This window comes from Erigeron canadensis, chromosome 6, assembly GCF_010389155.1.
Source record: "Erigeron canadensis isolate Cc75 chromosome 6, C_canadensis_v1, whole genome shotgun sequence".
Lineage (NCBI taxonomy): Eukaryota > Viridiplantae > Streptophyta > Magnoliopsida > Asterales > Asteraceae > Erigeron > Erigeron canadensis.
This window is the reverse complement of record NC_057766.1, coordinates 4,865,638-4,937,405: the sequence shown is the minus strand read 5'-3', so window position 1 is coordinate 4,937,405 and position 71,768 is coordinate 4,865,638. Positions and strand designations below refer to the sequence as shown.

Genomic DNA, 71,768 nt, shown 5'->3' with positions numbered 1-71,768 from the left:
GGTTCGGTTTTAGTCGGTTTTTAACCACTTGTGGTTTGGGTAAATTGAGCTTCAAAAGTTTATAAGTTTATACCTTATAATTACACCTTAATTAATTTCAACAAGTTTTCAAAACAATATTAGTAACAATAATACTACAACAATGACAACAAATTCATAAAAGTAAGTTGTACAAACTTCAAACAAATTTTATATATAACTATTTATATCTTTTACGCGTTGTTTAATTATACAATTATTAAAACAAATTAAAATAGTTGTGTATTTTCACTTAAAACATATAAATATTATTATATACACCTGAAAATGCAAATATAATAACATATTTATCAAAAATTAATAATAAAATGATATAAATATAAAATAAAGTAAAAATTTATATTTTTGGTTTGGTTCGATTTTTATGATTTGGTTTTTCATTAAAAACCAAAACTGAACCACAGCTTTCGGTTTTTAAAAAACCAAAACCAATGGTTTTTGATTTTTTCGGTTTTTATAGTTTTTTTGGTTTCGGTTCAGTTTTTGCTCACCCCTGTTGAATAGCCAGATGACTCGATCGACTCAAATAACTAAACGGATTGAGCCGTCTCAGATTTTAATTTACTAAGCCCGACTTGTAAAACTAATAAAAGTAAAGCCAGGAAAAAAAAAACCCAAATATTCCTTGGTTGCTATTGAAATCTTCGGATCGCCCCCAGCAGTAACGGAACAGTAGCTTCAAGACACCTTCTCTTCGGAATCACCACTGCGGTACTCACCGGTAAAATACTAATTCCCCATTTATTTCATTGCATTATTTATATATAATATATATACATATATTTTGAAGCCCTAATTTCCTAATTATTCTTATATAATTATAAATTCCCCCCAATTTTAATTATTCACCTGAAAAAGCTTATATACATGCGTTAATATATCATACTTGTATCTGCTATGAACTGATAATTGTTAATATCTGCAATGTTAAATTGGGGAATTATTTTTAGGGAAAAGTTATCAGTGAGAATAATAATGAGGCTAAGATACGCAATGGTATGCTCGTCGAACCAAAATCGAAGCATGGAGGCTCACTTTCTGCTTAAGAGGGAGGGTTTTGATGTTTGTTCGTATGGAACCGGCACTCACGTTAAGCTCCCCGGTCCTTCGTTACGAGAGCCGAATGTTTATGAATTTGGCACTCCTTACAAACACATGTTTGATGACCTCAGGCGTAAAGACCCCGAACTGTATCCCCCCCCCCCCCCCCCCCCCTTTTTCCGTTTTCTTTCTTATTTACTGGACTACTTTGATATATATATATATATATTAAATTGGCGTAGAGTTCAGAATGTTGAACGGTGTGTTACTATTCTTAACTATTGTATAGTTATAAGCGCAATGGTATCCTCCCGATGCTCAAGAGGAACCTGGCTGTCAAAACCGCACCTCAGCGGTGGCAAGAGAATGGCCCGGATGGGCATTTTGATGTCGTGTTCACATTTGAAGAGAAAGTATTTGATATGGTTGCTGAAGGTTAGTAATAACTTCATTTTTACATCTTGCAGACTGGATGAACTTATAAGTCATAGTTAGCTTTTTTTTTGTGTAAATTATTATAGGTGCCTTGGGTTTGTGCATATTTTTATCATTGATGTTCCCATATACAAAATTGGTTAAGAAATATGTAATTGCTATTTGGAAATGTGGATTATATCTATCTTTGCAGGATTTGGTGGTCAATATATATGCATACCTTCTCTTTCATATGTTGTATAGTGACCCAACAGCTCCACGGGTCTAATCAAATTGCTTTTTTGCAACTTTCACTTATAGCCCGATTTACCACACCTACATCCCGATGTGCCGCTACTATTCATTGACAAAAAACATGTTATCAATAATCTACATCACACTGCTTTGAAAAATCTGTAAGTGGACGGAAGGTAGTTGAATAACGGCCACTGGAAGTTAGTCACAAAGAAAGTCTTAAAGTGGGTGCATTAGTGTTTAGTTTGGTCATATCACATATACTTAATTTAAAATTATTGTGATAATTAATTGAAAATTATAAAAAACATCTGTGAACTTAGATTTGACAGTTTCGTTTCTGAATAAATAGTTTACTTATGATTTATGATATAGAAAAATGTATCGACAGTTGTCAACTGAAGGGTGTGGTCTGTGGAGATTCTACGGGATACTTAACTCCAAAGTGGCTTGTAACTTTCCCATTAGAAAGGATGTTTGCTTGTTTGAACATTTATTGATATATCATGCTATTAGTATTATTTTCATTTCCCTTACCGTACTCGAGTCAGTTGATGTTATTGTCGGGAAATAGATCAAAGAAATAGTCATGGAGGATTTTACGTCAACTAGAAGAAAACTTGTTTATGTTTTAGAGGGGGGAATCGATCTTAACGTGACAAAATAATACACCCTACTGAGACGAACACAAAAAGTAACTCTCAGAGTCGCTTCTGAGGAAAGAGATAGAACTCGTGTCGGAAGACTTTTGAGTGTGAGCTACCACACATGCAGCGACAAGGACTTTTCTTTTGTTGTTTTTATTAGTGCTGGCCCAGTCGAGTTTCATCCATGCCTGTTGAGTTATTATTTGATCTTTTGATTGCATAGCTAAACTTAGTTTGGACGATTTCATGAATATCCACAAAATTTGTTTGACCCTTTAAGTTTAATGCTTGAGTCAAGCAGAGATTTGGTTGAAACTAAGTGTTCTGGATTTTTGGCTGAAAGAGTAATTTGAGTTTCTCCAGGTGTACTTGTATGGTTAAACGATAAGACGGTAGGATATGAAGTCTTGCTGTCGTTTACTTTTAGTAAGATGATTGACTAGGGTAATCTGTGATTTTGGCTACTGTAAGTGCAAACATCGCTCATCGCTGTGAGCTTTGATTCTGCAATTGTTCACCATCTATTGAGGTATTAGATAAACAATTTCTTTTTTCCACTCTTAGTACCTGACCACCAGAGTATTGTTATGGTTTTTTAACATACGTGAAGTATTCATTTTGACAACATTCTCGTGGTAGTTATATTGGTTATATGTTGTTAACTTGTTAATTAACAATTAGATGTATCAACTATCTAGATAACACAAAGGGGAGTTTTAAAAGCTGATATTGATGATGCTTCTTTTCGGAGTTTCAATAATGATTGGCCATATCTTACTTGCCATTCTGTTTAAACATAAATACGAGTGAAGGTTTAACAGTAACTTAATATCCTAGCGGGCGTGATGCCTATTGGTACTTTGATAGATTTAGCAATTTGATCCATTTACTGATAGACTGGTCAATTGAGTTTGTTTTTTCTTTATCTGGAACAGTTCAAATAAAGGCTTTTAGTTGCCCAAAGTCTAAGTTATACTTACAACCTCCTCTACTGTTTTCTTCAAAGATTTGAATTTTATTTAGTAATATTGTTTTATTAAAGAAATATTTATGTTTCAACTGAACTTGTCTGCATGTGATTGTATAATTGAAGAGTTTTAGTTAAAGACAACTAACTTGGGTTCGTATAGTGGATTGGATTGTGTGCATCAAAGGTCATAGTTCAAGAAAGGTTTAGGGAAGTTTGGAGTAGTTAGGCTCTTCACGTACATAACTTACAAAAATTTCAACCCGTAGTGACCATCTATTTTTTGATTAAAGGGTCTGTATTGGTTCCTTAATTCCTTAGCAAAATAGGGTCTCAATAAAAGCTCTTTTCTTTTATGTTGCTTTTAGGAATTTCTCTAAACATGATGTGGTAAGTGTTCAAGAGTTGGATTATCTTGGTAATCATTTGAAATATAATTTAGGGTTTAAGAAATATTCGGCTGATGGATCAATCACTGTTATATTGTATTATGTCTTATTTTCTACCGAACAATACACGTATACACCAACAGGCGCCTCGCCTGAATTCCCAGTATTTTTCCCTGACGTCAACTGAACTATTACATGAAGCACATGAATGTCAACATGGTATCAGAGATGGCCAAATGTGTTCTATGACAAGTATTAGGTGTAAATAATAGCAGCTGATTAATCTTATGGGTGCAAAGACGTAATCCTGTTCATTTATTTCAAGTTTATCCATTTTATTTTTTGAAACCATGTGTGGGGCAAAGCTGTGATCATGTTCATGTAATTGATGTTTCTCCATTTTTATCTTGAAACTGCTTTTGTTGATATTACATGCAGATCTCCATACTCGTGATCATATTCTTTTGAAACCTGTGCTGGTGATAAACTTGGAAGTAAAGGATAACCATGAGGAGGCTGCAGTTGGTGCTCGACAAACTTTGGCATTGTGTCATGAGGTATGTCCCATTCATGTGTTTCTAAACCCCATTCTAATCCTGAAAATTTAGAGGTGGCACTTTCAACCCAGCTGCACTTAATGGGTCAAAGTGGGTTTGCATTAATCTTAAATGGGTAAACTTTAAATAAATGGATAAACCTTTCATGTTTGTATAAGTTTTAGTTAAAGGTTGATAGCTTTTAGTCCACGAGAGTAAGTACCCGCGCGTTGCGGCGGTGAGATGGTGGGGTGATAGGTCATAAAGTGTGATAGCCAAATGCCTTAACCGTACGGGTTCCGCCATCGGATTTAAAAATTCGTCGAAAGTATATCGAATGACATCTCTAATGAAAGAGCATGAAATTTTAAGAACACCCATATAATTTTTATAATTTATCGATGTACGGTTTGTGAGATAAAATATTTTGAATTAATTGGAAGAATAAATGATTTATGGAGGAAAGAGAAAAATGATGATTGGTTGAGACTTGAGGAGAGAGAAAATGTATTTGGTAAATATATAGTTGATAAAAGGTGCATTTTGGAGAAGTAAATGTTGAAACTTAAAATATTAGACAAAGACTTTTTGCTTTATAATATACTCGTAGTATAGATTAGCTTAAAGTGTTTCTCAACCTCCTAAACTGATTTTTTCAAAAAAAAAAAAAAAGGTTTATTCAATAAAAAATAAGGTAATTTTTGTAAATTGTAATACATGTTGTATTTGATGATTAATTTTGAAAATTCACAAATATTAGACAGTAGTTGTTGATGAGCCAACCCAGCCTGGTCCAGCCCTAATGCCTATATGACCCCGATTAGATAATTACAGTTTTGAACCATTGCATGACAATGTGTTCTCTGTTATGTGTAGTTGGAAGCAACCGATCGTTGGGAAGATGTGATTGACGATGTCATTTCTACATTTGAGCGACAACACCGCAGAAAAGTTGTATACACAATCTCCTTTTATTGACCTACTTTAGATTAGGTTGTTCTACGCTTAGAGATACTTTAGTTAAGTTTGTCATGGATAATCTCAGAAATCTTTACCCCTGACCCCGAGGAAGTTTTGTAACGGAGATGTTCTATATCTTTTGTGTTGATATGTTTCGTACTCTCAACTTTAATCAACATCATATCAATTCAAAAGTTGTATATGTATAAACATTGGATGGACATGGACAAAGGCGGATATAGGATTTTTGTATACCGGGGGCACGATGACAAAAGTGATAAAACGAATGCGATGAGTTATGGGTAGGCCATGTAATAAAATTTTTGATGCCCGTACGAAACGCTTTGAAAATGTCCCCATTAGATTTTGTAAACGAACAATTTATTTATTTTTTGTAGTTTAAACTATGTACTTAGGCTAGATGAGTTGTTCTCACATTGATTTATCATTTATGTAAAAACAACTTTACAACTTTGGCAGATGACTTCAAATGATAAGTTTAATATATATAAATTACACATAAGATTTTTAAATTTGGAATGAAATGCATCGTTAGCTTTCATATAAGTATTATAATTAGAATAATTCTTTTTATCAAATATTAGTAGTTATTTAAAATGTTTTTCAAAATGATATAAAAAAACTTATATAAGATAGGTGTAGTATTTTTTTTTTGTCATTTGATAGGGATATAGACTAGTAAACAATAGTTAGATATTTATAATGAAGGTTTAAGGCATTGAATGAATGTACTCAAAAGGTATGAAACTTGTAACTTTGACCTTGTATAAGGGTTTTTTGAAATAAATGTAAAAGAGGGTCAATGATATCTATTTTCTTCCTTGTTCTCTGAATCTTTCAATAAGGCCTTTGCTTATAGAGTGCGTCTCCCTCCGTCCTACTCTTTGAAGACGCACGACACTATAAGCACAGAGCGTCCGACGCTGTGCGTTTTGGGTTTTAGTCCTCACGAGGACTATGGAAGACGCCGCAAGTGGGACCGAGCAACGGATAGTTTTTGATATTCAAAGTTTTTTTTTTCTTTTTCTAACGGATAGGTGGTTTTTTTTTTTTTTTTTTTAAAGACTCCACCTTATTCTCATTTTTAACACACAAACATTCTATCACATACCATTTCATTCATCAAACACCATCAAAATCATGTCTAATTCATCATCAAGTGACGATTTCAAATTTCTAAACTCAACCGTTACGCAAATGAACACCCTATTTAATCCAAAGATCGCAAACGCAATTTTTGATGTTTGTAATGAAGACGAAGCAGACGATGTCGAGTCAAGTTCATGTGTACCTCGAAACATGAGGGTTTTATCACGAGATCATTGATGTGTAATTTTCTCTCTACTTTTATTTAATTGTTTTGCTCATGAAAATCAACCAAGTTTTAAATTTATAAAACTAGGCTATACTAATAGCTAGACTATTACACACAGGCAGTGTACCTTGTTGTTTATAATATAGTTACCAGTAAGTCCAGGATTGAACACAGGGAAAGCGTTTGTTTATCAATCTTAATAAAAGTATTATATTTAATCTAGAAAAGTGGGGGTTTTATGACCGAGTTCTCACGTTGCTTATCAACTACTTGTGATCCATTTGAAAAGATTTGCAATAATTAAACTTGTTTAATTAAATATTGTCATTGAATCTTTGAAAATCCTTTTTTAGCATTTTCTAAATCATTTTGAACCTTTGACCTTTAACTTCTACACAAAATCTATTTTATAATTGGGTTGTCATGGATTCAATTATTCAAACTAAATATGTAAAAACTAACCTTTGTAGGAATCATGGATAGAAAATGACTTACCTTGGATATTTTACTTGTGAAAGTAAACATAATAGATATCCACCACCAATAGTCGCCCAACCATCACACCGTCGCCGTCATGACCGTCGCCGCATCGCGCGGGTACCGTGCTAGTCTTTTGAAATAAAATTAAGTATGGAGATTTGATTAAGAGTTTGTTTCTAATAAAAATAGAAAAATACAAAATATATAATCATTTTAAACATTTCCATCTACATATACAAAATGTAGGTAAAACAAATATTTTTTTTACTCTGTCATTTTAAGCTTGGATGAAAAAAGATGGTTTTTTTTTATAAAGAAAAAAAACGAGGCGTTAAACTTAATCCGCGAAACCACCGAATATGTTAAGCTGGGTATGACTTAACTATTGTTGGTTAGTTCGATGCTTTTGACATGCTGATAGTTAACGCACTTCTATCAATAGGTTAAAGTTCAAGGAGCCGATATCGATCAGCTACCTAATCAGTAATCACATTTCTGATCTCAAGACAATTAAAAGACATGATGTCCTTTCATAAGATTAGCAACATTTTATAAGCAGAAAAATTACCAACATTTTATAAGCAGAAAAAGGCAAGCAAGAATTTTATGATATTCTACAGAAGCAAACCTTCAGGTGGACACTGATGTCTGATATGTTAAGACTCAGAAAAGCTCCTTCACAAAGCAGACTCTCAAGATCATTTCCGTTTCATAAGTAAAAATAAAATGAAGGCAATTAGCAAACCGGAAAATCAGCAGAGAAAAAGCCACCTATAACTTGTAGCAACTTAATTTAGAATGTTATGTGCAATGAAAATGCATATTAATTGGGTGACTTTTCTTCTGTGTTTAGCTGACATTTTTCATCTGCAGGTTAGAGATAAAGCATCCTTCAACTTGTTCAGTTTATCTGTCTCTCCCTTGAAATTGTCTTCATGCGTCTCGAATGAGGTGTGAAATCTTCATTCTGTAAGTATTTTCCATAATCAAGTTCATATGACATAATTAATTCCTTAACTTTAAGATAAGAGAGACAGACATAGTTGACCTTAAGGAAAGATTGGTCAAACACCTTATGCAAGATTTGTACATGTTGGATATCAGGCCCAAAATTCAAGCCACTGTATTATGTATTTTGTTGTATACTGAGAAATTGATGAAGAAAGAAATATGCAAAGATACTTGTTTTTCAAAAGGGAAAAATTCTACATCATTCACTAAACAAGAAGGGTATTTAGAGCCATACAACTCAAGAAACTGACCAACTAAACCTGCTAATACCACTACCTAAAGAACCGGTTCATGTGCAACTTACACCAACAAAACTGGTCGAATGAAGACCCATTCTACCATGTAAATAAAACATAAAAAGCAACTATTACTTAATACATACATGTAAACCCACGCACATCTCCAATAGTCCAGCAGCTCCTTAGCGAACTTTCACTGTCTATTCGTTAGACTAAATAAGCCCATGAATAGATAGAAAACTAAGAAAATAAACTAAGTCAGCCCATGAATAGATAGAAAACTAAGAAAATAAACTAAGTCAAGATTAACTATATGGCAGTATAAGATTGGTCAAATCTCCCGCAGCCAGAGATTTGAATGCTATTCAAACACTTGTACTTTATATTCAGATCATCAATCTTTTTCAGTGATGGGCAATCTTTTACTGTCAATACATTTATTCCTTCTGGGAGGCCATGTAAAGTTTGAAGTCGACTACATCTGCAGATCGAGAGGTGTTTAAGAGTAGAAAGATGAGAGATGCTTTCAGGTAATTGGATTAAGTCAGAGTTGGAAGTTATAAATAATTCTTCCAAGGAGGAAAGTCCATGCAGATTTGTGGGGAAATCATTGTCTCCCAAATCACCAAGAAGTTCTAACTTTCTCAAGTAACGGGAATTTGTCAAACCATGAATATTGATCGAGTCTATTATAAGCACTTCCAGACTTTCCATGCTTTGAAAATCCAGCAATGTCTGCAGATACTTACAACCACAGAGGCCAAGGGTGTGGAGACACTTTAACTCCGAAATTGAGTTTGGAATAATCTTAAGACTTGTGCATCCAGTAAGATTCAAGTTCCTTAGGTTAGAGAGAGATTTTATAGACGATGGCACTTCTTCTATTTCTGAACAATTTCTAATTAATAGGTTAGATAGATTGACCATACATGGCGAGAATTCTGGAATTCTTTTAAGAGACCAACACCCACACAGATTGAGGGTCATCAAGGATTTCGTCTTGAGCATGGATGGGAGACACTTGAGTTTATGGCATCTACTCATGTCCAAGAGAATAAGATTTTTCAGACTCCCCACAGACTCATCAACCTCCACCATGTTCTCACAAAATGCCAAATTCAGAAACCGGATATTTGGTGCCCCCGAGACATCTGGAAACCTTTCTAGGGAATGACATCCTTTAAGGTCAATGTACATCAAGTTTGGATTTTTATACGAAGAAACCCATGGTGCTATAAAAGAGAAAGGGTTCCATGGACTATATACGTTTTTTTCTTTCCACAAATATTTAATACTGCCATCCTTCATTTCAAGCCCAACAAGCTTACTCATGTTTGCTATAGGCAGAGAAGAGAATGGGTAGTGACTCCAAGAAAACCATCGTAACTCATCAGGCAGAAAGCTAGGTTTACCACAAGTGATTTTTCCGTAACAATCGAGTACCCGAAGATTTTTCGTGCTTTGAAAAACATCAGCACTCAAACTCTCCTTTGCTTTTTCCCATGGCACCACTATCCCCTCAACTAATCCTAGTTCCTGAAGGTAATGACCGAAAACTTAGATCAAGGTGTACTCATATTAAAACAAATAAAATATTAGCAGCAAATGAAGAGAGGTTTATTAATACCTTCTTGTCGATTAAATCGTGGATCTTTTCGAGTTCCCATAGCCTGCTATTCGGAGCACGTGCTTGAACTACTTTCCGACCCATCTCTTGTACGAGATCATGCATATCAATTATTCCAATAACCATATTATTCATCATCTTTCTTGATGAGATGGTTATAAGAGATCTCTCAACAAGAACACTAAGTCCTATAACCGGGTCAAAACCCAAGCCAAGATGAAATCTGGTAATAACTTCAGATACATGCTTCCCCTTGTAGAAACATGCAACGTCAAGGAACATTTGTTGATCAGTTTCATCTAAATTGTCATAAGTTAACTTGAGTGTGTTGATGATTTCATTATCTTGTGTTTTGGCCAGTCGCTTTAGAGCACTTTCCCACAGATTTGCTTTTCGTCCACGGAAGAATGAGCCTAAAACTTTCAATGCTAGAGGAAGACCACCAGCATGGTGTATGGCATGAATTGACAACTCCTCGTATCCCTCTGGAGGGCTTCTTTTATTAAAAGCATGCCTACTGAAGAGCTCTACAGCTTGATCCTCGCTTAAAAGAGCGGGTTTGTACTGGTCATTAGCATTAGCATATGATAGCAAATGTTGATCCCTGGTTGTTATAATGACTCTACTTCCTGGACCAAACCACTCACGTGTCGCAGCTAGGAATTCTAACTGCTTTACATCATTAACGTCATCAAGCACAAGAAGAACCTTCTTTCTGCGACATCTTTCTTGTATTACTTCAGCTCCTTGATCACGATCCTTTATCTTGTACCCATGACACTCTCCTAGAATATCATTTAGAACCCTTTCTTGTAAGGTGCACATATCTTTTTTACTAGAGCTATTCTCTCTAACGTCATTAACAAAGCTGCTACCATCAAACTTATGAGCGATTCTGTTAAACAAGGCTCGGGCAATAGTCGTCTTTCCAATCCCTCCCATTCCCCATATCCCCACAAAGCAGACCTCTTGGGTTGCCTCCAATTTCAATAATGAAATTAAGGCATCAACGCGAGGCTCTATTTCAATGAGATGATTTTCCCTACTACTTCCACTAGGTTGTTTATCGGCTAAGATCTCTTCAACAATCCTGTTTATAAATGCTGATTCACCCCTGTATGTTCATATAATATATATAAGAGCATTAGTTTATTGATTGGTATTTTAATTAATGTATAATATCGTTGTGGTTTTCACTAGAATTTTTTTTTCTCCGTACTTTTTGTTGATAATAAATCAATTTTTATATGTAAACGACTTCTTGAGTTTAGATTTGACAAGTGGGTTTTTATGATTTTGTTTATTGTGGTTGGGTTCGGTTGTATACATAAAATAGGAACATCACCTATCGGGGTTTAATATGATAATCGACATTTCTAATTATTTTGTAAAATACGTCACTGGTCAGATATAATGGCTACAGACGAAAACAACTTAATTAGTTATTACTGACCCGTTGGTAAAAGATTTTACACGCTAAATAATTTATCCTTGTATTTGTTTGCACATAATTCGAACATGGAAAACACCTTGTAAAGTAATTACTCAATTATAAAGAGTGCATATAAACAAAAATAAGTATGAGTCAACGTGCATCGGCATACGGGTATTAATACTATTATATAGTTGTAATATAAAAGAGATTTAGTTACCCATATTCAGGCAAGATGTGTTGGCCAGATAAACTGGCAGCTGCAGTTAAGGCTTCCCTCCACTTGTTCACTTTATCCCTCTCTCCATCCTTAAACTTGTCTTCATGCGTCTTGAATGCCGTTGCGTAATCTCCTTTTTGTTTGCGAACATCAGAGGGATTGACATGGTAGAAGACAGGTAACACCTTCATTTCACCATGGCATTCCATGATGTTGGAAAGCTCTTCCAAGCACCAAGAAGAGTTGGCATAGTTTTTGGAGAAAACAACAACAGCCCACCTTGATTCTTTTATGGCTTTCACAAGTTCTTCTGAAATGGGTTGGCCTCCACCGAGCATCTTGTCGTCTTTGAACATATGTATTCCTTTCTGAGTAAGAGCGGCAAAAAGATGATCTACGAAGGTGTTGCGGGTGTCTTCACCTCTGAAACTTAGGAACACATCATATGTCCATCCTCCTTTTCTACTTCTTGGTACAACATCACTTGAAGAAGACGAAGAATAAGCAGAAGAAGACATATTCGTATTGAACTGAATTGAAGTGATATTTGCAAAGCTATTTAAACTCCAACAGGAGGCTGGATCCACGCATTGTTACTTTTTGGTCAACTTTGTTAATTAACTAAACTATGAAGAAGTTTCGCTATAGTTTCCATATGCTGGTTTTATTTCCACGAGTAGTATTTATGATCGTTGTCATGATTGTAAATAGTTTGTATTTTCTTTTTCTGATGGACAAATCTGTAGTTTTTATAATATATAGTTGTTTTGGTTTATATCATTGGAGTGGTTGTTAATAGTTTGTTCGTTTTCTTATTATATACAGACAAAGATTAATTTTAATAAATTGAGACTTATATTTCTAATCTATTCTAATCTAATAATAATATTTATGGTCATTGTCATGATTCTAGATGGTTTGTTTTTTTATGGAAAATTTTTAGTTTTTACAATATAGGTGTTTTGGTTTATATCCGTTGGAATGATAGTTTGTTCTTTTTCTATTATCGTTTCTAATCTAATGTAATATTATTTATGGTTATTGTCATGATTGTAAATAGTTTGTTTTTAGGAGAAATCTGTAGTATTTATAATATAGTTGTTTGGGTTATATATCTTAATAAATTGAGATTTTGATGGGTCAATTAAATTTCATACCGAGTTACCAACTATCTTTTATTAATAAAAAGATATGATTTTTTTAAATAAGTTTTAATTGTGCATAATTGAACTCTTTTGTATTATTTAGCTTAATGAAGGGGGTGGAAAGGAAAGAAGAGAAGAGGGATAATCATAAAATTCATTCTTATGAATTTTTTAAGTGTGGAAAGGAGAGGAGTGGATAGGATAAAATCCATTCTAAAGATTATTTTAACTGAGGAAGGAAAAGAGTGAAGAGGATAAGAGGGGAAAGTGCAATTGTTTTCCCTTCAAGACTTTTCCTCTCATTTTTGACGTGATTGAGAAGAAAACTTTCTCTCCCCTCTTTTTTCCTTTCCACTCTAAGTTAACTAAACGAATTCCTCCATTTTTCTCAACCGTTTTCTTCTCCCTTCCCCACATGTCGAGCGGCTTTTAAATCAGGAAGGCCATCGACGAAGAGCCCATCGATGCGATGGCTGCTAGCACTAACTTCCTCTTCGACGAGATTGTTGAAAAGGCGTCAACAAGGGTTACTAAGAATGGCCTTACCATCACATTATCCATAACCAGGATTTGAAGAATGTGGAAGTTCCTATTTTAACATGAAATTCAAACACCGTTTTAACATGTTTAAGTTTTATCCTTTTATAGAACCGTAACAAATACTTTACAATATTATATAAGTGAACTTCAATAACAATTATAAAAGTTGATAAATTTTTTTTTTTAAATGTATGGATCGAGAGGGACAAGAGAAATGGAGATTATTGGAATGTTATAGTTAGGAGGATTTATTAAGAGTATTAGTAGTTTCCCTACAATTGATGGCATATTACTTACTGGCTATAAACACAAACCTGGTAAGTTCAAATAAAAGGTTACATAAAGCATGTCAGATGGGTTTTCAAAGCCTCCCCCCCGCTTACATCATTTACCTCAGGAGAGTTGAATTACACACCTCCTGAAAAAGGTTGACGAACTACTTATTTAGAAAAGATCCAGAAAGTCTCACAATATATGTTTTAGTTCCAAACCATATAAACTTTACCCGTTTTTACCTGTTACCCAAGCCACCCGTAGCCTTTAAAATTAAGTTGGTGGAGACTAAAACATGACTGTGTTTGTTACTTCCACATAATGTAAAGCCTTGGGTCACTACTACTATCGCCTATTTCTATACTTTCCATTTTCATGTTGTTACCTTTCTCAAGGCATCTCATGTTCACCTATCTCAAAGTAATTAAGTAAACGTCCAAACGAATATTCAATAGTAAAACAATCTACAGTTTATCTTAGTTTTTTGATTGATGAGAGAATTCAATATTTACAATGTAACTAAAGTTTTTGAGTTAGAAGACTGATATAGTGAAAAACTATATCCCACTAAAATGTAGGCTTTTGTACCAAGATATGGGGAATAAAATGATCAACACTACAAATGATCTCTAACTCAACTAGTCAACCTAGCATAAAAAAACTTAGCATCCACTTGAGGCCAATGGTATCACTGATGTTGGGACAGAAGGGTTGCACAGCGAAAGAAAAAATAAAAATTAAAATTAAGAAGAAGACGAGAATTAACGTGGTATCTCACACAAAGTATGAACTAATCCACGTATGCAACTTAGGGATTTTATTAAGCTCAGAACAACACAGAATTACAATACAATGGACCAATATATATATAGGAGAACAAATAGGGTTTACAAACTTCGTCCCCAAGAAACCTAATTAAAACTAACTAAAAACTGACCCTTTATTAAAACATGCCCATAACAAGGACTTCACGCCCAACAATTTCCCATTTAAAGGCCTTGCGAAAATCTTCAACCCGCCTTTCAAGCAAACAATATCCCGGTCAAAGCAGTAATTCCAAAACACATGGAACAGAAGAACAGGTCCAGCTCAACGAACAAACCAAACTTATACCTAGTTGCAACGCACCACCACTTATTAAACGAAAGACCCCATTGGAGCCTCAGTGGCCACCAAACAGTCTTAGCAGATCTCAGCTTCAGATCCTCAATCCAATCTGATTCCCACAAAGTAGATTAAGGACTTCCCATAGGAAAACTCTCCACTAACGATAACTTCTCAGGGTAGATTTCATAGGGATCCCTAGTCTTTCAAACCCAACTCCCACTGTCACGAAACACCAATACTAATACACGTTCAAACATCCGAATATGCTCAAGCAGATTACCTGGAGTCCCAGAGTTCTTTACCGTCGACTGAACTCGTTTATTATTGAATCAGCGAGCCCAACTTTGACATTCGTTTTAACAGGGGTGGTCACTTCCCCATATGGAACAAGTACATGATCCAACGAACTTTTCTGAAAACCCCAAGCGATAACTCAATGTTTCCCGAACACCTTTCCTTTCCTTTACTTTACATCAAAACCCTGATCATCCAATTGGCCAACGAAGATTAAACTTGTTTTAAGCTCTGGAACGACCTCACGTTAAGCAAAGTCCAAGTAGTACCAAAAGAAGAACCTTACCCATGACATTTTGTGGGAATTTGTCTTTTGGAATCCATCCAATAGACCAAAATGAAACTAACATAGTGTTAAACCAAAAACCATCACAACTAGACTATCAAACAAACCCATGCCTACACAATGAATTACATGCAACGAATAAATCAACATAAGATAGAAAACCTCTTGTTAGGTTCACAAGAACTTCTTAGGGAGTAAGGAGTCCCGGTATTTGGAATTTTCTTGAGATTTTGCCAACAATTACTCAAACTGTATGTGACATTTCATGTTATATTTTACCAATTATGGGACAAACAGATCAACTGAAAAAAAGGTTACATGGAAATGAAGCATGCCAAATGTGTTTGCAATGCAAAAACCCACTAAATCATTTACATCAGAAATATTACATTATTGCAATAATAGAAATTTTACACATCTTCAGAAAAAGGTTGACGCACCGGCCACTTATTTAGAAAAGATTCAGAAAGTCTGGACAAGATGTGTTTTGGATCAACTAAACAGACCATATATAAACTTTTGCCATTTTTTACCTGTTATCAAAGTCGCCCAAGGCCTTTGAAAACTAAGTTGGTGGCCTGGAGACTAAAAGATAACCATGTTTGCTACTTTGACACAAAGTAAACCCTTGCATCACTACTACTGGGCCTAGTTCTATACTTTATATTTTCATGTTATTACCTTTGTCAAGGCATCTCATGTTCACCTATCTCGAAGTAAACGTCTGAATTAACATTAATAGTATAACGTACGGTTTATCTTAGTTATTTTGGTTGATGAGAAAATTCAATATTTACAAGGTAACCGAAGTTTTTGAGTTAGTAGACTGATATAGTAAAAAACAATATTGCATTAACATCTAGGCTTTTATAGTTTGATATATAGGGAATAATAGATCAATGCTGCAAATGATCTTTAACTCACCCTAACACGCACTTGTGGTCAATGGTGTCACTCAGAGTGTTGAAGATGCTAAATTCTGCATCGGTGGTATAATGGGTGGACTAGGCGAAATAAATATGGGTTGAGACGGGTTGTTTATGGTAAAGACTGAAACGAGTTAGGCCAGGCTGACCCCACATTCATTTTTGGTTCATGAACATTAATAGTTAATCCATTAAACATGATAACAAACACAAAGTAGGAAAATGCAAGCATTAAAAATACAATTTGACCCATTTATAACTAAAGTTTGGTCGGTATCATATATAGTATGACATGTATTAATATGAAAGCTCATACATCTTGGATTATAATACACATGGATGAATATGAAAGAGGACGATTAAAAACAGAATGAGAATGGTACCTTATTGGCAAGGATATTTATTGTCCCATGGTTTGCACTGAGATTGGCTGATAAATGATAATACACAAGAAGGGAGATGAAATTGCACCACATAGATGGCATGTGCCAGAATCTACACTTAACTGAGGCTTTACATATTTTAGGAGTGTTCGTTAACTTCTTCACCCTGCAGTCGACTAGATATTATCACATATAAATCATTGCTACTGTCATCCACTCCTAACACCAATTCTTATAATATTTTTTTTAGAACGACATTCTAATCTACTCCTACTCCTAAATTACACGCATGCCTAGGATGAAACCCAAGACTCTCAAAATATCCCTATTAATCCACCCCCACAAATGTGGGAAGTGGGATTCGAACCCAGGTGGATCCCCCCAAGGTTAAAGACCTTACAGATACATAACACTATATATCCGTAAATGGAGGTAGCAAAATGGGTGGATGGGGTAGGTGGAGTAATGGGTCAATACATGTAAACAATGTTACCTACCGAATTGGGGCTGGTGTGGTTATCCTAGAACACTGTTTGTCCAAAACGTTAACCAAAAATAATAGTGCGTCAGGTTCTTCTATTTCAAAACACATATAATTTGTTGAAATAAAATTAAGGCTACGTCGGCCCGTTTGAGCCATGTCCTTTCAGCTAATTGTGTTATTTTGTCTGTAGCGATGAAGCATAACCCAAATCAATGCACTTTAAGTAAATTGGTAAAATCTCAAACTCTACCTGTAATTGATGAGCTTAAACAGTCCAAAGTGACTTATTGTATGATTAGTAGTTGTGTGCAGGGAACTAATCTGGCCAGGATTGCTTGTGAACAAGTTATAAATGTCAAGGACTAAAGCTGTGCATTCTAGAACATGAGGGTCTAAAGCTGGAATAAAAGAAGAAGCTTTACACAACTTATAACCTGATTTGGAGATGATCGATCATTGATCTTTTATCCTCTTTTTATTTTCTCTCAAAATACATATATATTCAGGTTTCTATATCTTCATCTTGATATAGATAATTAGATTAGATTAATATTTTGTAATAGTACATTCAACATCTTAAAATGAGTGACTCATACCTGAATAGCAGTGGTGAGTTTCTTGTGTTGATTTGATTATCTGATTGAGATCAGATTCATATTCTGATAGATTAAGTGAAATTAATCTATATATTCAGTTTTTGTTCATGGTATCAGAGCGAGGTTGTTGTTTACGAAGATCGTGTTTAATTGAATTAATATTGGTTAAATAATAATTTTTAGGTTTTTTCGTCTCCGATTTAGGGTTTCGTTAAAATTGGGGGTTTGTAGTTTAGATCTTATTTTTAATAACGGCGTATGATCATCTGATCACCGTTAAAATTTCTAGATCTACTTGTTTCCAGAAAACCCTAATTTTCAGATTAAGGTTCTTGAGATTGAAGGATTATTAGGTTTATTTGAAAATAAACTTAATCCTCTAGCTGTTTCTGCTGCAGATCTTCATTGTTCTTTAGATCTTGCTAATTTTATTGACTAAGTGAATCAATAAATTAGTAGGGTTCCTCATTCATTCCCGCCAATAGCACTGTTTGCATCCCTTTTCCCTAATTTTTGCGTTTTTTTGTTTTTTATTTTTTTTCAAAGTGTTTTCTTCTTTTCTCTAAAAAAACATTTGTGTTAAACTTGACCTATTTCCGTGAGAGGTGTGGAATCCTGTCCCTGACACGTTTGTAAGAGAAAGATATTTTCAAATATATATTGTTTACTTACAGTTTACTTGTGGTTTTAATTGAGATTATTTGTTCTGCTGTTTTGATTGTGATTGTTTAATAGTTTTTTAATTGATATTATTTGTTTTTTTGTGTGCTTCTGTTAATTGAAATTAACTACTGCTTTATTGTTCTTGCTTGTAATTGATTCTGTTAATTGAAATTAACTACTGCTTTATTGTTCTTGCTTGTAATTGATTAATTGAAATTAATTGTTACTATGGAGGAGGATAATTTGAATGGTTGTGGTGAATATGGCTATGTGTATAATAATGATTCTAAAGATAATGTTACTCTAACTAGTAAACTGGATTTAAGTAGTCCTTTACATCTTCATCCTAATGATTCAAGTACTTTGTCTATTGTGTCAATCAAACTTAAAAAAACTGAAAATTATCAAATTTGGAGTTGTGCTATGCTACTTGCTTTGGAAGCTAAAAATAAAGTCGGTTTTGTTGATGGTTCTTGCAAAAGGTCTAATGTAGATGAGATTCTTGGTGGAAAGTGGGATAGATGCAATGCTGTTGTTATTTCTTGGATTCCGAATTCAATTTCTGAAGAACTGTATCTTGGACAAATTTTTTCTAGAAAAGCTTCTCGTATTTGGAAAGAATTAAAAAAAACCTATGATAAAGTTGATGATTCTGTGATTTTTAACTTGCATCATAAGATAAATTCTCTATGTCAGAATGGTATGCCTTTATCTGATTATTATCATAAACTTAATGCCTTGTGGAAACAATTTGATGCATTAGTTCAGTTACCTAGGTGTACTTGTCATGCTGCTCAAGATTTTTCTAAACATACTCAATTATTGAAACTGATGCAATTTCTAATGGGACTTGATGATATGTATATGATTGTTAGAAGTAATATCTTAACTAGAGATCCTCTACCTAATCTAAAAACTGCTTATTCAATTCTATCTAGAGATGAGTCACATAGGGGAATTACTACTTCTAATAAGTCTCAAAGTTCTGCTTTTGTGTCTAAAGTGAATAATAATAGGAATTTTTCTAATTTTAGACCATCTAGAAACAGTTTTAATCAAAATAGATCTAAAGGTCCTTCTATGGTTTGTGAGCACTGTGGTTTTAATAGTCATACTATTGAAAAATGTTTCAAATTAATTGGGTACCCTCCTGATTTTGGTAAAAAGAAGTTTGCAGGTGTTCAGAATAATGGAAAGAGAGTATCTAGTAATAACATTAATACCTCAAATTCTTCTTCTTCATTCTTTTACTGATGAGCAGATGGCTAGAATTATGAATCTTATTAAAGATAATGGGGATACAAGTCAAAATGTGAATGTCAATATGGCAGGTGTGGTATTTAATCATAGTAAAATTTTTCATAAAAATTTTCATAAATTTTTTTGTTCTACTAGCAACTTAAATGCAAACTCTATCAGAAAAGATTGGATTAATGATTCTGGTGCAAATCATCATATTACTTATACTGATAAAAATCTTGTAGATGTTATTGATGTTTCATGTTTAAAGATAACAGTTGGTCACCCCAATGGCACTTATGCTTTTATTCAAAAAATTGGAAATTTACAATTGACCAGTTATCTTACTTTATATGATATTCTTGTTGTACCTCAGTATTGTGTAAGCTTACTTTCTGTGCATAAGGTTGCTAGGGATAGTAAAATTTTAGTTGCTTTTGATGAGAATTTGTGTTATTTCATGTGTCAGGGTTTGAAACATATGACAGTCATGGGGACTGGTAAACAAAATAGTGGATTGTATTATGTGATTGAAAATTTTAAAGGTATTTCTAGAAATGTAACTTGCAATGTGTCTAAATCTATGTGGCATAATAGGTTGGGTCATCCTTCTACTCCTGTTTTAAAACAGTTGCAGTCTACTTTACAATTTAAAAATGATGAAATTTGTTTTAAAGCTAAACAAACTAGAGATAGTTTTTCTTTAAGTGATCATAAGTCTACCTTTTTAGGTCAATTGGTTCATTTAGATGTATAGGGTCCATATAAAGTCTCTAGTAGAGGTGGTTATAAATATTTTTTAACCATTGTTGATGATTATTCAAAGGCAGTTTGGGTTTATCTTCTAAAATCAACAGATGAGGTGTTTGAGAATGTTGTGGTTTTTTATAATTTGCTTAAAAATCAATTTGACAAAACTGTTAAAACTTTGAGAAGTGATAATGGTTCAGAATTTGTCAATCAAAGATTTTCTGATTTTATTGAAAAGAATGGTATAATTCATCAAACAACTATACCATATACACCTCAACAAAATGGTATAGTTGAAAGAAAACACAGGCATATTCTTAATGTGGCTAGGTCTTAGCTGTTTCAATCTGGTATTCCTTTGAATCTTTGGTCTGAATGCATTCTAACTGCTACCTATTTGATTAACAGATTGCCTTCTTTTGTGCTCTCAGGAAAGTCACCTTATGAACTTGTCTTTGGACAGTTACCTAGTCTTTCTCATTTAAGGACTTTTGGTTGTTTGTGTTTTTCTAAAACCTTAAATAATACTAATGAGTTTTCAAGCAGATCAACCAAATGCATTCTCTTAGGGTATTCGAATTCAAAGAAAGGTTATAAACTTTTATCTCTTGATGATAAAACCATTTTTTATAGTAGAGATGTGAAATTTGTTGAAAATATTTTTCCTCTTAAAACAAGTTTTAAAAACCAAAGTAAAAATGATTTTGCAACTTCAAATTCTGAAAATTCTTTACATAACTTCTTTGATTGTGAATATCATATTCCCAATGATGAAGAGAGAGATAAGATGAGTCAGAATAGTGAAGGTAGTGACACATCTCATTCTGGCAATGTCTTTGATGATATTACCAATGAGGATGTGATCACTACAACACTTGAGGAAAATAATCAATCTGAGGGAAGTGACTCTGATCACAATGATAGTGATATTCATAATCAAAGCAGTAATAATACTAATAATATTCCAACTCAAAATGTTATTCCAACACAAGTTGTTGAAAATCCTGTTCTAAATTTGAAAAGTTCTGACAGAAATTATGTTTTTCCTATTAAATACAAGGATTATGTGTTGTATAATAGTAATAATAAATATGGTTTGGAAAAACTTATGTGTTATTCTGCTTTAAGTAAAGAGAATATGTGTTTTATTTCTAAACTTAATAAAAGCATTGAACCACGAAGATATGTAGATGCTTGTAGAGATACACATTGGTTGGATGCTATAAATGATGAGATGGAAGCTTTGTATAGAAATGATACTTGGGAAGTTACTGATTTGCCTAGTAACAGAGAACCAATAAGATGTAGGTGGATTTATAAAATAAAATATAAATCCAATGGTGAAATAGAAAGGTACAAAGCTAGATTAGTTGCTAAAGGATATAGTCAAAGAGAAGGTGTAGATTTTGATGAAACTTTTTCACCTGTTGTGAAAATTGTTACTGTTAGATGTCTTATAACTTTAGCAGTTCAAAAGGGTTGGAACTTGTATCAACTTGATGTTAATAATGCCTTTCTATATGGTGATCTTGATGAAACTGTTTACATGAAACTTCCTGAAGGCTTATTTGATAAAAATGATAAAAGAGTTTGCAAATTAAAAAAATCTTTATATGATTTAAAACAAGTACCTAGGCAATGGAATGCTAAGTTAACTAGTGCTCTTGTTGCTAATGGTTTTACTCAAAGCAAGAGTGATTATTCTTTGTTTATTAAAAGGAATAAAGATGTTTTTATAGCCTTACTTGTATATGTAGATGATATAATTGTTACTGGAAATGATGAAATGGCTATATAAGATTTCAAATCCTATCTACAGTCTCAATTCATGATTAAAGATTTAGGCAAACTAAAGTATTTCTTGGGAATAGAAGTTGTAGACACTGAGAATGGTGTTTGTCTTAATCAAAGAAAGTATTGTCTTGATCTTTTGGCTAGTTTTGGGTTATTGGCTGGAAAACCAGTTGGGGTTCCTCTTGATCCTAATGTGCATCTGTCTAGTATTGATTCTGATAGAGATCCAGTGTTAAGTAATATTACTGAATATCAACAATTGATTGGAAAATTGATTTATTTAACTCATACCAGACCTGATATTGCATATACTGTACACTGCCTTAGTTAGTTTATGCATAAGCCTTTTGCTTCTCACTTAAAGGTAGCTATGAGAGTATTGAGATACTTGAAAGCTGCTCCAGGTAAAGGTGTCAATATTAGTAAGTCTTCTTCTCTATCTCTTCAAGCCTTTGTTGATTCTGATTGGGCTAAGTGTATTTCCGGTAGAAGAAGTGTCACTGGGTATTGTGTATATTTATGTGGTGCTTTGGTATCCTGGAAAAGCAAGAAACATAGTACTATTTCTAAATCTGGTACAGAAGGTGAATATAGAGCCATGGCTTCAGTTACATGTGAAGTCATTTGGATTCTAAAAATTTTAAAAGATTTGAATATAGATAATGTGCTTCCTGTTAAAATTTTCCGTGACAATAAATCAACAATTAAAGTTGCTACCAATCCTGTTTTCCATAAAAGAACAAAACATCTTGAGATTGATCTCTATTTTGTTAGAAAAAAGATTTTGGCAGGTGTTATTAAGGTTGAGAAAATAGATTCTGCAGATAATGTTGGAGATATCTTAACTAAAGGATTGGACATTAAATCTCATGAGTTTTTATGTAAAAAATTAACTCTTGTCAATATCTTTGAGAATAAGATTAAAAGGGGGGGGGATGTTAAAAGTATAAAAATTAGTGATATAATCTTATTCCAAAGTGACTTATTGTATGATTAGTAGTTGTGTGCAGGGAACTCATCTGGCCAGGATTGCTTGTGAACAACTTATAAATGTCAAGGACTAAAGTTGTGCATTCTGGAACATGAGGGTCTAAAGCTGGAATAAAGGAAGAAGCTTTACACAACTTATAATCTGATTTAGAGATGATCGATCATTGATCTTTTATCCTCTTTTTATTTTCTCTCAAAATACATATATATTTAGATATCTATATCTTCATCTTGATATACATAATTAGATCAGATTAATATTTTGTAATAGTATATTCAACATCTTAAGTTGAGTGACTCATACCTGAATAGCAGTGGTGAGTTTTTTGTGTTGATTTGATTATCTGATATCAATCATATTCATATTCTGATAGATTAATTGAAATTAATCTATATATTCAGTTTTTGTTCAACAAGCATGAAACAACACATCATTCAGAATTGAAGGGTTGCGAAGGAAAGTGTCAAATCTAGAATCGCTAACAAGTGAGAGTTCATTTCCACAACACCAAATACCTCACACTAACACAAGAAAATCAATTAGCTTTAAGATAAGAGAGACAGACATAGTTGACTTTAAGAAAGATTGGTCAAACATCTTATGCAAGATTTGTATACGTTGGATATCAGACCCAAAATTCAAGCCATTGTATTATGTGTTTTGTTATATACGGAGAAATTGATGAAGAAAGAAATATGCAAAGATACTTCTTTTTCAAAAGGGAAAAGTTGTACATCATTCACTACCCAGGGTGAAAGTAGACAAGGGCGTCATATGTTCAGGCTGCCAATTTGGCAAAGCAACCCAATTACCATTTCCTCAAAAGTCTGATCACAAATCAACCAAGTGTCTTGAGCTTATACACTCTGATGTATTTGGTCCCGTAAAACAACCATTAGTTAAGGGAAACCGATACATGGTTACCTTCATTGATGATCTATCTCGCTACGTTTGGGTGTATTTTATGAAGGAAAAGTCTCAAGTATTTGAGAAGTTCAAGGAATTTGAAATTGATGTAGAAACCTTAATTGGGAAGAAGGTTCTAGGATTAAGATCAGACAATGGGGGTGAATATTTGGCAACAGAGTTCATTAGTTATCTGAAAGAGAAGAGAATTAAGCGGCAACTTACATGTTCAAACACCCCTCAACAAAATGGGGTATCCGAAAGAAAGAATCGGCATTTGGGTGAAGTAACTCGGAGCTTAATTCATGGGAAGAATCTTCCAGGTCGATTTTGGGAAGAGGCAATGTGTACAGCAGCTTACATTATTAATCGAACTCCATCTCAAGGTATGAGCTATGTTTCACCTTTTGAAAAGTTGACTGGTATGAAACCCAATGTTAGTTATTTCAAAGTTTTTGGGTGCGTTTGTTATGTTTTTATACCAAATCACCTTCGAACTAAAATGGAAAAGAAAGCTGTAAGGTGTATTTTTGTGGGTTATGATGCTGAGAAGAAAAGGTGGCACTGTTGCAATCCAAATGATGGAACATTATATGTATCTAGGCATGTGATCTTTGATGAAAATTCTGCGTGGTGGTCAGAAAGGAGTCAAGCACTTCCTGACGCACACCAACTTAAGGAAGAACTAGAATTATCCAAGGTGCAGCTTAGTATGGAGGATTCTAATGGAGTAGAGTCAAATGGTGCAGAGCCTAGCAATTCAGAAGTTGAAGCCATCAGAAGCGAAGATCTAAGTGTATCTGAATTTACACCTAGAAGATCACTAAGAGTGAGAAAGCCAAATCCTAGGTATGCTAATGCTAATATTGCAGTTGTTGAGAATGAGTTTGTAGAACCAGAATCTGTTGAGGAAGCATTTGATCAGGTGGAATGGAGACAAGCTATGGTGGAAGAGATGCAAGCACTCCAAAGTAATCAAACTTGGGAATTGGTTCCTAAGCCCAATGATGTGAACCTGGTCACATGTAAGTGGGTGTACAAATTGAAAAAGCGGGCAAACGGGTCCATAGAAAGGTTTAAGGCTCGGTTAGTGGCTCGTGGGTTCACTCAACAATATGGATTAGACTACGAAGATACATTTAGTCCAGTTGCCAAGATGACAACGGTTCGGGTAATATTAGCTGTGGCAATGTGCAAAAATTGGGATTTGTGGCAAATGGATGTCAACAATGCCTTTTTGTATGGAGATCTTGAACATGATATCTATATGATGCAACCAGTGGGCTTCGAAGACAAAGATCACCCAAGTCACGTATGCAAACGGAAGAAGGCAATCTATGGTCTCAAGCAGTCACCTCGGGCTTGGTTTGGAAAAATGGGTGAGTTCCTGTTGAAATAACAAATCAATTGTGTTATTTATTGGTTTCTATGTTTACTTGCAGGCTTCGAGTAGTAGCAAGATGATGTAATGCTCTCGAACAAGTATTGAAGCTGTAAAAGTGGAGGAGGGAAGAAGACTTTTGAATTCTGGTCTAGTCTTGCATTTTGGAGTATTTGTCAAGGGCAAATATTGACAATTTTTCTGTATCTTATATATTTGGTCAATTTATGTAATTATGATAAGTAGAGGGGTTGTTATTGTAATTTGTTTTAGGGTTCGCCTATATAAGCAACCCTCTACTACTGTTCCGATCACCTCTTCATTTTATTTGCAGCTTGATTTAGTACCGTTAAAACCCTAACTTATTTTCGATGTAATCATCTGTTCTTCCCTTGTTTATGGTCTGTAATCATCTTTATTCAATGTTAATCATCTCTTTCGTTAATGGCTGCCTTGAAGAGTGTCTATATTTCTATAAATTTCTACATGGTATCAGAGCTTAGGCTCGTTTTTTATTTAATTCATTTTTTTATACTGATTTTTTGATCGATATATACATATATACACAAAAAATATATATAAATTTACTCAAACCTTTTTTGATAATACATACTATTGGTTTCTTTTATCTGATAGTGTTAGGGTTCAGATCTTTGTAGATCTTGGATCTTGATACTTGTTGCTGTATTTTGTCAAAAACAGATCTAATCTTTTTAGATTTGGGTTTGTTTACTTGACATATCTCTCCTATTTTCTAGATCTATTCTTCTTGAATGGATACTTGATTTCTCAGGAGTACATTGTTGCCTCTTTTTTGTGATCTCTGGAATTACTGTTGGCGACCCCACTGTAAGGATTCTCTCCTACCCTTCTAGTAGCAAACCGTTTCTCACTTGGAGTGCTCTGAGTGGGAAAGGCTTGGCCTATCAGTTGGGATCTCTTGTTTGTGGATTTCTTGTCTTTCTTGGTTGCAATATGAGTATATCTGTCTATTGTGAGATTGTCATTGAATCTGCTCGTATTGTGGTTAAATTCTATGTGACTTTTGCTTAATCTATTATTATCATTGATTATTTAACCTCTTGTTTCTTGTGGTAGAAGAGAGGAACCTTGAGTATACCTGTCAAGACACTTGAGTGTTCTTGAATCTGGCCTCTGCTCTTGCTTTCCTTTAGGTTTTTTTCTGTTCTTGTTGGTTTTTTTTTTGTTTCTGTCTTTGCTTGTTCTTTGTGTTCTCTGTTTTGTCTGTTATTATGGAAGGGTATGTTGATGATAATCTGGTACCACCTGAAACTGATGTTGAAGGTGGAATTAATGCTTTTGGTACTCTTATTAGCAATCTTGATTTTGGTGATCCTCTGTATTTGCATGCTAGTGACACATCTGGTGCTCCTTTAATTAGCCTAAAACTTAAAGGTACTGAAAATTATAAAATATGGGCTTGTGCTATGGAACTTTCTTTGGAAACCAAAAACAAACTATGTTTTATTGATGGCTCTTTTGAAAAACCCACTGGAAACACTATTCTTGCTAAACAGTGGGATAGATGTAATTCTGTTGTTCTTTCATGGATTCTTGGTTCTCTATCTGAAGATGTCTATTTGGGTCAAATCGTTTCTAAAATTGCTGTTGATGTTTGGGAGGAACTAAAGGAGACTTATGATAAGGTTGATGGGTCAATTACTTTTAACTTGCATCAAAGAATCAATTCTCTAAGTCAAAATGGTAGTTCTTTGTCTGATTATTATCACAAATTGAATGCCCTGTGGAGGCAGTTTGACTCTCTTGTGAAACTTCCTTGCTGCACATGTAATGCAGCCAAGGGGTTTCAAGAGCGCCACTAGTTGATAAAACTCATGCAGTTCCTTATGGGATTGGATGATGTGTATCTGCCTATAAGAAGTAATATCTTGACCAGGGATCCCCTTCTCAGTGTAAAATCTGCCTTTGCTATAATCTCTAGAGAAGAATCACACAGGGGTACACCTGTTGATTCCCATTTGAAACATCAAAACTCTGCTTTTGTGGCTAAGACTTTTGGAACTAAAAGGAAACCATTTGAAAACAAGTTTTCTGAAAACAGAACTTTTGAACCAAGAAGGGGACCTAATATGAACCTTAAATGCTCTAAATGTGAGAGATTTGGTCACACTGTTGATAGGTGCTATGAGATTGTTGGTCATCTTACTGGTTATAATAATTCATACAAGTCTTATGGTAATTTTAACAAGAAAAATTCCTATCAAAACTTTGGCAAAAATGTGTCTAGCAACCATGTTGCTACTTCTGAACCTCAAAATACTGTTATCCCTTCTTCTCTTTGTTCCAGCTCTGGTTCTGGAAATTCTGGTACTTCTTCTATGCCATTCACTAATGATCAACTCAATGTCTTGATGAAAATGTTCAGTGAGAATTCTGTTACTAAGATCCCTCAAGCCAATATGGGAGGTACATTTTTCAATTCAAATTCTTTCTTCAACTCAAACTTTGAAAATTTTTTCTGTTCAAATCACTCAAAGACCATTGCCAAAATAATTAAGGGGTGGATTTCTGATTCTCGTGCAACTGAACATATGACTTACAGTGACAAAAACATGATTAATGTAGTTGATGTCTCTAATCTTGGGTTAACTGTTGGTCACCCTAATGGGACTCAAGCCAAAGTCACTAAAATTGGAGACCTTAAACTGACCAAAAACATCACTCTTCATAATGTTCTTGTTGTACCTGAATACTGTGTCAGTCTGTTATCTATTCACAATTTGGCTAGAGATAATAAGTATTTTATAGGGTTTGATGAGTATAATTGCTATGTTCAGGACTTGAAATCCAGAACAACTGTGGGGATTGGTAAAGAAAGTGATGGTCTGTACTTGTTTGATGATTGTGATGTTGGTAAGAACTATAGTGCCTGCTTTAATTCTGTGCTTGCTTGTAATGTGTCTAAATATACTTGGCATTGCAGACTTGGTCACCCTGCTGACCAAGTTCTTCATGTTCTTAAAGATAAACTGAAGTTAGACAATGTCACTCATGATTGCTTGTGTGAAATTTGCCATAAGGCAAAACAAACCAGGGAACCCTTCCCTCTAAGTGAACATAAGTCCAAGAATGTGGGGGATTTAATACATTTGGATCTCTGGGGTCCTTACAGAATTCAAAGCAGGGATGGGTACAAATATTTCTTGACTATTGTTGATGACTATTCCAGGGCTGTGTGGGTATATTTGTTCAAAGGCAAAGAAGAAACTTTTGATAATATTGTTAATTTCTCAAATCTGCTCTTAAATCAGTTTGATAAAAGGATAAGGGTTCTCAGAAGTGATAATGGAAGTGAATTTGTTAATCATAAAATGAACAGATTTACAAATCAAAAGGGTATTATACATCAGACCTCTTGTGTTCACACACCACAACAAAATGGAATTGTTGAAAGGAAACATAGGCACTTGCTAAATGTTGCAAGAGCTCTTATGTTTCAAGGGGGGTTACCCTTAAATATGTGGAGTGAATGTGTTCTAACTGCTACTTATTTGATTAACAGGTTACCTAGTTCTGTTCTTTGTGGAAAGTCCCCTTTTGAGTTAATTTTTAAGTCTGCTCCTAATCTCTCCTACTTAAGAGCTTTTGGATGTTTATGCTTTGCAACTATCTTAAATAATTCTGATAAATTTAGCAGCAGGTCTGAAAAATGTGTCTTGATTGGCTATTCCAATGCCAAAAAAGGATACAAACTTTTTAGTATTGAGAATAAAACCATCCTTTATTCTAGGGATGTGATTTTTTATGAAAATATTTTTCCTTTCAAAATAAAACATAATAATCTTCAGTCTGCTAATAATGTTGAGAATGACATTTCTCATTTGAATTTCTTTGATAAATTTTTAGAAAATAATAATCATATTCATCCAAAGCTAAGTCCCTATGATGAAAGGAAAGTTCAAAATGAGAGTGAAGGCATAGAACCTTCTCTTTCTGGCAGTCCAGTTGAGATTACCAATGAGAATGGTTCATTCTCTCACTCTGGCAGTCCCTTGAGGACCACTAGTGGTGAGAATATTGCAACACTTCTTGATGATACCCACATTTCTGAGGGCAATTCTGATATCCCTCCTACTTCTGACTCACAAAATGTTGCCAATCTTAGAAGGTCAAACAGATCTATCAGACCTCCTAAGAACCTTGATGATTATGTGTTAGGGACCAAAACCAAACATAGTATTTCTAAACATGTTAATTATTCCAATTTGAATTCTGAGTATATGTGTTTTGTGTCTAATCTAAACAAGCATCCTGAACCTACCACTTTTCAAGAAGCATCCAAAAATCCTCTTTGGATTGATGCTATGAATGCTGAAATGGAAGCATTGCATAAAAATGGGACTTGGTACCTTACTGATCTCCCCCCCAATAGAAAACCCATTAATTGTAAATGGGTTTACAAGATAAAATACAAATCCAATGGGGATGTTGATAGGTATAAAGCAAGATTAGTTGCCAAGGGTTGTAATCAAAGAGTAGGACTTGATTTTGATGAAACCTTTTCCCCTGTTGTCAAAATGGTTACCATTAGATGTATGCTCACCATTGCTACAAAAAAGTGTTGGCCAATATTTCAATTAGATGTTAATAATGCCTTTCTTTATGGTGAAATTGATGAAGATGTCTATATGTTGCCTCCTCCTGGTTACTATTCTAATGATAACACTAAGGTTTGCAAGCTTGTCAAGTCCCTTTATGGACTGAAGCAAGCTCCCAGAAAGTGGAATGAAAAGCTTACTTCTGCTCTTCTTTCCTTTGGATTTTCTCAAAGCAGAAGTGATTATTCTTTGTATACTAAAAATATGAATGGATCTTTTGTTGCTTTGCTTGTGTATGTTGATGACATTATAATAACTGGGAATTGTGTTAATGAAATCAATCAATGTAAGGACTTCTTGAGCAAACAGTTTTCTATTAAAGACTTGGGTAAGCTAAGGTACTTCCTTGGTATTGAGGTTGTTGATACTAAAGAAGGTATTTGCATGACACAAAGGAAATATTGTCTTGACATTATTTCTGAATATGGGTTGTTAGGTTGCAAACCAACTCAAACACCTATTGAACCTAACCTGACTTTCTGTTGTGATGATTCTGATGATACTCCCTTGTATGATATTACTGAATACCAAAAACTGGTTGGTAAGCTTATATATCTTACTCTCACTAGACCTGACATTTGTTTTTCTGTTCACATTTTGAGTCAATTCATGCATAATCCATATCACTCTCACTTCAAACTTGCCATGAGAGTGCTAAGATATCTCAGGAACTCTCCAGGTAAGGGAATCAACTTGAAAGGTAATTCTGACTTCTCCCTTAAAGCTTATTCTGATTCTGATTGGGAAAAGGTGAATGCCAGAAAAAGTATCACTGGATACATCCACTTTCTTGGTGGCTCACCTATATCTTGGAAAAGCAAAAAGCAATCCACCATTTCTAGATCCTCTGCAGAAGCAGAGTTTAGAGCTCTTGCTGCTATTACTTGTGAAATTGTTTGGGTTTTGAAAATATTGAATGAATTTGGATTAAGGCAACAAGAATCTGTACCTATGTTTTGTGATAGCAAAGCTGCTATTCAAATTAGTGCTAACCCTGTCTTTCATGAGAAAACCAAACACTTTGAAATTGACTTATACTTTGTTAGAGAAAAAATTAACTTGGGGATTGTTGACACTATCAAAATTGGATCTGATGATAATGTAGCAGATGTATTTACTAAAGGATTGTCATCTGCCCAACATATCAAGTTCTGCAAACTGTTAGGAATGATTGACCCTTTTTCACAATTAATTTGTGGTGGGGGGGGGGGGGGTGTTGAAATAACAAATCAATTGTGTTATTTATTGGTTTCTATGTTTACTTGCAGGCTTCGAGTAGTAGCAAGATGATGTAATGCTCTCGAACAAGTATTGAAGCTGTAAAAGTGGAGGAGGGAAGAAGACTTTTGAATTCTGGTCTAGTCTTGCATTTTGGAGTATTTGTCAAGGGCCAATATTGACAATTTTTCTGTATCTTATATATCTGGTCAATTTATGTAATTATGATAAGTAGAGGGGCTGTTATTGTAATTTGTTTTAGGGTTCGCCTATATAAGCAACCTTCTACTACTGTTCCGATCACCTCTTCATTTTATTTGCAGCTTGATTTAGTACCGTTAAAACCCTAACTTATTTTCGATGTAATCATCTGTTCTTCCCTTGTTTATGGTCTGTAATCATCTTTATTCAATGTTAATCATCTCTTTCGTTAATGGCTGCCTTGAAGAGTGTCTATATTTCTATAAATTTCTACAGTTCCTTGAACAATGTGGCATTCAAATAGCAAGTTCAGATTCTAGTCTATTTGTAAAACAGGTTGGAAGTCAAGTTGCCATGGTCCTTATATATGTGGATGATCTAATCATCACGGGTGATCTAGAAGAAGAGATTGGACAGTTGAAATCCAATTTATGTGTACGGTTCAGAATGAAAGATTTGGGCAGGTTAGAGCATTTTCTTGGTCTTGAAATAAAGTATGAGCATGATCGGGTGATATTACATCAGACCAAGTATGCAAGTAAAGTGTTATTCAGGTTTGAGATGAACGATACTAAACCTGCTTCAACTCCAATGGATGCTAATGTCAAAGTATGGGCCGAAGAAGGAAGAGAGCTTGATAATCCTACAGTTTACCGAAAGATTGTGGGAAGTCTTATTTATCTCACACTCACATGTCCAGACATAGCATTTGCAGTAGGTGTCATGAGCCGATTCATGGAAAAACCAAGGAAACCTCAATTAATTGCCATAAGACGGATACTGAAGTACATCAAGAGTACTGTCAACTATGGTGTTCAGTTCAAGAGGGAGAGTAAACCAATGTTAGTTGGCTTTTGTGATGCAGATTATGCAGGGGACCCTAATCTTAGACGATCTACCACTGGTTACTTATTCAAGTTTGGGTCTGGTACTATTTCGTGGTGTAGCAAGCGACAACCAACCGTGTCTTTATCAACAACTGAAGCCGAGTATAGGGTCGCAGCTATGGCAGCCCAAGAATGCACATGGTTGGTTATATTGCTAGGTGAACTGAATCAAAAGATAAATTATCCAGTAGTGTTGAACTGTGATAATGTGTCGGCTATCAAGCTAGCTGAAAATCCCGTGTTCCACGCTAGGACAAAACATATAGAGGTTCATTACCACTATATTCGAGAAAAGGTATTGGCAGAAGAAATCAAGATGCAACAGGTTGACACAGAGGAGCAAGTGGCAGATGTTCTCACTAAGGCGTTACCTGTGTCAAAGTTAATCAAGTTTAGGAAAGAATTGGGACTAATGGAAGCTGGAAATGAGAGGGAGTGTTAAAGTTTGGCATATTCCAGCTTGGCATAATAGTCCACATCAACAGCAGTTTTCTTATGTTTATTTAAGTTATTTTATGTTTTACTTATGCGTATTATTAGGGAGAATAAGTCATAGAATATGGGTCAGTTAGTGGTGATAGTGGTCCATGTTTTTAGCAGTTATTTTGAGTCATGGAACGATGGGTGCCATCCCAAGTTCTATAAGTAGTTAGTCTGCAATTCACTTTTATGTGTTCAGTTTTCTTTTATCAATAGAAAAACTCCTTTGGTTTAAGCAAAATAGGGTGTGTATTTTGTTCTTTTCTGTTTTTAGTCTGTTGGCCATTTTTGTGGTCTGTGTAGTGTGTGTTTGTTAATTTGTCATCACATTGTGAGTCAATTCGGGTATAAAAATCAGCTCTTGATTTATCAGATACTTACAACCACAGAGGCCAAGGGTGTTGAGACACTTTAACTCCGAAATTGAGTTTGGAATAATCTTAAGATTTGTGCATCCAGTAAGCTCCAAGAGGCTTAGGTTAGAGAGATATTTTATGGACGATGGTACTTCTTCTATTTCCGGACAATAACTAATATCTATTCTAGATAGATTGACCATACATGGCGAGAATTCTGGAATTCTTTTAAGAGACAACACCCACACAGAATGAGGGTCATCAAGGATTTCGTCTTGAGCATGGATGGGAGACACTTGAGTTTATGGCAACTCCTCATGTCCAAGAGAATAAGGATTTTCAGACTCCCCACAGACTCATCGACCTCCACCATGTTCTCACAAAATGACAAATTCAGAATCTGGATGTTTGGTGCCCCCGAGACATCTGGAAACCTTTCTAGAGAATAACATCCTTTAAGGTGAATGTATCTCAAGTTTGGATTATTATATGAAGAAACCCGTGGTGCTATTAAAGATAAAGGGTTCCATGGATTATATACGTTTTTCCCCTTCCATAAATGTTTAGTATTGCCATCCTTCATTTCAAGCCCAACAAGCTTACTCATGTGTGCCACAGGCAGAGAAGAGAATGGGTATTGTCTCCAACAAAACCATCTTAACTCACCAGGGAGAAAGGTAGGTTCACAAGAAGTGAAGTTTTGGCAGCAATCGAGAAGCCGAAGATTCTTCATGCTTTTAAAAACATCAGCAATCAAACTCTCCTTGGCTTTTTCCCATGGCACCACTATCCCCTCAACTAATCCTAGTTCCTGAAGGAAATGACAGTGAAACTTAGATCAAGGTTTACTCATTTTAAAACAAATAAAATATTATATACATTACTACATTAGCAACAAATGAAGAGAGGTTTAGTACCTTCTTGTTGATTAAATCGTGGATCTTTTCGAGTTCCCACAGCCTGCTATTCAGAGCATGTGCTTGAACTACTTTCCGACCCATCTCTTGTATGATATCATGCATCTCAACTTTTTTAATAACTGTACTATCTATCTTTGTTGATGAGACAGTTATAAGAGATCTTTCAACAAGAACGCTAATTCCTATTTCCGGGTCAAATCCAAAGCCAAAACCAAATCTGTAAAAAACATCACCTACATGTTTCCCCTTGTAGAAACATGCAATGTCAAGGAACATTTGTTGATCAGAAACATCTAGATTGTCATAACTTAACTTGAATGTGTTCATGATTTCATTATCTTGTGTTTTGGCCAGTCTCCTCAAAGCACTTTCCCACAGATTTGCTTTTCGTCCTTAGAAGAATGAGCCTAAAGTTTTCAATGCTAGAGGAAGACCACCAGCATGGTGTATTGCATGAAATGACAACTCCTCGTATCCTTCTGAAGGGCTTCTTTTATTAAAAGCATGCCTACTGAAGAGCTCAACAGCTTGATCCCCACTTAACAGAGCGGGTTTGTACTGGTCATTAGAATTAGCATATGATAGCAAATGTTGATCCCTGTTTGTTATAATGATTCTACTCCCTGGACCAAACCACTCACATGTCGCAACTAGGAACTCTAACTGCTTTACATCGTTAACGCCATCAAGAACAAGAAGAACCTTCTTTCTGCAACATCTTTCTTGTATTATTTCAGCCCCTTGATCACGATCCGTTATCTTGTACCCATGACGCTCCCCTAGAATATCATTCAGAATCCTTTCTTGTAAAGTGCACATATCTTTTTTACTGGAGCTATTCTCTCTAATGTCACTAACAAAGCTACTACCCTCAAACTTATGAGCGACTCTGTTAAACAAGGCCCGGGCAATAGTCGTCTTGCTGATCCCTCCCATTCCCCATATCCCCACAATCCGGACCTCTTGGGTTGCCTCCATTTTCAATAATGAAATTAAGGCATCAATACGAGGCTCTATTTCAACTAGATGGTTTTCCCTACTACTACCACTAGGTTGTATATCAAATGAGATCTGTTGAACAATCTTGTTTATAAATGCCGATTCACCCCTGTATGTAAATATATATGCCTAAACATAAATACAATATATGAAAAATGCTAAATGCAGCCCTGCATTTAACGTGCCTAAAAAACTTGTGTCTTTCATATCAAAAGCTCTCCTTAAATTTTATGGTAAATGTAAAACTATTTAATGTATGTAAGAGCATTAATATATTGATTGGAATTAGCAACACGAATTTTAAAAGAGATTTAGCTACCCATATTCAGGCAATATATGTTGGCCAGATAAACTGGCAGCAGCAGTTAAAGCTTCCCTCCATTTGTTCACTTTATCCATCTCTCCATCCTTAAACTTGTCTTCATGCGTCTCGAATGCCGTTGCGAAATCTCCTTTCTGTCTACGAACATCAGACGGATCGACATGGTAGAACACGGGTAGAACCTTCTTCTGACCCCCCATCTGTTTATGGCATTTCATGATGTAGGAAAGCTCATCCAAACACCAACAAGAGGTGGCGCAGTTTTTGGAGAAAACAACAACAGCCCACCTTGATTCTTTGATGGCTTTCACAAGTTCTTCTGAAATGGGTTGGCCTCCGCCGAGCATTTTGTCGTCTTTGAAGGTGTGAATACCTTTGAGAGTGAGAGCAGAAAAAAGATGATCAACAAAGTTGTTGCGGGTGTCTTCACCTCTGAAACTTAGAAACACGTCATATGTCCATCCTTCTTTTCTACTTCTTGGTACAACATTGAATTGAATTGATCTGATCTGAAAAGGTGGATGGATGTTGATTGTTTATTTGTTTTGTGTAAGGAAAGAGAGACGACGACGACCACTTGTTGACTTGTACCTGTGATCAAGAATTAGCCACGTGTAGTCTTGACTATTTGGTCCACTTGGTTAAAAGTTTAAGATAATTTCACATTATTATACTAGGTGAACCCGTGTGTTGCACCGGTTTATTTTAAATCTATATAATTCATCGTAAATGATATGCTATAAGAATAATACTACCTAAAATATATTTCTTCATTGATATCTAATTATTAGTTACAATAAAAAAAAGCACATTATGAGCACTGATAGGATAAATCGATTACATTATAACAACTATGGTTATTTTGGGATGAAAGAAAAGCAAAAATGGCCCCAATGATCACTTCTATTCATTTCAAACATGAAAGAAAACAATATATTTCTGGATTTTTAATCCGGGTAGTTCTACATGAGAATTGAGAATATTGAGAAATAGAAATAAAAAGAGCTTACAACAGGAGTATTAATGATACAAAAGTATCTTGTGCTACTTCTGCTACATCCTTATATTATTCCATAGAGTCACAATTTTCTTTGGGAAAAGCTATATAACAAAGGTTGACCTATAACTACCAAAGGATAAAGAAATTTTGATTACCGGGCATGATTAAAAAATTATAGCTAATCTATCCGAATCACTACTCGGGTATGTTTAAGGAAACATATATATTTATATTTTATACTGAAAACAATTACATTTTATGTCCCGTATTTTCAAATCAAAATTTTGAAAAATCCAAATAAAATATATTAAAACCAAAAGATCGAAACCCATTTAACACGGTGCTAAAGTCTAAAAATCACTATACAAAAGTCTCAAAATAACCCAACATTTGTGCAGCAAAAAAACAAAAAATTGTGATCAACTTACTGAATGTTGAAAATCTTGATATCAGATTGCAAAATTGAAAATCATATATTAGCAATAATCTGTAAGTTTTTATAAAGCATTTTATCAACATGATGTACTTCTCAAACCTCAAACTTCATGAATAATACGCTCCATGAACCCCAAAAGATAAATAATAATAATCATAAAACCCAAGTTTAAAACCAAAACCCACTAACGAATCAAAATTCGCATGAAATAAAAAATATAATTAAACATACACCAATCTTGAAGATTACCATCACTTCTAAAATACTTGTAAAACAAAACAATATAAAACTTTGTGCAAAAAATTCTTTTTTTTTGTTAATAAATGAACAAACAAATAGTTAGATTTAAAAATAAAATAAAAATTCAGATAATTTACACTTTATAGCTTTTCAATTGATGGTGATAATAATTTATATTAACATCCGAAAAGATACAAACTATATAATCAATATTATTAAAGACATATCATAAAATTTGTTTTTGATAAATATCAAATTACCAGATTGTTTGTTTTTTCCTATATTAAATTAGAATTAATAAAAAAAAAAAAATTTACTTGCATTATTTTAATAATTCCTTTTTAATTTAATAATGTCGTTAACTTATTGTGTATTTAACACACGACTAACTCTAACATATACTACATACAAACAAATGAGGAGAACAAAATACGATATCAGTTTTCTACCTTCACATAAAAAAACGTTATATTCTGTTTTTCCTAAAAAAAAGCCATTTTTTCCTATAAGTGAATTCTTTCTTATAAATTAGAGATTTATATATATATATATATATATATATAGACTTTCCTTATTTTGAGAACCATTTTTTTTTAAGAACCATGAGAACTTTTAAATAATATATTTGTTCACATGTCTTTTTTGTTCATTCACATGTGAAATGATATTAAAAAGTATGTTGTAAAAGAAACTTTTTTAAAAAACCTTCAAAATAGCCTTTTGTGAACTTGTGAATGAATATGTTCACGTTTTCGTTCACATGTTAACAAATGAGTATATCTAAGGTTTTGAAAAAAATTTTCTTCTACAACATGTATTTTTATAACATTTCACATGTGAATGAACAAAAAAAACATGTGATCCAATACATAATTTAAGAGTTCTCAAGGTTCTTACATAAAAATAGGTTCTCAAAATAAGGCTATATATATATATATATATATTTTAAAAGATGACCTAACCACTTATTGACCAATCATAACTTTCAATCTTTAAAATTACAAATTAATGATGTCATTAATAATATAACTATAAATTAAAAATTTTATTAATCATAATCAAATATATTATTATATTAGTATTTATATTAATGTTTATAGACTAAATCTCACTAATTTATAATTTTTTTACATCAATAATTTACATCTTTTAGCCTTAATAAATACTTAATATATATTAACATAATTATATAAATTTTTAAAGTAATAATTCATTTGTTATCTAAATTGTTATCAACTAATTTTATCAAAAAATTGTTTGTATTTAAAACATTCAGTTTTTAAGTACGAACATTTGTACATTGCAATATCTTGAGCTAAATTGAAAATTATCCTTAGATGATAATAAGCGACAAATGCGAGATACAAAAATATAAACAAATATTATGTACAAACAGATGCGTTCAATGGTTTAAAATTATATTTGTTTAACTTGATTTTACCTAATTTTTTACATTTAAAGTTATATATGTAACAATTTATCATATCTTGAAAATGTCATAAACAACTCGTGTATTTAACACTAACATAAATCTAGTTTAATATTATTTATACTTTAAATTCATATGATATTTTTTAGGGTTGGAATGGATGGATGCTCAATTTAGCATGAAGACAATGGTATAGGAAATACATTATACATTACATAATGATTAATATGGTGGAGCGTTGCTTGAACTATTATATGTCCGTGTGAACGATTTTAGTATTGCTTGACTAATCAAATCAAATATTAAATTAGTGTTCCTTAGAAAGATTACAATGGTTTAGAATCTCAAATTTACTTAGAAACTTTAAAAGTTTAATATTAATATTTTACTTTACTTTGTTTCTATTTAATATGGGAACTGATAATCGTACTAAAGCTTTTAATACATTTACCACAATATACAAGTGTTACAACATACTGTACAAGTATTCACTGCATATATATGGTAAAATAATTAAAAACATTGGTACGAATATCAATTCCCATTTAATATGTTTCCATATGACGATGAAGATTTTAATTTAATAAATATGGAGAAAGCCAACAATATTACAATATGGTGTGTTGGGTGGGACACCATCGCCTTTTAATATTTCAGTTCTTATTACTATGATATGTTCACATAAATTGTACTCGTATATGCTGTTGAGTTGGCACTTAAATGTATACATGGAGCTGATGTGGCAAGCCTATCGATATCGTGACGCCACGTAGGAAAATACTGATGTGGCGGGCTCAGAGACTGTCATCCGAGTGCGTTGAGATAGCTCCATATATATATAGAGATGTGTTAAATTAATTATTAATGAGTAATACTTCAGTTTAACATTCGATCATTCATTGGTAAAAAAAAAAGAAATTTAAATGGATAGAACTCTCTGATCCCATAATAAAATACTAAAATGGATTATTACATTATTGATCAAATGGCTTTAAAGCAGGAACCCTTGATCAAAATTGATTCATGTTTGGTAGCATAGGATTAACAAATTCTAATGATGGTTAGTCAGCTAGTGAGAGACATTCTCGGTTTTATTAAAGAGCTTGAGTTCAATTTTTCTGGATGACAAATCTTAGAGTTTTTTCATCTAAATACTTGTATCGGCCAATGGTCAATATCTCGTTATCTACGGTACGTGTAAAGTGAAAGATATTAACATATACAAGAATGAAAATTTGTGGCTAGAATGTACTTAAGTTTTTTTTTTTTTACTTATGCTTAAATATATAACTTCTCACATCTTTGATATTTTAATCTATAAAAATATGACCAATCATTTTTTATTATATCATAATTATTGTTATGTGTCTTAGATATACAACAACAAAACATTCATTTTTTACATATATCAATTATTGTTCAGATAAGAATTTCTTCTGCTCCATTTTAAATGTCCATTTTGTTTTTCAAAATCGTTTTCTTTAAATTTTGACCACAAATATCTTTGTTTATATTTTGTACAGTAGTTGATAAATTTTATATCAATGAAAAGTATATTAAAAACTCGATCTATACATATATTTTGTATCATGTTTTATATAATATAAACAAAATCGGTCAAACTTGATTAAAAAGAAAGACTTAAACCGTCAAACATGAACAATTAAAATGGGACGGAGGGAGTATAATAAATTCATTTTCTTTCTTCATCTGATTAATTGATTGTACAATGTGTCATAATCATATTATTAAAAAGAATTTTTAAAAAAATATATTAGGAGGATTAATCAACTTTCACATGTTTGAAAGATCAATAAATGAGATCATAAAGTGGGAAAGATATATAATGCTTCAGATAGAAAACATGTGAATAGTTCACAATTTCATTGTAGTGACATATAGTTGCAAAATACATAGAATTACATAAGTTTTTCTAATTAACGGGTATAAAATAGTTGAAATTTTATCATGTATGAAAGAGATAAATTTTTTATGCCGCTATTTAGCATTTTCCTAATTAAATATGTCAAAGGGGATATTCTATATATATATATATATATATATACACACACGAGAGATAGTATCTGCTCATTGTGGCGGTGAGATGGTGAGGGTGATAGGTCAAGTCATAGAGTATGATAGCCAAATGTCTTAGCCGTACGCGTTCCGCCATCGGATTTAAAAATTCGTCGAAAGTATATTGAATGACATCTCTAATGAAAGAGTATAAAATTTTAAGAACACCCATACAATTTTTATAATTTATCGATATACGGTTTTTGAGATAAAAGATTTTGAATGAATTAGAAGAATAAAATGATTTAGAGATGAAAGAGAGAAAAATGAGTAGTTGGGATTTGAGGAGAGAAAAAAAAAATGAGTGGCTGAGATTTAAGGTTATTATATGTATATTAGATAAAGATGTTTAAATTAATTAATAAAAAATAAAGATATTTTGGGTAGTTCAAATTTTTAATTTGTTCATACTAACTAAAAGTGTGAACAAATGCAACATTCTTTTGTCATTATACTTGTCTAATGACTAGATAAACGCTTAACTACTGCAGGAGTCAAATCTCACAAAAAGAAGTTTCATAAATGATTGATATGCTTTTTAATGGGTCAAAGTGGGTTAATATTTACAGTATCTTAAATAAGTCAAACCAGTCAAGTTTGAAAAACTTACCAAACTATGATGAGTCAAGCGGTTTGGTAGTCACTTGGCTCAAGTGTTGTTCAAAATGATTTTATCCTTTTAAACTGATCTTATTTAATACAAAAACAGATTATTTTAGTTATACGTGCTATATTTTTGAAAATACACAAATATTGGACAAGATGCTGATGGGTCAACCCAGCCTGGTCCAGCCCTTTTTAACTTGCATTAAAAAGTTACACGTTGTGAAGATGTGTTTGATGATGTCATGTCTACATTTGAGCGAGAACGCCACAGAAAAGTGGTTTACACAATCCCCTTTTGATTAAAATATTTAATCCTTGGTGAACTTTTGTGATCAGAGATGTTAAATATATCTTTTTTCTTAATATCTTTTTTGTTTTACCCAAACAAGTATTTATTCTAGAGATTTAGTCTGCATAAGATTGTTTATGTTCCATTTCATTGTATATGGTCCAAATATAATATTTTTGTGGTGTCTAAAGAGTCCATCATAATTATTTATGACTTGATACTTCAAAGTGAATAAATAAAACTTAATTGTCACGCTTTTTCTTTAATCACTCGCAAAACTGATAGAATCTATTGGTAAAGCTATTTGTAAGTCTCCAACACCAGTAACTATATAATCCGTTTGTGCTTTGGGTTTAATGATTTCTTTCTTTGTAAAATACAAAAAAATATATCTTTTCTTCCATCTACTATTTGAGCTCTTCCTGTCGATCAATTCGGCTCCTACAAGAAGAACTTAATTTTCAAGATTATTCAGTACGTGGTACACTTGAATGAATTGGTGAACTCTTTTGTAAGCTTCCAGCTCCAATCAAAAGAAGAAATAGAGGGAGTCGTTTGTTGGATGGATGCCACGTCTTCTTTGTAGACAACGTTTGCCCCACACCTTACAGCATGCTTATACTCTGAATCAATAGGGCAATAAACTTCAAAGACAACTCTACCTTGGGTCATATGGAACCAATCTTCGCCTTCAAAATCATTATCATTGCCTCCATGGAACTGCTCAAACAAACTATATGGTAGATAACCAGTCCACACATTCCAATCAGCTTCTTCGGTTTCGTTTATATAATTAGCCTCCGACTTTGAAACCAACATTTCATCATTTTCAAATCTCATTTTTATATCAGGAAACATAGGCATCGTAGTTACACAACACACAGCAAACCCAATGATTTCAGTTTGCCAATTGGGAGGTAACTTTAGTGCTATCTTGCGCCCATCTTGTTGTTCTTTAAACCAACTTGGAACATTTCTTCCAGGAATCAGGAGAGTCAAGCAACCATCAACTGCAGCACGCTTCTGTACGTATCCAACAACCTTAAAAGCTTAGTAAGCATCTAATGGAATTGATGTTGACAAGTGAATATTGTTTAAATGTTGTTTTAGCTATCTTCAGGATAGTCAAAAACCACGCACTGTAGTATAAATGCTATTGAATACCTTTAGAAATCATCAGGACATTAGTTTAATTTCTTGGAGATATGTTTTTAGAATTAAGTTTAAATGAAACATCAAGAAGATAAGAGGGATAGAGATAGCCCTGACCTTAAGAAATGATTGGTCCAACATCTTATCCAAGTATCTTCCATTCTCTTCATATTCTAGCAACTTTGGGCAAATTGAGATCTGTATATTATTCAAACACTCGTACTCTTTTGACAGATCTTCAATGCTTTGCAGTGAGTAGCAACCTTTTACTCCAAAATGTTGTATTCCTGGTGGGAGGCCATGTAAAGTTTCAAGTCCGTTACAAGCTTGGATCCATAAGTGTTTAAGACTAGAAAGATGGGAGATGCTTTCAGGTAATTGGATTAATTTATGGTTGAAAGTTATATATAGTTCTTCTAACGAGGAAAGTCCATGCAGATTTTTTGGGAAATCATTGTCTTTGAAATCTAAAAAGAAATATGGACCATCAAGATATATCTTTCTTAAATAACAAAAATTTGTAAAAGCATGAAAATGAATGGTGTCTATGTGAAGCTCTTCAAGACTTTCCATGATTTGCAAATCATCGGGCAATTTTTGTAGTTTCCCACAATTTGTTAGGTTAAAGGTCTTGAGACACTTTAACTCCCAAATTGAGTTTGGAATGTTCTTAAGACTATCACACTCTTTAACATTCAAGTCGATTAGGTTAGAGAGAAGTTTTATGGACCATGGCAGTTCTTCTATTTCCTTGGAATAACTAATATCTAACTTAGATAGATTAACCATGCATGGGGAAAATTCTGGGATTCTTTTAAGAGACCAACACCAAGATAGATTAAGGCTCTTTAAGGATTCCATCTGGAGCATGGACGGGAAACACTTGAGTTTGTTGCAAAAATGGATATCCAAGTAAAGAAGCTTTTTCAGACTCCCAACCGACTCATCAACCTCTACCAAATTATAACATTTTCTCAAATGCAAACTCTCAATGTTTGGTGCCCCTGAGACATCAGGAAACCTTATTAGGGATTCACACAATTCGAGGTGAATGAATTTCAAGTTCTGCAGCATGATCTGCAGAGGGAAAAAAAGAAGAGCATAAACTAACAAGCTTGAATGTTTACAAGAATAAACTTGTGATGTATGCTAAATAAGTAGAGATTGGATTCCGTAAACTATATACTACCTTTTTTCCTTTCCATAAATGTTCTATTTTGCCCCACTCCATTTCAAGCCCAACAAGCTTGCTCATGTCTGCTATAGGCAGAGAAGAGAATGGGTAGTGATTCCAACAAAACCATCGTAACTGATCAGGAAGAAAGGTAGGTTCACCAGAAGTGAAGTTTTGGTAACAATCGAGTAGCCGAAGATTCTTCATACTTTCAAAAACATTAGCATTCAAACTCTCCTTAATTTCTTCGCGTGGCAACACTATGCCCTCAACTGATTCTAGTTTCTACAGGGAACGAACATGAAGCTTAGATCAAGGTGTACGTTTTTAAAAACTAAAATATTACTATATACATTAGCTAGTAAATGAAGAGGAGCTTTATTACCTTAAAGTTGATTAAGCCATTGAACTTTTCAGGTTCCCATAGCCTGCTATTTGGAGAACTTGCTTGAACTTCTTTGCGACCCATTTCTTGTATGAGATCATGCATATCTAGTTTATTGTTTGATGAGATGGTTATAAGAGATTTTTCAACAAGAACGCTAATCCCTATATCCGGGTCAAAACCAAAGCTATCAAGTATTCTAGTAACCTCATCTACATCTTTCCCCTTGTAGAAACATGCTATGTCTAGGAATATATTTTGCTCAGAATCACCTAGATCATCAAAACTTAACTTGAGTGTCCGGAAGATTTTATTATCTTGTGTTTTAGCTAGTCTCTGTAAAGCACTTTCCCACACATTTGCTTTTCGTCCACGAAAGAATGAGCCTAAAACTTCTAATGCTAGCGGAAGACCACCAGCATGGTGTATTGCACGAAATGACAAATCCTCGTATCCATCTGGAGGACTTCTCTCATTAAAAGCATGCCTACTGAAGAGCTCAACCGCTCGATCCCCACTTAAAGTAGCAGGTTTGTACTTTTCATCTGCATACGATAACAAATGTTGATCCCTGGTGGTTATAATGATTCTACTTCCTGGACCAAACCACTCACGTGTTGCAGCCAGGAACTCTAATTGCATGACATCATTAACGTCATCAAGAACAAGAAGAACCTTCTTTCTGCAACATCTTTCTTGTATTATTTCGGCTCCTCGATCACGATCTTTTATCTTGTACCCATGACGCTCCCCTAGAATATCATTTAGAATATGTTCCTGCAAAGTGCACATATCTTTTTTACTAGAGCTATTCTCTCTAACGTCATTGACAAAGCTACTACCCTCAAACTTATGAGCTATTCTGTTAAACAAGGCTCAGACAATAGTCGTCTTACCAATCCCTCCCATTCCCCATATCCCCACAAAGCGGACCTCTTCATTTGCCTCCATCTTCAATAATGAAATTAAGGCATAAATACGAGGTTGTATACCAATTAGATGGTTTTCCCTACGGCCACCACCAGGTTGCTTATCAGCTAAAATCTCTTCAACAATCTTGCTTATGAATGCAGCTTCACCCCTAACATATACATACATATAATAAGAATATAGGTGGCAAAATGAACGGGTTGGATCGGGTTGAGTAACGGGTCAGAATGAGTTCGGGTCAAAATGGGTGCGGGTCAAATCAGATCATTTCTAAAACGGGTCCGGGTCAATTTGGGTTGGGCCGGGTCGGGTTTGGCCATTATTTTTTTATTTTGAATTCAGTTTTTTATTATGATTTATTTCTAATTCTGCTAATGGTATGAATATAATAATTTATTATATTATTAAAAATCATATATATATATGATATTTCATATGTTAAATCGAATGTTTATATTAACCTGACAAAAAGATACTCTTTGTTAATTAATATTATAATTTTAATGGTAATAATAATATTAACAGTGTTGTACAATAAATAAAGTATAAAATAATAATTAAACAAGTGGCAACATTTGAATCACAAAAAAGAATGGTGATAATATCGATCTTTTCAAGATTTCATATGTATTCAATACAGTAACACCATCAACCATTCACTAATTCACCCGCCCTCTTTTATTTTTTCCCGCCCAACTTCCGCCCAAACTTACCCGTTCCAAGTCATAGATGTTAATTCAATCACCCAGTATGACCCGCATTGAGAAATCTTATTGCCAAGTCCAACCCAAGAAAAGAAATTTAAAGCCCATACTGTCATACTGACCCAATTTTTATATATTGGGTCCATTTTGCCACCTCTAAATAAGAACATTAATTAAATGGTGCCTACCATTACAAAAGAGGTTTGAAAAGAAGAAAAGAAAAAAGAAAGTGTTCGTCTATCCACACAGCTACAATTTCCACAAAAAAACCGACCATATATGCTCTTATAAAACCGTATATTTACTTTGACCAGAATAGAAAAAGCACCATACTCTACGTATCAATGTATACCCCCTTATGGTGGGTACGTATTTAGATAGTAAAGGAATGACACCTTGTGACTGCAAGTTGTTTGGTAAAAGTGACTTTTATCGATTTGATGAAATAAGTATACGGGTAGTATTGATGTATGTTTTCTATTCAAGAAGTTTTATTTTAAATTTCTTATGAAAACTATTTAATATAAACTGAAAAACATTTACAATAACAAATTAACATTTTTTAAGTATATTACACTTTTTTAAAAGGTTCATTACTAATATATAAAAAACTTAAGGTATATATAATCTTAAGTAACCTGCCACTAAAAAAGAAATTTGAAAGTGAAAAAAAGAAAAGAAAAGGAGATTTACCCATGGTCACGGAGGATATGCTGGCCAGATAAATTGGCAGCGGCAGTTAAGGCTTCCCTCCACTTGTTCACTTTATCCATCTCTCCACCCTTAAACATGTCTTCATGGGTCTCGAATGCCGGTGCGTAATCTCCTTTCTGTTTGCGAACATCAGACGGATCGACATGGTAGAACACGGGTAGCACCTTCTTCTGACCCCCCATCTGATCCTGGCATTCCATGATCTTGGAAAGCTCATCCAAACACCAAGAGGAGTTTGCATAGTTTTTAGAGAAAACAACAACAGCAAACCTTGATTCTTCAATGGCTTTGACTAGCTCTTGAGAGATGGGTTGGCCTCCACCGAGCATCTTGTCGTCTTTGAAGGCGTGTATTCCTTTCTGAACAAGAGCAGCAAAAAGATGATCAACAAAGTTATTGCGAGTGTCTTCACCTCTGAAACTTAGAAACGCATCATATGTCCATCCTCCTTTTCTTCTTCTTGGTACAACACTTGAAGAAGAAGTAGCCATTGAAATGAGTTGATGTGATCAACAAGCTTTGGGATGTTTTGATTTTACTTTTTTAAGGCTGGATTGATGATGTATGTTTTTGGGCAACTTTAGGAAGAAGGAGCCATTGCATTAAATTGAATAGATGTGTTTGTTTTTGGTCAACTTTGAGATCTTTCGCTTTAACTTTTAGGAAGTTTCGTATATTGACTTTAATAATGCTAATAATTTGAGACTTTTTTATAAAATTTTAACCAACTATTTTTTATTAAAATATAAATTATGAAAGAATAATAATCTTTCATTTCATGTAATAGTTTAGAAACCGAAATAATACGTACTATTTGCATGTATATACTTTCTGAAGTCAACCAAGTAAAGAGACATGACAAGCAATATCACATTATTGACTGCATAACAAATGACATTAACCATACTTTTAACTGCGTTGATCATGATCCTGGCAACAGATGATCAACATGCTAATAATGCTAATTATTTGTCATCAACAACACATTTTGTAGTAACAATAAGGTTTTGATTAAGATTCAATAATTAAACAGGCTTGGTAAGATTACCAGCTACTCTCGGATATTTTTAACATATAAAATAGATCGATGGAATCATGGAAATAATAAGTATTTATTTAAATAATGTGATTTGGATGGATATTACAACTAATACAAACACATGGAGGATTGACTTGGGCATGATACATGTTCCCACTATACATAAGTATTCATTTTAATTTAATTTAATACTCACTATAACATAAATGACTTTTAATGACCGAATAAAAGATTCAGTGTGAAAGTGTTTAGACAGTGGAACGGGTAAAATTCATGCAAACATGTCTCGGTAAAATTCCGGTTGTTTTTGGAGTGGGTCAAACGGGTAAGGAAGACTTACCAACAAACGCTTTTCCCTTTTTGTAAAGTTAATCATTAAAAAAAAAAATGTAAAAGAAGACTATACATTATACACACTATTTGGATAAGTATCTGATTTCTAAAATATAACGGGTCATAAGGTTTTATGTATTAATCCGATCAAGTTAAACTATTATCTATATTTACCCATGCCATTTGAATTATAACTCCTAATGTCGTCTTTCACGGGTGTTTTCACGGGTGTTGGGTCTCACTACTGTATTCGACAATATACCTTAAACAGAATATTGTAACTGTAAATGCAACAAAACCCAAACCATGTTTTCCTTCAAAAGTAATTCACCTTAAAGTCTTAAACGTTGACCTCGGCCTGAATATTATACTTCAACATTGAGTGAAGGTCTAGAAATTAAGCAGATGAACATATAAGCTTCTTTATTTCTAAAATCCATTTCTGATAGAACACTTGCAAATAGTTGACGATGAACCGGAAGAACAGCTAAACACGCATATTAAAATTGACAGCAGATAGAGCTACATTATTTTTAAACATGTTGATTTGTACTATATATATCACCATATGGGAAACAACTACCTCTAAAAATTGCTACAGGCCGATGAGCAGAATGGATTTTCTCAAGGGCGTCACATATTAGTCGACAATTAATGCAGGCGGAAAAATTTTCACGTATAATTCAACTAATGAAAGCAACACTATTACAGCTTCGAAATTCTTTCCGGATTGTTGTTGTATAGATAAACTCCAAACAGAAATAAGATAGCACAATTGAAAAAATAAAGGGGAAGCAAAACAAAAGTATACCAATTGCCATCAGAGGTGTCATTTGCAGTTGAGTACATGCTAAAAATGTGATACCCTCATCACTCGCGTATAGTTTGAAGAAATTCATCCAATGGAACACTTGAATGAATTGGTGAACTCATCTTTTGTAAACTTCCAGCTCCAATAAAAAGAAGAAATAGAGGGAGACGTTTGTTGGATGGATGCCACGTCTTCTTTGTAGACAACTTTTGCCCCACACCTTTCAACAGGCGTTGATAAATAGTTCGATACTTCAAAGACAAAATGACCTTGGGTCATATGAAACCAATCTTCACCTTCGAAATCATTATCATTACCTCCTTGGAACCGCTCAAACAAACTATACGGTATATAACCAATCCACAGCTGCCATTCAACTTCTCTCGTTTCGTTTATATTATTATAAGCCTTTGACTTTGAAAACAACATTTCATCATTTTCAAAACTCAACTTTATGTAAGGCTCAACTAACGTTCTTGAAACATAACAGACAGCAAACCCAAGGATTTCAGATTGCCATTTGGGAGGTAACTTCAATGCTATCTTGTGCCCATTTTGTTGTTCTTTGAACCAACTTGGAATATTTCTTCCGGGAATGTGGATATTTAAACAACCATCAACTGCAGCACGCTTCTGTATCCAACAACCTTAAAAGCTTGGTAAGCATCTAACGCAATAGTAACAAAAACGGTTTGTAGTATAAATCGGTTGTTTTTCCAAATTTAATCTATTCTATTAGTGGTTTTTTGTAGTATACTCCGTGAATTTCGAATACAGGAAGCAATAAAGAATTGGGTTTAGATCTCTATATTTAATTTCTTCACTTGTTCAATATGTGTAGAAACATATTATGAATGGGGTTTAGATCAAATTTGTACCAATGTATTGTCTTCACTTGTACAAATTTATTGTCTCGCTTGTTCATTTATATAACATAATCAAGTTGTAGAAATATAAAGAATTTGTGAAAATAAAGGGTTAAAATTTTTCTTTTATAAAAAAAGGTACAAATTTTATGCAGAAGCCGTGTTTTCTTTTTTATTTATTTATAATTTTGGAAAGCAAAAAATAAAAACCCCTTCACATCAGCTTTTAGACATACTAGACGTTTTTAAAGGTACGTGTTCACGTTAGAAAATTTTCAAATCGAGTCGTCATAATAATAATGTTGGATAATAGTAGTTGGATACCTATTAGCGCATTAATTTAATTCTTCGGTAAATTTTGATTTTTTTTTTTTTTTTGCATATGCTGTTAGAATAAAGTTTAAATGACACATTTGATAACTTTAAGATAAAGGGAGAGATAGTTGACCTTAAGGAAAGATTGGTCCAACATCTTATCCAAGTGTCTTCCATTCTCTTCATTTTTTAGCAGTTTCCGACAATCTGAGATCTGTATCTTATTCAAAAAGTTGTACTCTTTTGACAGATCTTCAATCTTTTCCAGTGTTTTGCAACCATATACTGTCAATACTTGTATTCCTGGTGGGAGGCCATGTAAAGTTACAAGTCCGATATGGTCAATATTATTCTCGATCAGGAGGAGTTTAAGACTAGAAAGATGGGAGATGCTTTCAGGTAAGTGGTATAACCAAAAGTTGCGCCTTATATGTAATTCTTCCAAGGAGGAAAGGCCACGCAGATTTTTGGGGAAATCGGTGTGTTCTAATGGACCAACAAGATGTAACTTTCTCAAGTAAGGAAAATTTGTCAAAGCATGAATGTGAATGGAGTCTATGTGAAGCATTTCTAGACTTTCCATGTTTTGAAAATCATCCGGCAATTTCTGTAGTTCCTTACAAGAAGAAAGGCTAATGGTGTTGAGATACTTTAACTCTGAAATTGAGTTTGGGATGTTCTTAAAACTACAGAGATCGAGATTCAAGTAGCTTAGATTAGAGAGATGTTTTATGGACGATGGCACTTCTTCTATTTTATAACACTCAGTAATATCAATTTTAGATAGATTGACCATACATGGCGAGAACCCTGGGATTCTTTTAAGAGAATGACACCGAGGTAAAATGAGGGTCTCCAAGGAATCCATCTGGAGCATGGATGGGAGACACTTGAGTTTATAGCATAAAGTCATGTCCCAGTAAATAAGCTTTTTCAGACTCCCAACAGACTCATCAACCTCCACTAGATCCCCACACGCTGACAAATCCAATCTCTCGATATTTGGTGCCCCTGATACATCTGGAAACCTTTTCAGGGATCCACAGTTTCTAAGGTTAATGAATTTCAAGTTCTGTAGCATGATCTGCGGGGGAAATAAAAAGAGCAGAAATTAAAATGCTTGGATATTTATCCAAATAACTTATGATGATAAATAAGAGATTAGTTTCCATAGACTCTATACCTTTTTCCCCTCCCATAAATGTTTAATGTTGCCCCACTCCATTTCAAGCCCAACAAGCTTACTCATGTGTGCCACGGGCAGAGAAGAGAATGGGTATGATTTCCAACAAAACCAGCGTAACCCATCAGGGAGAAAACTAGGTTCACAAGAAGTGAACTTTCCGTAACAATCAAGTACCCGAAAATTCTTCATGCTTTTAAAAACATCCGCACTCAAACTCTCCTTAATTTCTTTCCATAGGGGCAGCACTACGCCCTCAATTAATTCAAGTTCCTACAGGAAAAATGATCGTAAAACTTAGATCAAGGTGTACTCATTTTGAAATTAAAATAATATATACATTAGCTATGAAGAGACGTGTATTATTACCTTCTGGCTTAAACTATTGATTACATCATGGATCGTTTCGAGATCACATAGCCTGCTATTCCTAGCACTTGCTTGAACTACTATCCAACCCATTTCTTGTATGAGATCATGCATACCTAGTTTATTGTTTGATGAGATGGTTATAAGAGATTTTTCAACAAGAACGCTAATCCCTATAATCGGGTTAAAGCCAAAGCCATCAAGTATTCTAGTAACATCATTTACATCTTTCCCCTTGTAGAAACATGCAATGTCTAGGAATATTTGTTTCTCGGAAACATTTAGATAATCAAAACTTAACTTCAGCGTGTCCAAAACCTCAGCACTTGGTGTTTTTGCTAGTGTATCCAAAGCACTTCCCCACACACTTGCTTTTCTCCCACATAAAAAAGAACCCAAAACTTTCAAGGCCAGAGGGAGACCATGTGTATAGTTTATTGCACGATTTATGAGATCCATATATTCATCTGGAGGGCTACTTATCTTAAAAGCATGCTTACAGAAGAGCTCAAGAGCTTGATCTGTACCTAAAAGAGCAGGTTTGTACTTGTTGTCAGCATCAGCATATGATAACAAATGCTGATCCCTGGTGGTTATAATGATTCTACTACCTGGACCAAACCACTCACGTGTTGCACATAGGAACTCTAATTGCTTGACATCATTGATGTCATCAAGAACAAGAAGAACCTTTTTACTACAACATCTTTCTTGTATCACTTCGCCTCCATCCTCTGGATCATGAATCCCAAACCCGCTAGACGAACCAAGAATGTCTTCTAAAATCTTTCGTTGTAAAGCACATATATCCTTTTTACTAGAGCTATTCTCTCTAACATTGGTAACAAAGCTACTACCCTGAAACTTATGAGCGATTCTCTTATACAAGGCCCGGGCAATAGTCGTCTTGCCGATCCCACCCATTCCCCATATCCCCACAATGCGGACCTCTTCTGTTGCCTCCATCTTCAATAAGGAAATTAAGGCATCAATACGAGGCCGTATACCAATTAGATGGTTTTCCCTACTACCACCACGAGGTTGTCTATCGGCTAATATCTCTTCGACAATTTTGGTTATAAATGCTGATTCACCCCTATATGTACATGTATACATATAATAAAAGCATCAATTAATTAATTGATTTGTATTAACAACATGATTGAAGAATACCTACTGACTAGTATTTCAAAGAGATTTGTACGTAAGTTAAAAAATATATATATATATATATATATATAATAGGGATTAGTTTCCACGAATGTAAGAAACTTTGAATGAATGTCTATAGTAGGAAATAACTAAAGTTATGTGTATTGTATGTACAACTTTGAAATAATGTTTATTGTACGTAAGAATTTCGTTTCAACCAATTAAAATTCGACAAGTATGGTTGTCACGTATGTTTTTTTACATACAATAAACATTTTTTCAAGTTGCTTACATACAATACACATACTTTAGTTTTTTCTTATTATAGACATTCGGTTTAGTTTTTTCCTACTATAGATATTCGGTCAAAGATAGTTACATTCCAAAAAATTAATCCATATATAATAATAAGAGAGATTTAGTTACCCATAGTGAGGCAAGATATGTTGACCCGATAAATTGGCAGCTGCTCTTAAAGCATCACTCCACTTGCCTGCCGATGCGAAATCTCCTTTCTGTTTGCGAACATCGGACGGATCCACATGGTAGAACACAGGTAACACCTTTTGACCCATCTGATTGTGGCATTCCATGATGTAGGAAAGCTCATCCAAGCACCAAGAAGAGTTGGCGTAGTTTTTGGAGAAAACAACAACAGCCCACCTTGATTCTCTGATGGCTTTCAATAGCTCTTGAGAGATGGGCTGTCCTCCACCGAGCATCTTGTCGTCTTTGAAGGTGTGTATTCCTTTCTGAACTAGAGCAGCAAAAAGATGATCAACAAAGTTGTTGCGGGTGTCTTCGCCCCTGAAGCTTAGAAACACATCATATGTCCATCCCCCTTTTCTTCTTGTTGGTACAACACTTGAAGAAGAAGATGAAGCCATTGGAATGAATTGAATTGATGTGATGTGATCTACGAAGCTCAAACAGGCAGATCTGGATCCATGTTGTTTGTTTTTTTGTAACTTTAAGGTCTATTCCCTTTCGTTTTAATTAAGGCTGGATCGGTGATATGTGTTTGGTTTTTGGTCAACTTTCAGTCTTTACCTTTAACTTTTAAGAAATTTCGTGGTGGTTTCGTATAATGATCTTATTACTTATATATCTATTTTATTTTTTTTTTAAACCAATATGCTGCTAGAAGTATGAAAGAAATATATTTTTCCCTCACAAACTCACATGTGAAAATCACATGTTTGAATATAAAATTTCTCTCCTAAAAATCATGTTGAAAACATGCTGTTAGAAACATACTAGTTAACCCTTTTTTCTTTTACTCTTTCTTCCTAACTTAATAATGAATATTATATTTTCATTTTCCATTAAAATAAATAATAGTATACCATTTACTTTTTGGAAGAATAGATTTATTTTAGTAATCTTTGTTAAATAAGAAATGATATATTTGCCCAAGTATATTGATATACTTTTGAATTGAGCTATTGAAGTGATATTAGCAAATTAAGCTAACTAAGCTCAAACAGGTTGGATTTTTGATGTTGTTTGTTTTGTAATTGTAATGAACGAAATATGACTTGTAGGCAGTTGTGATCAACTATGTTAAAGTTGAGATCTTTTCGCATTTTACCTTTAAGAAGTTTCGTGGTGAGTTTCATATACATTATTAGTATTGATTGATTATTAATACTTTTCTTCTTTTAATGGCAATAATTAATGTTAAAATATTGTTTTATTATGATGATGGCTTTCTAACTCTATTTCTAATTTGATGTATTACAAGTATGGATTACATCGTTAACACCAGTTGAACTAAAATTTAAATTTTTATCTTTTCACATGAATTTCGTCATGGTGCAAGTGTGAAGGATTGCATTTGGATCTGTACAGTGAATGGGCAAGATTATGTAACTAGAGGACAAGACTATGCAGTATGATTAAAGCATTAAGCACTGATGTGAAAGAACAAAAAAGAGATTCCTTTCATAAAGTTAGCGATCTCAAACAAACTAATCGACTTTAAAGTTGGTATCGTGCCATTTCAATTAACATATCAGGAAATGGGCCAACATCTATCAAATTAGACCAAAAAGAAAAAACAGAACTTTATGATGTTCTACAGATGCAAACCTTAAGTGTTGATGCAGAAGGTATCTGATTCTATAAGATGCAAATAAGCTGCTTAATGAACACTAGTTTTGAGTAGGAAGAAACCCCTCAACCATTAAAAGTTCTAAAAGAGAAACCATAGATTTGAGTACAAAGTGTTGATGACCACTTCTAAAACTAACTTGGGCAGCGGAATTCACAGCCACACCCACTTTGCCTATTGCAATGTGTTAGCTAAAAGCCTGGTTTCTGCATGTATCGACACCACCCGTGCTTCTGAGTGCATGGTTCATTGATTTGTCGAGGGAGCAGTTTGATCTGTACAACTTCATCTTCGTCCTTATCCATGACTAAGGGTTCCACTCCTCTTTCTTTCCATATGTGATCAGTCTTGGTTATGCTACATAGTAATATACAGCTTGAGCATAAAAATGCACACATGTAGACAGGAGACAAAAATTGATGCTTAGTTTTTTAATCGCAAGCTAGTTGGCATATGTTGGTAATCTCAGCACTGACGTAGTACAATTGAAAAAAATAAATGAATAAAATGGGGGAAGTAAAACAAAAGTATATATAATAAAGGGAAAAATCCATAAAAAGGTAACATTTTTACTCAATTTTTTTAAAAAAACGAACCTATTTAGTTTTCGTCTATTAAAAAGATTTTATTTCCAAATATTTCTCAATAAAGATAATATCGTTAGTTTTTAACGTCAATATTCCGCTAAGTGACATGTTAGCTTGCCACATCGTTAAAAAAAAAAAAAATCAAACAAACACCACCCACATTTCCATCCGTTGCCATGTTCAATTTTCATATCCATAAATATATTCATTCTTTCTTCCTGTGATTTAGTTTCCATTCGTATATCATGTATACATACATATACCCCACGTCCCCTCCCCTCTCTTTATATTTCAAATCCATAAATCAATCAATCAAATCACGCGTTTTTCGCTCACCACAATTATTTCTGATCACCGGTAATCTCTCATTACACACACAGGTACCTTCAGCTATCTATCTACATACAGGTCTAATTTGAGATTTGATCTTATTCTCAAGTAATTATCTAGTTTTGTGATATTATTGATGCTGTAGATTTGAAATTTAGTTACTTCTTAACCACCGTAGTTTTACAGTTTCACTACTTACTATAAAATCCTAATCAGCACATTTATCTATAAAATCCTTGTGTGTATAAAATCAGTCAGGGAGCCAAAATCACCTATCTAATCACACTTTTGATCTCAAGAATATTGAAATCCATAACATTTGGCAATCTCAAACAAACTAACCAACTACAACTTTGGCAATGTGCCATTTCCATCAATGATAGTTTATATGACTCTGTCGACTTTCAAAGCAGTGGCACCTCCTTTAGGTTAGCCTTTAATGCCATTATCTTAAGAGACTGGTTTTCCATCCCAGTCGAAACCTTTTGAATCAAAACAGATAATCAATTAAAAGCTTTTATTTAATATTTTAAAAGAAAATCTCAACGAATTATAACTGAAAGATTGAGTTTTACATACAAATAAGAAGATCAGTATTAATATGATACTAATCAGAAGATTCCGAATAATCTCACGGAAGATTATTCAGACTTAAGAATACAATTTGTATAAAAGAGATAAAACCTATGACAGAGATATAAAAGAATATGAAGTTATAGCGATATGAACAATGAATCATATGAAACCATAATTTTGATATTTGTTGTTCCAGTCTCTCTTGATGGCTTTTATCATCTACACATCCTTCAACTTTATATATTTTAACAGTCTACGAATGCACAACTTGTATTATAATTAACTAGGCAGAAAGTAAAGAACATAAAGTAAATAACAAGAACGATAATAAGTTCAAATGCAAAGGATCTAGACAAGTCTAATCATATATATAATTGATTAAATGATGAATACATGATCGATATTACAACTTGACTCACAATAATACAAATGAACTAATTAATTGCTAAGTCTAGACACACTAAAAACTTGAACAATTACAAGTAAGTGACACACACTTTTATGGTGACAAACACACTGTAAATGGTGCGGCTGTGTTGCGTTATATAGGGGGAATTAGGGCAGCACAACCTTACAATAATTGTGATAGAATGGTGGTTGTCGACGTCTCATTGGTTCTAAGTACTTCCATGCATGAGCTTTTCTCTTCTTTACCAAAACAGGTATGAAAGAGAAAACCATTGTTTTAGTCCCAACTGTACCTTTGTCATACAAGGTAAAATACAGTTAGAAGAACCACCATGTGACTTCTTGTCTTATTCTACTTTGAAATCTTCCCGCCTTGACCAAAAATATTGGAAGTAAACCACCCGCCGAAGATAGTCACTGGACTCGCTGATAACTCACTGACGACCTACGTCAGCGAATCCTTGACTCAACAATCTCCCCCTATTCACTGAGAAGACTTGCTGAGTAGATAAGACTTAGAAAAGAATAAAGTATGGTTGAAAGATGTCTTGTATATATAACATTTATGCACATAACAAAGCTGAAGCATAAAGCTTTGACAAATTTAAGACATCCAAAGATTGGCAGCTTCAATCTCCAAAGCATCCTCTTGCTTGGCAATTCTGAGCACTGGATCATTTATTTTATAAGGCTTCATCAATTCTTCATCTAACTTGCTGATGATTGATCTGGCACTTGTCATTTTTGCAAATCTTTTTCTGATGCTGATCAGAAATCCAGTGGAAGCCTTTTCAATCTCTGCTAGTCTGAAGAAGAGCTGGTCATTTTGAATGTTTAGGAAGAATATGCTAGCAGGTGTCTCAAGGACTCTCCATTCTTCAAAGAAGCTTCTTGGGAGAAGTTTGAGATTAAGTGCAACATCAACAGAGACAGAAGGAAGGTCAGCAGACGAGGTTTGATAAGCTTTTTTTTTTCTTTGTACCCTCTGGCCTGCTGATGAGGTGATAGCTGCTGAAGTCCCAAATACTTGCCTCAGCATGGGCAGATTTGCCTTAAACTTTGTCTCATACTCCCTGACCTTCTCAAAGTATTCTTTCAACATCTTTTGGAGTTGAGCATAACTGGCAGCCTTTTTGTCCTTCTCTAGCATGTATACTTCAAACCATTCTGAGGCACCAAGAGTGGTCGGTTTGACTCCTTCATATCTTGATGGGACACTGGCACTGACGGTCCACGAATGCACAACTTATATTAAGATTAACTAGGCAGAAAGTAAAGGGAAGAAAGTAAATAACAAGAAGAATAACAAGTTTAAATGCAAAAGATCTAAGCAAGTCTAATCATATGTATCTGTTAGAAATATAAATATGGTGTTAAATTGTAAATTAATTATTCTGGTAGGGGTTTTAGTGTTTAGTAGATGAAATGTATAAATATCCCTTCCTTAACCATTTTGTAATAAGCCTTGAATAATTAATCCCATAGTTCCTTCTTTTTAACCTTATATTCTCTCTCTAGATCATCTTCAACCTCCTAACTCCTACACACACTCAAACACACACATAACCCTAATTCCACCATTAAACCTTCAATTAAGCTCATTTCTATTCTTTACATTTGGTATCAGAGCAAAATCAGTCAATCTGAACGATCCAGAATCGAAATAGAAGCTGAATTTGTTCTTAATTTTGGTGTTTTTGAGCTGTTCATCAACTTGCTGTTTTGCCGAGATTACTGTTTGATTAATTTCAGCAAAATTAGTGTGTTTTTCTTCCAAGTTTGTTCACCGATCATCTAGGATTTTGATTAGCATCATTTCTGTATCAAAATTAGAGCTTAATTCAATCAGAAAGTTAGATTTGATCTAAGCTCGGCAAAAGCATAAATCAGTGGGTTTAAATTCTAGTTGGTTTTAGAGTTTAATTTGTTTAAGGATTTGTTCGCACTTAGTTTCTGAACATTTTGGTACAAAATTGGAGCTTTAATTCTCAGTGTTGAAGAAGAAAATGGAGATTTACAGTGTGCTCGGCATTTGAAGGGTTGCTAGACGAAGAAGACGATTGAAATTCGACTATTTTGTCGTTTTGTGGTATCTGGTATTTGCAGAGGTTGTTGATCTTGATTTGTTCTCTTTGCAGAGTTCCTTTCTCGGCAAAACTAAGCACAAAACAAAGAGTGGAGAAATTGTTTTATTTGCAGAGTTATTAACTCGACAAATAATTGAGATTATACCTCTTTGATTTCTTGGATAAGTGTTGGAAGAAATTGTTCTATTTGTAGAGATATTATCTCGGCAAACAAGTGAAGTTGAGAAATTTGGTTAAGTGTTGGTGATCTGTTAGTGATTGTACTAGTTGCCGAAGTACAACCTCGGTACTTAGTTACAGTTGACACTGATCAAAACACTTAGTCTATATACCGAGATATTTGCTCGGCATCCTTCACAACTCTACTTGTGTCAAACACAACTTCTTCTATTTACCAAAGTCTAAGCTCAGCATTCTTCAGAAATCCTGTTTCCAAATCTTAAATTTTTTTTTCTTTTGTCTTCAAATTTTTACTATGGCTGCAAGAGAGGCTTTGGCTCTTGGTTCAGATGGAAGACCTCATGTGTTGTTTAGAGGATCATACCCTCTATGGAAGAAAAGATTTCTGAATTGGATTGATCGACAAAAGAATTCAAAGAACTCAAAATCTAAACCAAGCTTCCACATGCTACTCAACATCAAGTTACTTCTCCAAGCAACATTAAATTGAAATCAACATTCAAAAGTTCAAGTTGTGAAAGCTTTAAAGCTACAAAGATTTCAAAGATGCTTCCAAAGTATTCTAAGTTGCAAGAGAAGATCAAGATTTAGAGAGTCATCGTCTAATCAATATGTATGTTGAGTAGATTCAAAGTCAAAGTTGATACAAGACATTGAAGACAATGAGAAAGCTTCAAAGTCTAATCAACATTGAAGATTTTCAACAATTGGGCTCATCATGTTTATTTAAAGATCTAAGACGATGCACATTTACAATTCAACACCAAGGGGGAGATTGTTAGAAATATAAATATGGTGTTAAATAGTAAATTAGTTATTGTGGAAGGGGTTTTAGTGTTAAGTAGATGAAATGTATAAATACCCCTTCCTTAACCATTTTGTAATAAGCCTTGAATAATTAATCCCATAGTTCCTTCTCTCTAACCTTATATTCTCTCTCTAGATCATCTTCAACATCCCAACTCCCCCACACACTCAAACACAAACATAACCCTAATTCTTTATAATATCATTGATTAAACGATGAATACATGGTTAAACGATGAATACATGGTCGATATTATTGATTAAACCTTCAATTGATTAAATTTTCAATTAAACCTAATTCTTTACAGTATCATTGATTAAACCTTCAATTAAGCTAATTCCTATTCTTTACAGTATCATTGATTAAACGATGAATACATGGTCGATATTATAACTTGACTTACAAGAATACAAATGAACATGGTAATTGCTAAGTCTAGACCCACTACAAACTTGAACAATTAAGTGACGCACACTTTTTACGGTGACAAATACACATAATGTGTTGCGGCTATGTTGCCTTTTATAGGGGAGGATTAGGGCAATACAGCCTTACATTGATAGTGAAAGGATGGTGGTTGTCGACGTCCCATTGGCTCCATGTACTTCCATGCAAGAGCCTTTGTCTTTTTTACCAAAACGGGTATGAGAAGAAGACCCTAGTCTTGGTCCCAAATGTACCTTTTCCATACAAGGTAAATTACAGTTGGAGAAACCACCATGTGACTTTTGTCTTCATCCGGTTTGAATTCTTCCCGCCTTGACTAACAAATTGGGCAGCATACAACCCGCTGAAGATAGTCACTGGACTCGCTGATGACTCACTGACGACCAATGTCAACAAGCAAGTGTTATCAGCGAATCCAAGACTCAACAATCTCCCCTTATTCGCTCGTAAGACTTGTTGAGTAAATAAGAGAAGATAGAAATGGTAGAAAGATGTCTTGTATATATATCATTTAAGCATATTACAATTTTAAGCATTAAGCTTTGTACAAATTAAGACATCAAACAACTTGCAGCTTCAATTTCTAAGGCATCCTCTTGCTTGGCAATTCTGAGTACTGGATCATTTCTTCTATGAGGCTTCAACAGCTCTTCATCTATCTTGCTGATGACTGATCTAGCACTTATCATTTTAGCAAATCTTTTCCTGATGCTGATCAGAAATCCAGTGGAAGCCTTTTCAATTTCAACTAGTTTGAAGAAAAGCTGGTCATTTTGAAAGTTTAGGAAGAATATGCTAGCTGGTGCTTCCAGAACTCTTCCTTCTTCAAAGAAACACCTGGGAGGAAGTCTGAGATTCAATGCAGCATCACTTGAGATAGGAGGAAAGTCAACATGCAAAGGTTGATAAGCGACTTTTCTCTTTCTTTGTGGTCTATGGCCTGCTGATGATGTGATAGCTACTGGGGTGCTAAATACTTGCCTTAACATAGGCAAGTCAGCTCTAAACTTTGTCTCATACTCCCTAGCCTTTTCAAAGTAAGCTTTAAGCATCTTCTGGAGCTGAGCATAGCTGGGAGCATTCTTATCCTTCACCAGGATGTATACTTCAAACCACTAAGAAGCACCGAGAGTGGTTGGTTTGACATCTTCGTACCTTGCCGGAGCATTGGCACCTTCTCTTAAAACTTTTAGATTGGTTTTAAGGCCCATGTCCGCTTTGAAGGCCTCATCAGCTATTATCCTTTGTGGCTTCTTTCTATCCTCCATGTACTTCAGCCATTTTGCCTATTCTGCTTTAAACTTGACTTTCTTTTCATTGAGTTGCTTCTCTACATCAGCATGCTTTTGTCTGTAGAGAGCTTCAGCACCACCAGTCTGCAATAACATTTTCTGTTCAACATCTAATTGATCTTTCTCAAGGAGTGGCAGCTGTCTGATGAATTCCAAGTTTTTCCTTTCATTTTCTTGGTTTTATTTGATTCTGTCCAGCTCCTTGATGGATTCTTCTTGAGTCTTTCCCTCTGCAGTCAAGGCCAGAATATCAATCATTTGATGTTGATGACTTGCTGAGGATTGGATGGTCAGAGATTCAACAGAGAGAGAAGATGAGGGCTTGTGTTGGATTTTGGCCCATTGCAGACGCTGGGCTTCAGTCATTGGAGAGATGACTGCATTGTGAAGAAATCTTTTGTGGAAGATGGGGAGAGTTTCTTTCGACCTATCAGTGACCATCTCAGTGGCCATGTGAGCATCCCACGCTTCTTTGAGTGTCTTGGGATCAAACTCCTCCCCAGCGTCTTCAAAAACTTCAAACTGGGGAGCAATAGCAACAATAATCTCCTGCTCCCCTTCAGCATGTTTCTGCATATCAGTCTCCCCCTCAGCATCAGCATGGGGAGCTTCACTTTCCTTGTCTTCAGTGACCACTACTATTTCCATGTCATCAGTAATGGCCACATCATCAGTATCCTTTTCTAACTCCCTTTCATCACTAGCAGGGAGAGCAACACTTGTATCTATTTCTCTTGTCTCCCCCTCAGCAGTAGCATGGGGAACTTCACTTTCATTTTTATTCACCACCACAATTGCCATTTCATTAGCATTTGTGGTGTCAGCATCATTGTCACCGGCATCCTCATTCAACACATTCTCAGCAAATTTGTCATAGATTTGCCCAACGGCTTTATTCACTACTTCGCTGACCAATTCTAGAATGGCAACATCAACCATCTCCCTCTTGGAAGTTATTGTTAATTACAACTTCCTTAGTTGCTACCGGTGCAGATTTCTACTTCTCCAGTTGTGACAACAGTTCCTTGATCTCGCCCACCTCTTTTTCTAAGTTAACCTGCCTTTGACGATCTTCCTCAGTAAAGGAGACTGGAGGAGTGGGAAGACCACCAACTTGTTGTTCCAAAGCACTGATTGCCTTGGTGTTGCTTTCAACTTGAGTGATTAGCGGGGAGACAAGGGCAACCAACTTTGTTACTTCAGCGGCAACATGATTGCTGCTGGATACTGCCTTCTTTGCTGAGTAGCTGGTGGAATTTCCAAGCTTTTACCAGTGAGCGTGAAAAACACTTGATCGCCTGCTAATCCTTTCTGATGGTATTTGTAGAAATACGAAGTTTTTCTTGATCAGCAGCCATGGAGATAGATTTTTATTCAAGCTTTTCAATGTTCTTAGAGTTCTCACGCTGCTTGGTATACCAACTGGTTAACGTTTGCACCAGACTGTCAGATTCAACATCTCGGAGCTCGACAACAAGGATGGCAGGCTTGGTGAGATCATTTAATTGGTGCTCCACCCTTGCCAACCTATCAGTAGAGTAAGTAGAATGAGAAATCCCCAAACTCTTAGCTAGTTGTGGTTCAAGATCTGGTTTGGCAACAGACGGGCAACCAGGGACACTTGAAAGAGATGAGGGCATGCCAAGAGACAGCATGGTGTTCACTAGGTTCTTGGGTGGAGTTAAAGCAATATCAAAAGGTGCTGCCATAGCAGCTATAGCTGCAGCATTATCACCAACATCAACAATCTCAGTGGCTGCTGCATTTTCACCAGCAGCTGCATCAACAACCACTTCTTCAATGGCTACTGTATCTTTACCAGCAGCAACAGTCTCAATAATATTTTCAATGGTAGCTGCTGCATTATCACCAGCAACAGCAGCTTCAACGTCATCAACCTCCATATCACTGGCATCAATTTCATCAGCCTGGTTGGAGGAATCCAGCTCGAATGCATTTGCCAAAAAGTCGCCTAACTTCAAGTCACTCTCATCGTCAACCAATTCACCACCAGAGGTATCCACAAAAATTTCATCACCAGCACTTACTACATTTGCTTCCAACCCTTCCATGTCTTGTGTAACCACTTCGGAAGTCATTTCCATCCCAATATCACCAACAATACCATCACCCTGTCTTTCTTCTAGGGAAAAGTTTAAAGGGGTAGGGGAACCTGGTGCCTCAGCTTCAATGTGTTGTGTCACTAAAGCATCATCGGCCGTAGAATGTGTTGTCTCTAGCATCACTTGTGATCTGGCTGCTGATAACGACTCAGAGGGTTGAGAAGAATAAGGAATAATTTGTGGGGTTGACTCAACACTAGTGGCTGGGGTAACCCTTGTTCTAAACCAACCTCGCCTACAGAAATTTGAGGTGGCTGTTGACGGTTTTCCGTATTCTCGTCAGTAGTCTGTTTGGAGACTGCTGATGGGCTGGATGGGTCTCTAATGTCCTTGGACAGTAAGGACTTCCTAACCTTAGTAGTTTTGCCCTTTGGTACTCTCTGCTGTTGTTTTGGGACATCAGCAGGAGGTGAAGTGGAAGAAACTTTTGTTTTCTTAGTCTATGAAATGATCGTTTGCCTGTGCATATATAATCTACATCTGGGCAACAGTGGCTTGATCAAGGATCCACTATTCCCACCAAGACATTGGATAACATGAGTAAACAGCAACCTCTATACCCCAAGCAAGTATTTCTTTTGGGGGTTGCTGTGGACCGATTGGGCTGGAGTTACATTAGTACCATACCCAATGGTTAGCAGCCAGGCCTTCCACACACTTGTTTCCACTAACCTAATGAATGGTCGTTCTTCAGGCTGAGTAGGTAGACGAAGAACTTTTCTCAGCAGATCTACTGAGATGGATATGGTACGTGTCTCTTTCATGACAGTACCTATAATGGTCCTACTTGCTAGATTGTAGTCACACGTCCACCAACATTCTCTTAAGAGATGGACACATATTTCTTTGGGGTCCATATATATTGCTCTTCTTATTGGATATCCTTGGATGAAGTCCAGCATCGAGTAATATCCTTTTACTTTGGGTGGTATTTTGACAGATCCAATGTAGTTGTTGGCTTTAATGACCAACTTAGATGCTTAGAAAGATACATGAGGGGATGAAGCAATCCCTTCAGGATCATATTCCTTGGTTGTGAGGTATGAAGGAATGTTTTCTGGGTTTTGTTGAATATTAGTGTTTTGTTGTGTCTCTTGGTTTTCTATTTGTTGGGGAGTTGCTTGTTGTTGATCAGATTCAGAAGCCATTTAGAGAAATTTGGAAAACAAAAATGAAAATGATTTTGATTGAAAGATGAAAGGATTTTAGAGAGTTTGAGATATTTTAGAGAATTTGGAAATTATGAAAAAGAAATGAACGTAAAAGACGGAGAGATGGAAGAGATTTGCATATATATGGCATGGATATGGGCCCCATGACTGCAAAAAGTGAAGCGTCACATTTTCTCTCTCAAACGCAATAAGTATTTAAACTAAATAATATTTATTAAAAATCATTTTTGTACCAATGATGATACAGATCAAGTATTTTAAAATTTAGAAAATACTTTTGGATATCTGTATGAGAGTAATGTATGAATGTTGTATGATGTGACAACTTGTACCACGATTTCAACTGTACTTGAGTGCATACGGCGGGTAAAGTGTACAAGTTGCCCATTAGGGAGAAAATCGAGGTAACCGTTTGAAATACTTAATAAATTATTAGGTAAATTACGTAGTGGAATACACTCAGATAATGAAAGGTATCCACTGAAGAGTTAAAAAAATTTTGGTTACTATTTGTTTTTGATCAGCGACCTAACACAGAATGAAGGTTGCTGACCAATTTTGTATAATTTTTGGCAAATTGCCAGCCATCAACGGATTTTTGATGCCTTTACCAGCACCCTATTACTTTTGTTTTGCTTTTTCCCAAAGCAACAAGTATGAACGGATTTTATTAGTCTTTACCAGCAGCCGTTTGCTGCTGGACTAGATAGGGACTTTTAGCACCCTATTACTTTTATTATGCTTTTTCCCAAAGCAACAGGGATCAACGGATTTTATTAGTCTTTACCAGCATCTGTTTGCTGCTGGATTAGATAGGGACTTTCAGCACCCTATTACTTTTATTTTGCTTTTTCCCAAAGCAACGGGGATCAACGGATTTTAGATATCTTTACCAGCAGCCATTTGCTGCTGGACTAGATGAAGACTTATGACTCTTCATTGCCTTATTGTTCAGCAAGTAAGACAGACTTAAACTTGCTGCAAAAAGTTTTGACCGACTAGTCAATTATAACTTATAAGAGAAATATAAGCTAAGTTGCAGATTCACCGTTCAGCATACCTAACCTACTGACGAGATCCTTGAATCTTTTTTCATCTAAGGGTTTAGTGAAAATGTCAGCGAGCTAATCATTAGTGGGAATCAGGTAGATTTCGACATCTCCCTTCATGACATGGTCACGAATGAAATGATACCTGATATATATGTGTTTGGTTTTGGAATGTTGAACAGAATTATGTATGATGACAATTTCACTCGTGTTGTCACACATGATGGGGACCTTAGAGTAGTCTAAGTCATAGTCAGCGAGTTGGTTTTTCATTCAGAGGATTTGTGCACAACAACTCGCTGCAGATACATACTCAGCTTTAGCAGTGGAGATGGACACTGTATGCTGTTTCTTACTAGACCAACTAGTCAGCCTCCCCCCCAACAGTTGACATCCACCACTGGTGCTTTTCCTGTCTAACATGCATCCAGCATAGTCAGAGTCTAAGTATGGCGAGAAGATGAGACTCCCTAGGAGAAGTTTGATATCTTGCACATAGGCAAGTGGCAAATATGATATCCGGACGACTCACTGTGAGATACATCAGCGAGCCAATCATTCCCCTATAGTGAGTGGGGTTCACATGCTTACCATCAGGATCAGCATGGAGATTATTTGGTGGGGACATAGGAGTGGGCTTAGTAGTGATATTGGACATATCAAACTTAGCCAGCATGTCTCAAATATATTTTTCTTGTTTTAGAAAAATGCCATCAGAGAGTTGGCGAATTTGCAAACCAAGAAAGAAGGTTAGCTCACCCATCATGCTCATCTCAAAGTGAGAGGACATCAACAAGCTAAACTTTCTACAAAGCTCCTTGCTGGAGGATCCAAAGATGATATCATCTACATATACTTGAACTTATAGGACATGAGCACCCTTTCTAAAGATGAAGAGGGTGTTGTCAATGGATCCTCGCTGAAAGTTATTAGAGAGAAGAAACTCAGAGAGTATGTCATACCAAGCTTTGGGAGCTTGTTTAAGGCTATATAATGCGTTGTATGGACGATAAAAATGGTGAGGCTTGGCTAGATCTTCAAAACCAAGTGGCTGCTCAACATAAACTTCTTCTTCAAGGTTTCCATTTAGGAAAGCACTCTTCAGATCCATTTGATATATACTGTGAAGTTTTTGTAAGTAGCATGTGCCAAGAATAAGCATATAGCTTCTAATCGGGCCACTGGAGCAATGGTTTCATCGTAATCGACACCTTCTTCCTGAAGGTAACCTTGTGCAACCAGCCTAGCCTTGTTACGAATAACAACACCATCTTCGTCCATTTTATTTCTGTAAACCCATTTGGTTCCGATGGGTTCTTTTTCAGGAGGTAGAGGAACTAAAAACCAGATATGTTGTCGCTGGAATTGAGTAAGTTCCTCTTGCATGGCAGCAACTCATGAAAGGTCAACCATTGCTTCTCCAATGTTCCTAGGATTGATCATGGACAAGAAGTTAACGTACAAACATCTGTTTCTTGTCGCTGATCGAGTGATAATACCCTGTAGAGGGTTACCGATTACTTGGTGAGTTGGATGACTAGATGTCCATTTAAGTGACGGAACACTTGATGAACCTAGTTGAGTGTTAGCGGAAGATTGAGTGATCGTAGCAGTAGGAGTATTAAAGTAGGAGAGATCAATGGTAAGAACAGGTTCAAAAGTTTAATCAGTAGAGCCATTCGACTGAACTAAGTCATCATTGATGTGAGAGTCATCAGCAGGCTCCATATCGTCAGCATTTGCTGAAGCATCATGAAACTCATCTTCAGTAGAGTCATCAACTTGCAAATCATCAGCCAGTGATCTAGGCTTGGCTGATGCAGCATGGATTGATCTTAAGATAGGCTCAACTGTCTCAATCGAGTAGATATGAGCAGCGACTTGCTCTAGTTCAGAGTCTGCTGAACTATTCTGTGGGATATACAGATTGTTTTCAGGCAGCGAGCAAGAAGCATCAATAAATGAGTCAGCTGCCTCAGTGAGAATGAGCTCATTAAAAATGAGCTCATTAGAAAGAGCTGATGAGCTTTCATTGAAAGTGACATAAATGGATTCGTCTATTTTTTGAAGACGAGTATTGAATACTCCGAAGGCTTTGCTGATGGACGAATATCCCACAACATAGCCATCATCAGCTTTGGGGTCAAATTTTCTTAGGTGATCCTTATTATTGAGAATGAAGATAGGAAATCCAAATACATGAAAGTACTTGATTTGATGTTTCTTGCCTCTCAGAACTTCATATGCTATCTTGTCATGTCTTTTAACATAAGACAGCGATTCTGAGTGTGGCAAGCAGTGTTGACTGTTTCTGCCTAAAACTTGTTGGGCAGAGAGGACTTACTGAGCATGGTACATGCTGCCTCAATAAGAGTTCTGTTTCTCCTTTCAGCAATACCATTTTGCTCAGGAGTTCTGGTAGAAGAGAAATTTTGTGAGATCCCTTGATCACCACAAAATGTTTCAAGAATGTGGTTTCTGAACTCAGTGCCATGGTCGCTTCTGAGTTCTTTAACCCTTATGCTGTTAAGATTTTCCATTTTCTTGATGAACTTGATAGTCTCATCAGCAGCATCACTATTGGAATGAAGAAAGATAGTCCAAGTAAATCGTGAATATTCATCCACAATAACTAAAGTGTATTTACTACCTTTTAGACTTTGGACATTTACTGGACCAAAGAGATCCATGTGAAGAAGATGAAAGCAGCCTTTGACAAAATTGGCTTGCTTTGTTTTGAAAGTAGATCTATGGCTTTTACTGTGACATCCGTCACCAAAACTGGTAATTTATTATAGTCTCTAACTTACATTCCAAATTTCTTGACTAGTCAATATGCCTATATAGTATAACAAGCATAGAAATGTGGTGATCATTTCCAATATGGGATTTCTATTACTTGAATTTCAAAAGTTTAGGATTGAGATATTTGATCTTCCTAAACATAGATGACTATAACTATCCCCGTAATTTCTAGACTTGTAGTTGTTAGTCATATTTATTTCTAGACATTAATAAATTAGTATACGCTATTTAGCGGTGAACGAAATCAATAATTATGAAAATAATATATAATTAGTATAAGTAGTAAGATGGTAATAGTAATAGTAAAATATCATATGTTTAGTAAAAAAATTTTAGTCATATATATATTACAACAATTTATGGTGAGCAAGGAATTTTAATTCCATTAGAATTCTTATGTTGCATTAAGTCTAATCATAAACTAACTAAAACACTTATCTCCATATATATATATATGATAACTATAACCTAAATAATAATAAAAAAAAAAAAACCAAAACTTTTTTTTGATTCTTTTCTTCTCTTTGGTCGATCAACACCAAAGCACCACAACATTAAATATATTTTTTTTTTATTAATCATCTCATTGTCAAAGCAAACTTTGGTAAGTTTAATTATAATTCTATTGAATCTTGATTTAAATTACAATTAATAATAAAATTCTTAAGATTATATTCTATTCTTTTTTTAAGGTATCTAAGAAGAAGATCATCAATCTTGGGGTAAAATCACTTGTATTCTCTTTTCATATATATTAGTCTTTTTATTTATTAAATATATATATATATATATATATATATAAGCATATATTTTTTTTTAATTTTTATTTATAAGTAACCTATTTGATGAATATATATTATGGCAAATTTATAATAATGAATGAAAGGGTTTTTTTTAAGGTTAAATCAAAAGCTTGAAGTATAAATTATATTAATGTTAAAAGTTTATGTATTTATTGTATTATAATAATTAATGTAATTAGAGAAATTCAATTATGAAGGCATGAAAATCATAATAACAGATGTAAATAGGTGTTGGAAAGATTTGAAGGATTATATATGAATATTAGTTGTAGTAGTCTTTAAAACAGTAAGTTTGGGTTATTTCAGAATCTGGACAGATTCTGTTTGTTAACTTTGAAATGTCGTATCTTGGTCATGGAAGATGGTTAAGTCACGTTTTTGGTGTCTAAAATTAATTTCAGGAAGTCTACTTTCTGGTGGAAGTGGTTTCGTGTCAAAATATGAAGTTTAAGGTTGTCAAACGAATTTTATAACAAAACTGCGCAAAGCTGAGTTTTCAGAACAGATTTAGGTCGACTTCAAATAGTCATATCTTGGTCGATTTTATGAACTGGAAGATTATTTTGTCCAGAAACATTTTTAAGATGTTAAGAGTGTACAGTAAAAATTTGGATTTTTTTTTGAAACTTCGAAGGCCCTTAACTTTTATAAAACTTTTCTGTGCGCAAACAGTGAATTTATTAACTAGTCTGTAATTATCGAATTTTTAAAAATAGTTCAAGAACAAAATAAATTCTGTAAAAATTCATTTAAGTATCTAACACATAAAAGTTACTGTGGTAAAAATTTAAGGACTTGGTTAGTTCGGGTGATCTAGAATAAAAATTGATAAAGTTACCAAAAATTTCAGCGAATAAGAGCTTGTAACTAAATCATAAATCATTAAAACAAATACTCTAGATTAAGTTATGTGACTTGTAACTTAATAATAGATGACAAATCAGTTGGGAATATTTTGAAAGTAGCCATATATGTATATATCATCAAATACGGGTTACAATGGATGGTTCTTGACCATGTCCATAATTGTAACTTGTTCATATATATGTTGTGTAGATTCTAGCGACCTTGTTGGACTTCGCATAACTACTTGCTTGTTGAGGTGAGTTTCGTGGCCCCTTTTTATTTTATTTCTTTGGGGGAAAATGATGCTCAAAACACTTTTCATTTCTTTACTAGTTGTGCCAAAACTTGTTTGTTTTCATGGACAAATACGTGTAATTATGAAATGTGTATGTTAGCTTGCTTGTATTGATTTCTTTGATGCAATAGATGTCTTTTGATATCTATTGAAGACTATTGGAAAACTATCGACCAACTTTATACTCCAGCTGGTAGTTGTTGGTATTTAAAGCATGATTGAGTTGTGGGCAGGAGTGATGGGGATTGTGTTGTTGGATAACTATGATGGCATTGATCAGTATTTGGATTGCATACAAGCTGCTACATGTTTATATTTACACTATTGTCCAAACCTCATATATATCACGCACAGCAAATTCATTTGTATTACTTTAAACCTACGAACTCACCAACATTATGTTGACATTTTCGAGCATTCATTTTCAGGTAATAACAATGCTTAAGGAGATTGAGCATAAGGACTTTAGGAAGACTAATAAAGAGATCCTTCATGGACTCCTAGTTGCATTTAATCATTGAACTCTATTTGCTATTTGTTACATCTTTTGATATTTGAGGCGTGTTGCCTAGACTTATCCCGCTTGTGGAAATTACATTTATTTTGATTTTATTTAGTATGACTCTATTATAAAGTCCATGTGCTATTGCTATATCTTTTCGTCATATCCTACGATTCCGCCTAAGGTGGGGTGTGACATTTACCTTTTTCACAAGCACCACAGAGTCTATCTTTTTCAAAGGAGAGATGAGGAAGGCCTCGAACAAGGTTCTTTTTGGCCAGAGAATTGATGGTTTTGAAATTCACATGCGACATACGCTTGTGCTATAACTAATTGAGTGCAAATGCTGGCTTAGCAAAGAAACAAGTCTCACTGTCAGTTTTCATAGGATTGAAGTCGACAAGATATACATCTCTTTTTCTTGGAGCAACCAAGACGACTTCCTTGTTGACATTTACTATGGTGCCTTGATGTTTATCAAGGATTACCTTGTAGTCAGCATCACAAAGTTGACCTATACTCTTTGAGAGTGAGGAAAAAAGATGTGTTGAGAAGGGATGTACTCAGCAACATTTTCCTCAGTGATAGAAGTGGCATCACTAGACTCAGGTTCTAATGAGGGATTCTCATTGATCCTGGTGGAGGAAGAAGCTTCAACAGCAAGAGAAGAATTTTGCTGAATGACCTCAGGTGCTTCTCTGGAGTTGAAGCCTTCACATTCAGAAGCAACATGTCCTCTGCTGCTATACAGGTAGCACTTTTTGTCAG

General features: G+C 34.6%; 7 protein-coding genes across 8 annotated transcripts; 1 reads left to right on the top strand and 6 right to left on the bottom strand.

Annotated features, from left to right (window-relative positions):
• Window positions 1–588: 588 nt before the first annotated feature.
• LOC122606338 (RNA polymerase II subunit A C-terminal domain phosphatase SSU72) lies at window positions 589–5,500 on the top strand. The gene is made up of 5 exons (XM_043779293.1): window positions 589–760; window positions 991–1,229; window positions 1,370–1,515; window positions 4,191–4,309; window positions 5,165–5,500. The coding sequence occupies exons 2-5, from the start codon at window positions 1,015–1,017 to the stop codon at window positions 5,264–5,266; spliced, it is 582 nt and encodes a 193-aa protein (XP_043635228.1). The 5' UTR covers window positions 589–760; window positions 991–1,014; the 3' UTR covers window positions 5,267–5,500.
• Window positions 5,501–8,623: 3,123 nt separating this feature from the next.
• On the bottom strand, window positions 8,624–9,646 carry LOC122604176 (disease resistance protein Roq1-like). The gene has a single exon (XM_043777073.1). The coding sequence runs from the start codon at window positions 9,644–9,646 to the stop codon at window positions 8,624–8,626; it is 1,023 nt and encodes a 340-aa protein (XP_043633008.1).
• A 422-nt stretch (window positions 9,647–10,068) lies between these two features.
• LOC122604175 (disease resistance protein Roq1-like) lies at window positions 10,069–12,111 on the bottom strand. Its single transcript, XM_043777072.1, has 3 exons — window positions 11,594–12,111; window positions 10,185–11,055; window positions 10,069–10,083 (listed from the first exon to the last, which is right to left on the bottom strand). Exons 1-3 carry the CDS (start codon window positions 12,109–12,111, stop codon window positions 10,069–10,071), a joined length of 1,404 nt encoding a protein of 467 aa, XP_043633007.1.
• Window positions 12,112–33,123: 21,012 nt separating this feature from the next.
• LOC122604174 (disease resistance protein Roq1-like) lies at window positions 33,124–36,921 on the bottom strand. Its single transcript, XM_043777071.1, has 5 exons — window positions 36,910–36,921; window positions 35,369–35,883; window positions 34,467–35,101; window positions 34,051–34,436; window positions 33,124–33,944 (listed from the first exon to the last, which is right to left on the bottom strand). The coding sequence occupies exons 1-5, from the start codon at window positions 36,919–36,921 to the stop codon at window positions 33,315–33,317; spliced, it is 2,178 nt and encodes a 725-aa protein (XP_043633006.1). The 3' UTR covers window positions 33,124–33,314.
• A 4,804-nt stretch (window positions 36,922–41,725) lies between these two features.
• Window positions 41,726–44,991, bottom strand: LOC122604173 (disease resistance protein Roq1-like). Its single transcript, XM_043777069.1, has 4 exons — window positions 44,162–44,991; window positions 43,740–44,061; window positions 42,720–43,606; window positions 41,726–42,473 (listed from the first exon to the last, which is right to left on the bottom strand). The coding sequence occupies exons 1-4, from the start codon at window positions 44,951–44,953 to the stop codon at window positions 41,922–41,924; spliced, it is 2,553 nt and encodes an 850-aa protein (XP_043633004.1). The 5' UTR covers window positions 44,954–44,991; the 3' UTR covers window positions 41,726–41,921.
• A 46-nt stretch (window positions 44,992–45,037) lies between these two features.
• On the bottom strand, window positions 45,038–47,000 carry LOC122604172 (disease resistance protein Roq1-like). The gene is made up of 2 exons (XM_043777068.1): window positions 46,489–47,000; window positions 45,038–45,242 (listed from the first exon to the last, which is right to left on the bottom strand). The coding sequence occupies exons 1-2, from the start codon at window positions 46,998–47,000 to the stop codon at window positions 45,038–45,040; spliced, it is 717 nt and encodes a 238-aa protein (XP_043633003.1).
• A 1,408-nt stretch (window positions 47,001–48,408) lies between these two features.
• LOC122605603 (disease resistance protein Roq1-like) lies at window positions 48,409–53,574 on the bottom strand. 2 transcript variants are annotated; one of them, XM_043778563.1, is made up of 5 exons: window positions 53,004–53,574; window positions 51,426–52,521; window positions 51,057–51,329; window positions 50,007–50,957; window positions 48,409–49,325 (listed from the first exon to the last, which is right to left on the bottom strand). In XM_043778563.1, exons 1-5 carry the CDS (start codon window positions 53,462–53,464, stop codon window positions 48,777–48,779), a joined length of 3,330 nt encoding a protein of 1,109 aa, XP_043634498.1. In that variant the 5' UTR covers window positions 53,465–53,574; the 3' UTR covers window positions 48,409–48,776. The 2 variants fall into 2 exon arrangements, with proteins under 2 accessions (XP_043634498.1, XP_043634499.1); XM_043778564.1 differs by having other exon boundaries at window positions 49,210–49,359.
• Between the last annotated feature and the right edge of the window lie 18,194 nt (window positions 53,575–71,768).

Excerpts from the sequence above, each read along its gene's own strand:
- LOC122604172 (XM_043777068.1), bottom strand. The coding sequence starts at position 47,000 with ATGGCTACTTCTTCTTCAAGTGTTGTACCAAGAAGAAGAAAAGGAGGA. Across the intron at positions 45,243-46,488 it reads CATATCCTCCGTGACCATGG|GGGTGAAGCTGCATTCATAA; the intron begins GTAAATCTCCTT and ends TGTATATGTTAG.
- LOC122604175 (XM_043777072.1), bottom strand. The coding sequence starts at position 12,111 with ATGTCTTCTTCTGCTTATTCTTCGTCTTCTTCAAGTGATGTTGTACCA. Across the intron at positions 11,056-11,593 it reads CACATCTTGCCTGAATATGG|GGGTGAATCAGCATTTATAA; the intron begins GTAACTAAATCT and ends ATGAACATACAG.
- LOC122604174 (XM_043777071.1), bottom strand. Across the intron at positions 35,102-35,368 it reads ATATTGCCTGAATATGGGTA|TGGTAGTAGTAGGGAAAACC; the intron begins GCTAAATCTCTT and ends TATACAACCTAG. Across the intron at positions 34,437-34,466 it reads TCTTCCTCTAGCATTGAAAA|CAAATCTGTGGGAAAGTGCT; the intron begins CTTTAGGCTCAT and ends AAGGACGAAAAG.
- LOC122605603 (XM_043778563.1), bottom strand. The coding sequence starts at position 53,464 with ATGGCTTCATCTTCTTCTTCAAGTGTTGTACCAACAAGAAGAAAAGGG. Across the intron at positions 50,958-51,056 it reads ATTTATGGGAGGGGAAAAAG|ATCATGCTACAGAACTTGAA; the intron begins GTATAGAGTCTA and ends TTTCCCCCGCAG. Across the intron at positions 49,326-50,006 it reads TGGACCAATCTTTCCTTAAG|AAGCGTGCTGCAGTTGATGG; the intron begins GTCAACTATCTC and ends TGTTGGATACAG.
- LOC122606338 (XM_043779293.1), top strand. The coding sequence starts at position 1,015 with ATGAGGCTAAGATACGCAATGGTATGCTCGTCGAACCAAAATCGAAGC. Across the intron at positions 1,516-4,190 it reads ATTTGATATGGTTGCTGAAG|ATCTCCATACTCGTGATCAT; the intron begins GTTAGTAATAAC and ends TATTACATGCAG. Across the intron at positions 4,310-5,164 it reads CTTTGGCATTGTGTCATGAG|TTGGAAGCAACCGATCGTTG; the intron begins GTATGTCCCATT and ends TGTTATGTGTAG.
- LOC122604173 (XM_043777069.1), bottom strand. The coding sequence starts at position 44,953 with ATGTGCACTTTGCAGGAACATATTCTAAATGATATTCTAGGGGAGCGT. Across the intron at positions 43,607-43,739 it reads TTATTTAGCATACATCACAA|GGGCACCAAACATTGAGAGT; the intron begins GTTTATTCTTGT and ends CTGATGTCTCAG. Across the intron at positions 42,474-42,719 it reads TGGACCAATCATTTCTTAAG|AAGCGTGCTGCAGTTGATGG; the intron begins GTCAGGGCTATC and ends GGATACGTACAG.
- LOC122604176 (XM_043777073.1), bottom strand. The coding sequence starts at position 9,646 with ATGAGTAAGCTTGTTGGGCTTGAAATGAAGGATGGCAGTATTAAATAT.